Consider the following 72,089-nt stretch of genomic DNA (forward strand, 5'->3'; position numbering starts at 1 on the left):
ATTCCCTTTCTCATCTCTCAAGTAAGAATCAGGCTTTATATTTTTCTTAAAAAAAAAAAAAAAAAAAAAACAGAAGCAATCAGAAGACACTCTTTTTTTTTGTACTTTCTTTTTTTTTATTGGTTGTTCACAACATTACAAAGCTCTTGACATATCATATTTCATACATTAGATTGAAGTGGGTTATGAACCCCCAATTTTACCCCAAATGCAGATTGCAGAATCACGTCGGTTACACATCCACAATTTTACATAATGCCCTATTAGTAACTGTTGTATTCTGCTACCTTTCCTATCCCCTACTATCCCCCCTCCCCTCCCCTCCCAACTTCTCTCTCTACCCCATCTACTGTAATTCATTTCTCTCCTTGTTTATTTTCCCATTCCCCTCACAACCTCTTATATGTAATTTTGTATAGCAATGAGGGTCTCCCTTCATTTCCATGCAATTTCCCTTTTCTCTCCCTTTCCCTCCCATCTCATGTCTCTGTTTAATGTTAATCTTTTCTTCCTACTCTTCCTCCCTGCTCTGTTCATAGTTGCTCTCATTATATCAAAGAAGACATTTGGTATTTGTTTTTTAGGGATTGGCTAGCTTCACTAAGCATAATCTGCTCTAGTGCTATCCATTTCCTTGCAAATTCTATGATTTTGTCATTTTTTATTGCTGCATAGTACTCCATTGTGTATAGATGCCACATTTTTTATCCATTCATCTATTGAAGGGCATCTGGGTTGGTTCCACAGTCTAGCTATTGTGAATTGTGCTGCTATGAACATCAATGTGGCAGTATCCCTGTAGCATGCTCTTTTAAGGTCTTCAGGGAATAGTCTGAGAAGGGCAATAGCAGGGTCAAATGGTGGTTCCATTCCCAGCTTTCCCAGGAATCTCCAAACTGCTTTCCAAATTGGCCGCACCAATTTGCAGTCCCATCAGCAATGTACAAGAATACCCTTTTCCCCACATCCTCGCCAGCACTTGTTGTTGTTTGACTTCATAGTGGCTGCCAATCTTACTGGAGTGAGATGGTATCTTAGGGTGGTTTTGATTTGCATTTCTCTGACTGCTAGAGATGGTGAGCATTTTTTCATGTACTTGTTGATTGATTGTATGTCCTCCTCTGAGAAGTGTCTGTTCAGGTCCTTGGCCCATTTGTTGATTGGGTTATTTGTTATCTTATTGTCTAATTTTTTGAGTTCTTTGTATACTCTGGATATTAGGGCTCTATCTGAAGTGTGAGGAGTAAAAATTTGTTCCCAGGATGTAGGCTCCCTATTTACCTCTCTTATTGTTTCTCTTGCTGAGAAAAAACTTTTAAGTTTAATTAAGTCCCATTTGTTGATTCTAGTTGTTAACTCTTGTGCTATGGGTGTCCTATTAAGGAATTTGGAGCCCGACCCCACAATCTGTAGATCAGAGCCAACTTTTTCTTCTATCAGACGCAGAGTTTCTGATTTGATATCAAGCTCCTTGAGAAGACACTCTTCACAAACTTCCATTGCATCTCCCAAGCTTCTGTGTCTGTGTCCCTCTCTCTGCTTCTGTAGTGACTTTGAATAAATTGCCCATGGTCCTAGCAAAGCCCAAACACTCCATTTATGCATTACATTCTTTTTTCCTCCATTTACTTGAAAACATTGCTTCATGATTCTTCATTTATTTCCTGCATCATCAAGTTTTCCTTCTATACAGAATCTTTTCCAATAGTGCATAAATATGTTATTATTTCTCCATTTAAACAAGACATTTTACTTGATCTCATATACTTGGCTACCTGCTGCTCCATTTCTCTCCTTCCTTTTAAAACAAAGTGCTTTTAAGAAATTGATTGTTTTTAATATTCTTCATTTTATTCTCTTGAGCCCCTCTAATCATCCTTTTTAACTACCATTCACACAAAAGAGCTTTTATCTGGTTCTCATGTTACTTTCAAATTACTAAAATCAATGCTCAGCTCTCCACTTTTACATGACTTTCAGCATTGCTCAAGACCATTTTTTACTCCCTCCTTGTTAACATTTTATTCACTTCATGTTTGGCAAACTCATCTGCATTTCCTCTTATGTCACTGAATTCTCTTTCTCACTCTTCATTATTAGTCCCTTGTCTTCTCAACCTATTAAAATGATGTATTCTGGGGTTGAGTTCCCAAACCAGTTCTCTTCTCTTTCTACACTTGCTCCTTTGATGATCTCATCCAGCATTATATATCATCTATATGCTGATAATTCCCAAATTTACAACACTAACCTGGACCTCTCCCTTCAACTCCAGATTCATACACCTTAACAACTGCTCTATCACTTTACCTGGATGTCCAATAGGCCTTTAAAACTGACTTTTTTTCCAGACCTAACATCCTAACCTTCCCTGTCAGCCCTTCTCCTCCTAAAGTCTTCTCCATTTCAGTACCTACCCACTCCATGGTCCAGAGGCCTAGATTGAACTCGATCATACCACACATCTAACCTATCAGTACTCTGCACAGCCACCACCCACCACAGTACAAATGGGGCTTCCTTTCCTTTACCAACCATCACTGTTTGTGTAGATTGTTGTAATAACCTCCTAACAGGTCTCCATGCCCATATATTTGTCCCTTCATCATTTTTTCTCAGTGAAGCAACCAAAGAACCCTTGTTAAAATGTGACCATGAACAAACCCTTTAATAACATCCCATTTCAGTGAAAGAAAAATAGGAGCACAATTCACAATAGATAAACCATGGAGCCAACCTAGATGCCCTTCAGTGGATGAATGGATAAAAAAAATGTGGCATATATACACAATGGAATTCTACTCAGCCATAAAAGAGAACAAAATCAGGGCATTTACAGGTAAATGGATGGAGTTGGAGAAAATAATGCTAACTGAAGTTAGCCAATTCCCCCCCAAAAAATGCTTTCTCTGATATTAGGAGGCTGACTCATAGTGGGGTAGGGAGGGGGAGCATGGGAAGAATAGATGAATTCTAGATAGGGCAGAGGGGTGGGAGGGGAAGGGAGGGGCAGGAGATTAGCAAGGATGGTGGAATGTGATGGACATCATTATCCAAAGTACAAGTATGAAGACATGAATTAGTGTCAACATACTTTATATACAACCAGAGATATAAAAAAGTGTGCTGTATATGTGTAATAAGAATTGTAATGCATTCCACTGTCATTTATTTTTTAAAAAAAATCAATAAAGAACTCATTAAAGGAAAAAAAAAGAAGAAGAAGAAGGGCGTACAAGGCCTTGGAAGACCTGGCTCTCTCTACCACTCTCACAACCTGCTATATCCAGCATCCACCCTGCTCACTCCATTCCAGCATATGGGTTTTATTTCTTCTGGAACATGACAGGCATATTCCCACAAAAGACTTTTGTACTTGTAATTCCTCTTCCTACCTTACTCGTTTCCCAGCTATGGCACACAGCTCTTTGGGAATTCTCCTTTGGGAATTTCTTTAATGCCACTATTTAAAACTATAATGACCTCCCCCACCAGTATTTTCTATTCCCCTTCTCTGCACTATTTTTCTACATTATCAACTTTGGTCATTTCTAAAGGAACTTCTCTGGAATTTCCTTAGCTCATAAGTGTGTGTATGTGCTTATTCAGTCCTCTACTCTAAATACAGACAGAGGGGAGCAGGTCTCTCCTAACTCCCTAGTCAATAGCAAGAATTAAAATCTGCAATTTTTATTAATAAAATGTATTAATAATAATTGCTACCACTATTTTTGCAGATGAGAATGTCTCACATAGACTTTAAGTGATTGACAGATGTTCTTTCAGTCAATAAAGAAGTCTGAATTGGAATTTCAATCTAGGATTTAATGACCCCACAGTTTATACCCATGATCACATTTCTAGCTTTCACTGTCCTAAAACCCTGCCATTTGTATGATCTATAACTTCTGCGGGAAGTCTCTTTTGAAATATACTACTTACTTAAGTTATTTTACCTAAGATTTTGATACATTGTGACCTCTTTCTTCTTTATCCATCTACATAATACTTTGTAATCATAGCCTGAAAACTCAACCATTCAAGAGAAAACACCTGTTATACCTTCAGCACCACAAATATTTATTTACCTTAACAGCTCACCCAACTCTTGTTGTTCTACTCATTAAACTCATAGTTGCATTTTATTAATTTAGGCTGAAATTTTATTTTTCACAGCCAACCAAGGTCAAATAATAGACACAGATTTGCATCCTGTGGAAATGAACTGTGATTCACACTTTCATCAATTTTTCCAGACTGTATTTGTAGAATAGTTAAAGACATCCAAAGACATTTCCCAAATATATGCCAAACCCCTTAGCTCCCTTCACCCACCACCAGATTGATGACATTGATCTCTGTTTCTCATGCGCTGACAAAGCAATGATACCTCATCTTGCTGATACCTCATCTGGGATGCCACAGATCACCTTGAGGAAGACCAGGGACAGTTCTGTCCCTTCTGATCAGATCTTATCCTTCCCTGCTCTGCGTTTGGCACCTGTTCCCCAAGTTTTAGCTAACACTGATATACTCTTGAATGCAATTGCCTACATACCTTCCATATTCTGGAAAAAGAAAACATTTGAAATGATGGGCATTCCTGTGGTCTAGAATAAATAACAGTCTCTTTGCAGGTACTGAATTCTCCGTGGTAGCATATGTATATATGCTGAGCTTTAAGAGAAAAGCACTACCTAAATTCTTTGCCTGGAGAAATCTGGATAATTTATGACTGAAGGGGGTAGAAATGTTGGCCCAGAAAAGGGAAATAGGACATGCAAAACATAAATCTGATTTCCTTCCAAAACCCCCTTCACTGGTTGATTAGATAGAGGAAGGAAGGAAAGAAGACCAAAAAGACTGGGGGGGGGGGCGGGGCATGAGGGTAATATAGTTTGAACTAAGTCCAACCTAATTTTAATGAATCTTTTAAAAGTTCTTATTGTATCTTCTGGCTTCTCTGGTCTCCCCAGCAATGCTGGTGGACACAGTGCTAGCATATAGTCACAGCAATTATGAGATTCACTTTTTCTGTTCCTGAAATGTGCCTGGAGAATTCCTATGCTAGGATACATCTCCTTGGGCTTCCAATAGTCCATTAAGACCCCTCTGGAAGCTCTCAGAGACACACTCAGATCAGGCTCGGGCCGTGTGCATTGCAGCCCTAACTTAGAGCTATCTCCTCCTAGAGGAGCAGCCCTTTGAAAAACTCTCCAGTCTACATGTTCAGCTTCTTTTAAGACTCATCTCTGTCACTCAGGAACCAAGTTTAAGGTGCAACATCCACTAGCAGTCATTTTTCCAGAGTCCTGATGTAAGATGACTGTAGCTGCTCCTTTTCCTTAGAGTTGTTCATAACATGCTAAATGTGGATAGGAAAATAAGGACACACAAACCCCAAAACTACCCTTCTTCATTCTCTCCTCCTTTCCCTTTTTCACTATGCCCATGAACTGGAAGGATGGATTCCCACTCTTTTTATATTCTGTACTTGAATTCTACCCCCTGGCCCACAGAATATTTTCTCTACCCAGTTGGACAACTGTATGAAATAATTTCTCAAGGATTGAATGTTGATGCTCTAAGAGGAGAAAATAAAGAAATTAAGAAAACCTTCTCAAGAAAATGATCTGATTGGGAAAGAAATTGTCTGACTCTAAGCTATTTTGCATGTCAAAAGCTTAGTGATTTCATGTTCTTTGTTTGCATTCCTATCATAATAAATCTGAATTTCCCTTAGGAGAATAACTATCTGGAGACAATTAGGGCAAAACTCATGTGCTCACATTGGAAAAGACAAGCAGCACATTAATAATTTTCAAAATTATTTCAAATGTAGATAGAATTTCAGAGATAAAGCAAGAGAACTCACCTAATAAATATACCTTATGCACATAACTTCTGAAACAATATAAAAGTTGTAGGGAACAAAAGAAAATTTGTGTAATACTTTCATAAACATATAATGAACTCAAAGACTTTTTTCTTGAGTTTTTCAAGAGTTATTTAAGTTTCAAGGTTCAACTGGAACTATTGTTCCAGTCTAGGCGTAGTGGCACACACCTGTAATCCCAGTGGCTTGGGAGGCTGAAACAGGAGAATCATGAGTTCAAAACCAGCCTCAGCAACTGCAAGGCACTAAGCAACTCAGTGAGACCCTGTCTCTAAATAAAATACAAAATAGGGCTGAGGATATGGCTCAGTGGTCAAATGTCCCTGAGTTCAATCCCCAGTACCCAACCCCACAGTTTTTTTTCCATTGCTAGTAACTATCCTACCCACTCTGTTTCAGATACCCAGGACATGAAAAGTTGGTATTAGGTATCAATTTCCATTCCACATTCACCCCTTCTTGGACTGAACTTCTACAGAAACACTGGCCATTTGCCCAAAGAGAGGTCAGATGCTTTCTACTTCTCCACTGTGCACAGGACATAGCAATAGCTTGAATTCTGGAAATCTAATCTGATTCCCTGACATCAAGGGAATTAGCTCAAAGAGCTTTGTGGAGGTCACATGAGCCTGAGCACTCCCTATGAGAACACTGGGAGAGACTTCAACCATCTTAACCTCTGTTTGCCCAACTCCTATCAGCTCTTTACTCTCACTAAAATTGTCTAAGGATTCACAAGCAATTGGCTGTAAGGGGAAAAGATCCTATGTAAATACCCATGTTGTTTTTTCTATTTCCTTCTTCCAAGTACATTGGAAAGGACAGGATTTCACACAGGAAACACTTAATGATAATATTTGGAGGAAACCTGCTGACTTTGTAAGACACAATTGGCCAAAATTCAGGTCAGAAATACCCAGGGAAGTAAAAAGGCTCCTAGAATTACCAAGATGAGGTTTCTGCAAGTAATGAAGCCCTCTGCAAGGGACAAGCATAATAGCTCTTACAAAGGAGAAGAGGAAACCTTAGAAAGGCTGCAGGCAGCCCATGGCTGTGGTGCACAGGTGTGCCAAGACGCAAAGTGGGACTTTGCAATGAATGGAGGGAATGAGGGCTCTCAGACCTAATGTTAGTGGAAAAAAAGAGACAGGAGGTAGGAAAGGAGAATAAAAGGAAAAGACAGAGATAATGAAGCTGAAGACAAGAAAAATAATAGCCATCCAGAAAAGAATTCAGCAAAATAAGCTCCATATTCTATTGTTGTTAGGATGATTCTCTGAGATGCCAGTCAAGAGAATTCTAGATGAAAATGCTTACAAGAGTACTTTTGAGAGTGTTCTTGCAGGAGTCATTAACATTATTGACAATTATAAAGTGCTGAGCCCATGGAGCAAAGTTATCACTTGTTTTGTTTGTGAAGGTATAAGTACTAGGAATGATGTTGATTTATTTGTTCCTAAAAGCATATAAAGAGAAAAATATTTTTTTGCCTATTAAACTCACTGGAGAAAAATTTCCAACTGCCTAACATTGAAACATAGAAGGACATGTTAGATGCTTAGGCCATTAATTTTTTTAAAGCCAGAATATATCATAAGAGTTCTTATGGGCTAAGAAACAAAGGCTAAATAGCAACCCAAGGTCATATCTAGTTAAATGGAAAGATGAAATTTTCATATCCAAGTATTATGAGTTGTGACAAGTGGCATTATCAAGGTGTTAGAGAGGGTGGCAGAGAAAAGCCTATTATTTTCTCAACCCCCTTCTGCAAATGGCGCCAAGTGCTAGGCTGAAGCCCAGAGAAATAAGGTAACGCCTCATGGAGCTCAGGACTCAGGGGCTAAGAGGAACATGAAACAAACACTGGTAAGTAACAAGATCTATGAAGACACTCACCATGGCATGAGAGCATGTAGCTGGGTATCTATTTTGGGGATTCTGAAGGATGGTTATGATAGAATGGGTTTCAAAACAGAAATGGGTTTTGCCTTCCCAGCTCTTCAGGGAAGGCTGAGAGGGAGAAGAGGGAGTGTCCATTGAATATAGAGTGTTCCCGTCTGGACCCAGCAGACCCGTGATCCAGCATTTTAAGCTGGCAGGAAGCCCAGGCTCACAGCTGACAGGTGTGTGTGTCCAGAAGGGCAAAAGGAAGGCCCTCTCTGTGTGAGATTTTACACGCCTCACTCCTAAAATCCTTTCCCTGATGCAGATTTCAGATGTACAATCACTGCCTCCATCAACTCCTTGCCAGGAGAATTAATTATACTGGTAACTGTTGGTCACATAGCCAGGATGTGACCTAATAAGCTTACGAAAATCAAAAGGATTCTTTCAAGCCCTTCCTGAGCCATTAAAGAGTTTCATTTTTAATAATTTTACTAGTGGGCATTGGATTTTGTTAAGTGGTAAGGGCTTGGGCCTATTTAGTCCCAATAAGCACTACTAGATGGTACTAAATGAGAAAAGAGTGGGTCTTTATCTTTCTGAAAATATGTCAAGAGATTTACATGCATGTGTTGGTTGATATAGAGGAACTAGAATTGAAATCGCTGTAGAGATGAGGCTATTGAACTACTTTTAGTTTTGTATATAGGACAAAATAAATCTATTCTTCCTGGACCTCCTGAGTTCTAAGATACACATATGGCACCTGAGATATGCCATCATTTTATGTTTGTGTGTATTTACACATGCATATACATGTATGTATATATCATCATAACATAAATGTAATAATTGAATGTGTGTGTGTGTGTGTGTGTGTGTGTGTGTGTGTGTGTGTGTAACCAAGTACCACATGAGAGGGACTAGAATGGAGACAGTGCTTCGAAAAGGTAGAGATGCAGCAATGTGACCCAGGAAGTGACAGAGTTGATTCTATCCATGAAGAAGGTGGAAAGGGGGAGATAATGTTTCCTACATGGTTCTGTCAATAGTACAATAATATATCTGATGAAGTCTCATCAGATGATTTCATACCTGGTAATTCTTGCTGATATATCATCCCTCAATAGAACTGAGCATCTATTATGTAGGGGAAAAAACAAAGCCCAGAACCCAAGGAGAAATATTCATCTTTAGAGTTAAGAAGCAAGTCCTAATAGCCCAATTCAGAGACAAGAGTTTCACTTGGGAAAGGCTTTGTTTGAAAAAGAAAAAAAATCTGTGTATCCTAAGGAACCAAGATGAAGGTTAGAATACAGAGATTACAAAAGATAACCACAGTACACAGAAGGACACTAGAGAAGCCAAGATATCATTTTACTACCCCACTAGGAGGAGGAAGGAAAGCCTTCTTAGATTAGGAGGAGCTGCTAGGGAGAAGCTAGAAAGGCTTGCGACATTAGCATAGGGCCTGTTTCCTTCTTCCATCTTGGGATCAAAATTTCAGAGAGAGGGTACAGACACCCAGATAGTTTCGTGATGCTCAAGCCAGACTATCTGAGATGACATAAAACCCTGCAAAAACTACCAAGGCAGAGCTAAGGCTCAGAAAGGGGAGGACAAAGGAACTCTGAAAAAAGACTTAGCTACTCTTCAGTTTGGACAGAGCTCTCTACATCATATCACCATCATATCATCATATCATCATCAGTATCGTTACCATCTTGTTCTGTCTTCTCTTTCTCTGCCCTGCTTTGAAATATTGACGGTTGGAGAGGACACCTATTCTGGTCTCAAGTTTTCATGAAAAGATACTTCACCTAGACCAACACTTGGATATTCTTTCCAGTTCATCCTCCTTCTTCTCCATGGATGAATATTAAATCATTAAATTTAATTATTAAATTATTAAATAAATATTAAATTATTTGATTGCTGAATTTGAAAAACAAAGCTCTGTATCTCTGGCCTTTCTCTATGGACACTCTGCCTCTAGGCCAATTTAGGTGACTCATCAATGAGTGAATACACTTTCTTCTCAGCAGCACATGGATCCTTCTTCAAAGTAGACCCTATGTTATGCCACAAAGCAAGTCTTAGCAAATACAAAAAATAGAGATACTATCCTGCATTCTACCAGACCATAATGGAATAAAATTAGAAATCAATGATAAAATGAAAAATAGAAGCTACTCCAACACCTGAAGACTAAACAGTATGCTACTGAATGATGCATGGATAACAGAAGACATCAGGGAGGAGATAAAAAAAATTCTTAGAGGTAAATGCAAACTCCGATACAACTTATCAAAATCTCTGGGATGCTATGAAGGCAGAGCTAAGAGGAAAGTTCATTACATTAAGTTTATTCATTGAAAGAAGAAAAAGTCAGCAAATAAACGACCTGACATTACATCTCAAAACCCTAGAAAAAGAAGAATAAACTAACACCAAAAGTAGTAGTAGAAGACAGGGAAATAATTAAAATCAAGGCAAAAATCAATGAAATTGAAACAAAAGAAACAATTCAAAAAAATTGACAAGAAAAAAAGCTTGTTCTTTGAAAAAATAAATAAAATTGGCAAACCCTTAGCTATCCTAATGAAAAGACGAAGAGAAAAAACTCAAATTACTAAAATTCTGGATGGAAAAGGAAATATCATGACAGACTACTGAAATACAGAGGAGAATTAGAAACTATTTGAAATTTATACTCCAGTAAAGTATAGAAAATCTCAAAGACACTGACAAATTTCTAGAGGCATATGATCAACCCAAACTGAGTCAAGAGGGTATACACAATTTAAACAGATCAATTTCAAGCAAGGAAATAGAAGCGGTGAGAGATATATATGAGTATGTGAATATTCTCCTGGGAGTTAAGAAATAAAATCAAGCTCATCATTTTGTGATGATAATCAGCCTTTTGCTTACACTGGGTCATTTAAAACTTGACACTGCTATCTCTTAAGGGGTCTTCATATTCAGAAATAACCTAGCTTTCTAAATGTATGTGTGTACTTGTTTGTTCATGAAGGCTGTTGCATTTGGATTGTATTGACCAGTGAGTGCACGCTTAAAGATCCTATACATTTAATAACAAACCAAGTGGCATCTGATAAAAGCTGAGTGTGCTGTTCTGTTAATTTGGGAGCACAAAGAGAGAGAGACCACATAAAATGAGTGAGAAAGCAGTCTCTAAATTTAGCTTATTATCAAAACTATCAGCACTTTTCCAAGTACATTATTTTTAAACCTGGATTGTGTCCTGATGCTAGTTTTCTTTTTTTTTTAAGAGAGAGTGAAAGAGGAGAGAGAGAGAGAGAGAATTTTTAATATTTATCTTTTACTTCTCGGCAGACACAACATCTTTGTTGGTATGTGGTGCTGAGGATCGAACCCGGGTCGCACGCATGCCAGGCAAGCGCGCTACCGCTTGAGCCACATCCCCAGCCCACTGATGCTAGTTTTCTATACAGTCAGGAGCACCTACTGTCTATCAATTAGAATCTGGAAGGTAAGAGGAAACTACAGAAATTACAAAATTCACAGATATTTGTATCAAAGATCTTCTGAGACACAGAACACTGTAAATTACATGTGCCTACAAAACCATTTTTGCTTGTTCTGGAAGAAGAGAACCTGCTGTGGTATTCTTAACTTGCTTGTCAAGAAACAATTAAGGAGATATATACCGTCTTGAAATTTCCAACTGAGAATAGCAGAAGAAACTGCAGACAGATGGTCCAGGTGCAGCACCCTAAAGAGTAGCACAAGTTTCATTGCAATTTAGGAAAATATGACCTCACTGAGTCCCATTTGGAGCTGTGATTTCAGTAAGTCAAAAGCCTTAAACATTTGCCTGGCACACATTTCAATATGAAGATGTCTAGATCTTACACTAAAGGCTTATCATTTAAACGACAGGGTTCTTTGAAACAGGTCTTTCACTAAAGTAATAGGATTGTCTGACCCACTTCCCAATTTTTCCCAGAAAAAAAAAAAAAGATCCAAAAAACCTCATTCTTGAGATGATATTTTTCCTGGCATATTAATTTGGCAATGATAGTAAAGATGATACTTAGAAAACCTCCAATCTAAGTTCAAAGGTTCAGGATTGATGCCATCCTAAAAAAATATCACTGTGGAGTGCTATGGAGAATGAATATATCACGAGCCCCTACAATGGAAGGAGTGGGGTTAAAGGGGCTAATTTAATCATTTAAGGCAAAAGCAAGACCCAATCCCAATCTCTGGCTCTTTAAGGCTCAACTTACACTGGTTGCAAAGTACGATGGAAATATCAGGGCTATACAATTAATTTTATCTTTGTAGGCAAACAAATTAATTTTTTACTTGTTCAGTCAATTAGACATCCCCAGGTTAAATCAATTGAATGTTGAAGTCGATGTCTACACGAAAGAAACTACTGTACTTAGACCTTAATAATAAAAATAAACTGAAAACATAAGAAATCAGTTAATTCAAAATCTTAAGGTATTTACCTATGTGTTAACTCATTAATTTATTCTTCTTTATTTGATGAAGTAAATAACTGTTTGGGTTTTTTTTTTCTTCATACTTGAGGCTCACAGTGTCAACAATATACACGTCACAGCATGAAGCTAGAGATCCGTAGTTGGATTCTTACTTGGACTTTGTGCTAACCATGTGACTCCCTCCTGTCCAGGTCTCATGGCTCCACACTCTTCTATTTGTTATTCTTCTCTTCCTCTGGGTATTATTTCTCAAGAGATCAGTTTCTAAGGCGCACGGCCTAGATTCAAATTTTGATTCTGTCATTCAATTGTGTTTCCATTTCCCTACCTATACTTCATGTAAGGATTAAAGACACCGATGATTATAAAGAACTTGGAACCACACCTGGGAGGTTCTAGCAATGGATGCTAGCAATTTCCATAATCTACCTCATTATCGCTGTAATCTTATTACTATCTGCATCTGCTTCCTTTGCCGTCATCTCAAGTGTAGGCGATTGGGTAAACATGGAGTCTGGCCTGTGTGTTTTTGTTTCTCTCAGTCCACCCTCACTATTCCCCATCGTGTCTTCTTTCATTGGTGAGCTTATGACAAAGAACTCTCTCCTCTAACCTGTCTGCATACAAATGATTTGTGCTTTGATTCACTCTCCCTTCCAAACCCAGGGACAAGTGAACATGTCTATTGAATATAAATGTTATCTACATGGTTTGACCCTAGAAATGAAGCTGCATTCTCCAATCAGCTTTACCAGTGATGAAGGTAATGTTTCCAACCCTGTGTGACTGCTGTGCCTGGCTCCACATTGGTTCCAAACTCTATGGAGGAAGATCCGTGTCTACGCTGAATTTCTAAGGCCTCAGCGTTAGCTTGTACCCAAGTTCTATTCTTTCTTCTCTGTGCTCAATCTACCTCTAGTCACATCTCTCATCTAATGAAACATCTGCATGTTCACATCTGGGCTATATCTTCTCTAGCACTTCAAACTCAGTCTGAAACTGAATTCATACCTTTATCCTGACCACGATCTTCTTTATTCCCAGGCTTAATAACTTCTCCATTCACTGTGTCTCCCAAGCTAAAATCCCAAGAGTTCTCCTTGACATCTCTCTTCTCACCTCACATGTTTAATTCTGTCTCCCTTATATATACCATAATATTTTCATACATATATATATAAATCTCTCAAAAAAGAAAAATATGATATTTATTATATATGATGTTCATATATTGAAAGAATATAATCATATTCTTTCTCTTTTGTCCATTTACCTTTCTATGTCTTTTTTTGTAGTTATAGATATGCCTTTATTTTATTTGCTTCCTTTTTTTGTGGTGCTAAGGATTGAGCCCAGTACCTCATACAAGCTAGGAAAGTGCTCTGCCATTGAGCTACAGGCCCAGTCCTCTAAGCCCTTATTTTGGGCTCTCCTCTATCACCTACATAATAATCTCCCACATTTCTACCTTACCACCAATTTTTCCCCTTTCTCTCCATTCTCTAACTTCTGTTAGGATGATCTTACAACAGCTACAACCATTTCATCAATACCACTTCCCTCAAAGGTAAAGTCGGAACCCCTCAGGCCAACAGCTTTCATTATTTGGCCCCAGCGTAACTCTCCAGCCTGATTCCTCGTGGCCAATCTCCCCGACTCTTATGCTCCATGTCTTCTCCATATAACCCCCTTTAAAGAGTGCTGAGGTTTATTCATGTGACTTATTTGAGGCATGAAACAGAAAAATAGCATATATGATCAAGATAACATTAACTTTACCATCATCAAAAGTCCTATCCAGCCACATCTGAGTAAAAAGACTTTTGAGAATTTCAAATACATATACTTATTTGAATCATTCAAAGGTAACCACAGACAAATCAAATGATAATGTGAAACAATACTTTCCTTTTTAAAGTAAGTACAGTACCTTTTACTTTGTTTGGTGTCCTTCAAAAGAGCCTTTTTTAACCACTTTCTTTCCCCCAAACTAATTCCCAGAGCACACCTGACATTACCTTGTTAGGACATTAATTGCCTCTTTACCTCAACTGTATGCTCCCTCCAGTCTCCTTTGGTCAGGTCTTATTGACTTGGGAGTCTTAGACACTTAATATGGTGTTGACACACAGTAGGGGTGTTCAATAACCACACAATAAATAACTAAGGGAGAGTGCTTACATCGTGCTGTGTGTTATAATAAACACAAAAGATAGAAGAATGAGAGAGGATAGAGGGACATCAAACTAACTAAAAGGTACTGTACTTACCTTAGAAAGCATACAATTTACTTTGGGGAATAAAATTAAGTGTGAAAGAGCAGTTATTTTAATTTCAACAGTTGTTTTTCAAAATATATTTTAATGCAGCCAAAATGATTTGAATAATTACTTCTATTGACAACAGGGAATCCAAAGAGAAGTCAGTAATTGTACTTTGACTGTTTATTTCAAAATTGTTTATGGCCTTTAGGGTATTATTTCTCAAGAGATCAGTTTCTAAGGCATACGGCCTAGATTCAAATTTAGGGCTCCTAAGCCAGCAAAGCACTGTATTTCCTTCAGCAGCCATATCTGTCACTGACTTTATTAAATGTGAGCAATACAAGCTCATTAAAGTTGCTTTTATGTGAAATGGGTTTACATTTAATTAACTTGGACAATAGCTGTTAATAATTTTCCTATGCTCTTAGCAATTCCACTATTACAAAAACCCACAAATAATGTCACCTGGCCTTAGAACATATGGATTTGTGAACCATGCCATCTCAATGCTAATCACAGGTGATCATGATCCTGTCATTCATTCCAGGTGTTCATGTTTAACAGCTTGATAAAGCTGTGACTGCGAGTCTACCACTGGTTTAGCATATTGTTAGGATAATGCCACTGATTTTATCAGCACCAAAGAGTCAGTGTTGAATCATTTCATTTTTTTGAACAGAACATCGTGAGCATTTTCCACCAAAACTTAATTAACCATGTTTTTAATCATTGCCTTGTTAAAACATGCACGGCAGAATGTTCTAGGAAAAACAGTGGGTTAGTCAGCTGGCTAATAAAACTCAATTGGTAAATTGCTATGTTTACTTCTTGCTGTATGGACATTGAAGTCACACGTTTCTAGATCCTCAGACATGACTCAGAGACTGCAAATGTCCAGGTACTCACCAAGGACCACAGAGAATCTTGTTGGTTGTTGTTGTTTCTTTTCTTTTTAACTTAGGGGCTCTAAACAAGTTGTAAAGATTGGGGGAAATCATTTAGAAGGTCACTTTCCCAGATGACAGCAGTGTGCTCATTGGGAGCCAGAGAAGGGGAGACCTGGAGTGGACCACTAGACTTCGTGGCCCCTTGAGGTTTATGTCCAGACTTGCAACCAATCCATTAAGTTGATCCAACATGTTTCAGCATACCTGTTTAAGTTTTCAGAGTACTAAACACAACCAACTCAGAGAAGTAAAATCCAGACAACATCTAAATGTTGCTGACTGATCTTTTTTTTTTTTTTTTTACTAAGTATGACTCCCGCTTGTGAGAGTTACCAATTGATTTTCTCTCAAAGCTTTGAGTCAAGGTAATATATCTTCTACAAAGACAAGACTAATGTACAAAAAGGTCCCATTGTGCTACCTGGGATGAGAGAGTAAAGAGAGAAGATGATGAGAATATTCTACATATTTACCAGATTGACACAATCTAGAAATCGAAAATACATATATAAAGCTTATGATAATGATTTCCATGAAGAAGATTATTATAGAGCTCATTGGAGAACTGTTCTATGACAGATATTTCCTGTGTTATTTAGAAATAACAAAGTTTCACAAATGTCTCAAAATTTCTCAAATAGTACATGACTCAGATGAATCTGGAGGCAGCCGAGAAAACAGGCAAAGGCAATTAGAAGAAAGGTTGTTAGTTTCCAAGTGAAGGGTGCTTTGGGAGTCACGGTTAGGGGTGTAAAAACGTTAGTAAGAGCTCTTTAAAGAAAGAGATGTGCAACTAAAGAACTCAAGCCTCTGGGCTGAGGTTGTGGCTCAGTGGTAGAGTGATCACCTAGCATACACGAGGCTCTGGGTTCGATCCTCATCACCATGCAAGTGTAAAAAATATATTGTGTCCACCTAAAACTAAAATATAAATTAAAAAAAAAAGAACTCAAGCCTTAAAGATAAAGAGTACCATAAAGGACGATTTCAAGGAAAGGACCCATGTCATACCTAGAGAAGTGACAGACTGTGTTTCTCAAATAGAGTCAGAAAAGGTCCCCTAACTATAATGACCAAATACACAGGGAAAGGGAGGGAATGTATAATTGTTTAGATTTAGTCTGAATAATCATAACTAAAATTCACTAACATATATACACTTAGTTTTGGTATTATCCCAATGCCCATTCACTGGGGCTTTGCTGCAGAAAAGTCTTTTTTTTTTAATTTTTTATTTGCTTTAATTAGTTACACATGGCAGTACAATGACCTTGACGTATCATACATTTGAATCAGATGGGATATAATTTTTCATTTTTCTGAGTGTACAGGTTGCAGAATCACATTGGTCATGCAGTCATGTCTACACACACAGTAATAATAATGTCTATTTAATTCTACTATTCTTCCTTTCTCCCCATCTCCTCCCCTCCCCTCCCATCACTTGTGATGGAAGAAATGTGTCTTTTTAAACTTTTTGTTGTTACATCCTACCAGATCCCAAAGAAGGAAACCTGAGTTAAATGGACACAGTTTCTAAAGCCACACACCAAATACTTCTTTGTTCTCTCCATCCCCATCCTGCAACACATGAACAATTTCTAGATTTTTAGAAAATTGGAAACACAGAAACAAAATCCACTCCCATTTTAAAATTCAACAATACTGAACATTTTTTAATCCTTTTTCTTAGGATATGACCTTGTACACTGAGTGTTATTTCCTTTTACATAATTATAAATGGCATCACAAAGTGAAATGTCTATTTCATTACTGTCTAAATTCTCATCCGGCAATTAAGCATATTCCTTCTACAGCATATCTAAAATTGCTTATAATCTGATATATTTGTCTCTCTCCTACTAAACCATCAGCTCAATAAGGGTTAAAAACATAAACTTCTTTATATTCTTCATGTGCATAATAAAATTGTTTAAAAAGAGCAAGCATGATCTGATTAATGTTGATTGAAAAAAAATTAAGTAACAATAATTGGTTTTATTCAGAGTCAGAAACAGTCTTCCTAACCAAAAAGGACAGAAAAACCTCGAAAATAACAACCATCTTTACACCTTCATTTTGTATCTTGGCAGAAAAAGAGAATAGTTTTTAGATCAAAATGGTACCAGAACGTTTTTAAATACTTGCACACTAGTCCCCAAAGCAAAACTAAGAAGATATGTAATGGGGCATAAAGAATCTTGCCTGTGATATGAATGATATTAAAATCTGATTGTAAAAGTAAAACATTTGGACATCCATATTATCTAAGCAAAGACTTGTTTATGCCAAGAAAATTGCATTATTTTCCTAATAAATACATTCCAAAGTTGTATGTGTGTGATTAGTACTCCACTTTAAAGGCATGCCTATGTTTCACAAAGATATGGAAATCACTATTAAGCTTGAATTTAAAAGTCGCCTAGTTATAACAATCAAAATTAGTATTTATTAGAGAATTCACAACATGTCAGGTAAAATTTTACAGGTATTCTAAAATTCTAAAACTTTCAAAGGTAGCTGTCTCTAAGTATCCACAGGGGATTGGTTCTAGGATCCCTACAAATTCCAAAATCCCAGTGCTCAAATACCTTATATAATAAAATGTAGTATTTACATATAGCCTATGTACATTTTCCCATATAGTTTAAATCTTCTCTAGACTACTAATAATACCTAATACAATGTAAATGCTCTGAGACTACTTGTTATATTTTATTATTTAAGGAACAAGGAATTATACAAGAAAAACAGTTTTATGTGTCCAAGATGGATGCAATTATTTAAAAATATTTTTAATCCTCTGTTGGTTAAATCCATAACTGCAGAATCTTGGAATACAGAAAGGTAACTATACTAACTCAATGTTACATACAGCAATCTTACAAATCTTTGCTTTATAGATAAGGAAACAGAAGTACTATTCAGGTGACTTGTTCAGGTCATACAGTTGATATGGGAGAGAATGTCCATTTAACTCAGTTTTCCTTCTTTGGGGTCGGACTCCAGCCCTCCCACATAACCACCCGACTATAATACCTGAAAGAGAAAGGCATGATTTCAAAAAGAAAGAATTAGCCACTTTATCCAAAATATTATGTAATAATTTCACAACATTCTAGTATATGATGAGATAGATAATGTGATATCTAAGTAAAAAAAGGCAATATGAGAGAAAATACTTAAAATTTGTCCATTAATACAATTTAAAATCAAAGTTTGTGTTTAAATTTAACAATACATTTATTAAAAGAAACAAAATCAGAAAAAAATTCTCCTCTATTACTTTTTATTGTTTAATAATTAGCAAAGCAATGTAGCTATAGATAGAACAATGTTATAAGAAAAGAAGATAATTCTCAGAGCTGCCTTCTCCTCCCCCACATCTGAGCCCACTCTCATGGGCAACCTCTTGAAAATCATTTAATAGTTCTATTTTTTGCAGTGTTTATCTCTATGGTACTTTCTAATGGTATTTTGTTATTTTTCCATTCTTGAAACTCTCCACTGACTTTCTACTAATGTACAGCTTTATCATTTGTGAGATTCCAGCACCAGTGTTGAGAAGTGTAATGTCATTCTGATTTCTATTGCTGCCTCTCCCTCTTTCTCTCTCCCACCTCCCTGTTGGTGCATAAAAGGAAGAGAGTGAAATAAAGTACAAACACAGAAAAGTATGCACATAGTAATTATGATTTTTTAAAAAATCACTTATCTGCCTTTCAACTTAAAGAAGAACATTATTAATGCTCTTTGAAGCTTTCCTTGGAACATCCCTTTCAGTTACATCCCCTTCTTCTGCTCTGAAAATCATCATTACTTTAATTTATTTGTAGTAATTATTACCTCGCTTTTCCACATAACTGCTCCATGTATACTATATATGTGCATCCCTAAATAATGTTTAACACCATATAAATGGATCTACACTTATTGTAGTAGAATATATTTTGGTAAGTTTTCAATTTTTTCATGCTATTGCTTTTAGATTAAGCTATTCATTTTTATTACTATATAATTTTCCTGTGTAAATATCACTCAAGTTTATTTATTGTTTACACTGTTAATGGATAATTGAGTTAATCCAGTTTTTACTGCTTTATCTTCTGGTGCATACATGAAAGAATTTTTCCCAAGGAATTAGGCATGAAAGTAGAATTTCTGACAGTTGGATATGTATCTTTAGTTTTACTAGGCAATTCTAGACTGTTTTCCAAAGTGGCTTCTACCAATTCACATTCCCCTGCTCATTTCCTATGTTCTCGTCCTCTCCAGTCTTGATACTTTTCTATCTGCTTTGCTCCTTCCTAAACTTGGCTGATATCTATCATTTGCTGTGGGCTCTTTGTCCCTTGGTAGATTTCTACTTTGCTTCTTTTGCTTTACTATCATTTTAATGGGCTTTTAGAAGGAAGCAGAAATAAATGAATGCAAAGAGTGTACCCCACTAGTCTTCATCCTTTATTTAAGGAAAATAAAACAACATTGGAAAAGAAAAATAACCTTTTATTTACTCTGTTTCTCTTAGGTAAATTTGAGACATTGAGTTCCTCACATGAGCTATTCAGACCAATGCTTTTAAGATGCAAACTTGACAAATCATTTTAGGAGTCTTGGTTGGGTATGGTCACTTAAAGAAAGTAAGAATTGCAATGGCTTATCAGCAGCCCCCTTTATTTGCTGCTGCCCCAAAATATTAGAAGCAAAAGGTATGCTGTTCATAAAAGTGAATAAGTAAATAAATAAGTTTGCTATCTTTTGATTTATGCACATGCTTTGTCTTATTTTGAGTAAAATGTCACATGGTTTCTTACATCATCCTTCCAAATGTTCCAATAGTAGTTCTGCATCTTCTCTTTTATTACTAACCAAACTATTCTTCTGTAACATCTACATTATATCTCTTTTGTCATGTGTATATATATGACATATACACATATATACATACATGTGTATATACACACACTCATATACATACATCTTTTCTGTGAAATAGTGAAGTAGACCCTAGAGTAAGGCCCATGATGTTCCAATAAGAAAGAAAATGTATTGGCTCAAGTAAGTAAATGTGCCAGAAATGAGTTCTGATCCAGTGGTTTGAATCATGACAGTGGGAACACAAATGTTCTCAGTCCCTCACTCTTTTTCAGCCATCTTAGCATCATCCTTAGTTTTCTAATCAGTTCTTTTTCTTAGATTCATACTTGGACCAGCACTTGGAGTAGCTTAGTGGCTTCCAGTTCCAGAATTCACATCTGAAACAGAATATTCAGGAGAATACTGATTTTTTCAGCAATGTCTCCTCCACCTCTTTAGCTCTGAATGGGCTCATCTATGATCCAATAAAATACTATGATTATTGTCTAAAGCTGGTAAGAACCCACTGGAGCTGGGAATGGGTGTCACCCAAACCCTATACCTGAGAATGGGGAAGGGAATTTTCTCAAAGGAAATTCGAAATAGTATTAAAAAGAGGAATGCTGAAGAGACAAAGAGCAAGATATGCCTGTTGAAAGGCTGAGTTTAAATATATTCTTTTTGCTTAGATATTTGACATACAAAAAGGAAAGCCTTCCCAAGATGTTTCCAAAATATTATTTTCCATATGTCAGAACATCAATGGACTCCTAAGAAGCGGGAGCAATGAAAATATCTGAACTCACATAGCTAATTTAAAATACTGCCTGATCCACTTGTTGTTTGAGAATTGAGAAACTTTATAGAACCATCTAAAAATGATTATGTACCTGATAAGAATGGCTTTTTAGGAATTCAAAAGAATGAGATCAATTAGAACACATTTTTCTTTATATATTGCCCTGTGCTAGAATGTCTCTTATCCTTCCAAGTAGCATTCATAAACTTCTTTCATACATTCTAAGATGCATGTCGGCGGTGACGTCTTTATTAAATAGTTGCTTCAATTTTGGGTGTCCTTGTCAATTAAGTCAGCTCCTCCTTCCAAGTTAGGAGTTATTCCAAAAAGAGTTTCATTTAAAAATAAATTATTTATTATTCTGTCTTTAAAAGGACATTGTGCTGTGTTAAATAAGCCAATCTCAAAAAGATAAATAGCATATAATTCCATTTATATGAAGCATCTACAGTAGTAAGACTCATAGAGACAGAGGAGAATGGTGGGGGTGGGGAGTGATGAAGAGAGTTTTTCAATGTGTGGAGCTTCCATTTTGCAAGATGAAAAAGTTCTGGAGATTCTTTACACAGCAATGTGAGCATACTTAATATTGTTCAACTGTACCATTAAAAAAGTTATAATGGTAATTTTTTTTAAAGAAGCTTGCTTCAGTCAAAAATTTTAATTTTAAATTCTGAGAAATTAAGTGTCCAAGATTGAATAACTAAAATATACTCTTGAAGAAGAAAAACAAGTGTCAACTCTTTCTTTGAGCTACTAGAACAAGAATACTCGGGGGGGGGGGGAATAAATAGAAGAATCCTGACTTAAAAGATGGGTCAAAATTGCAATTTTTAAGGCCCTAAATCTATTGTTAGATTAGATTCAAACCAGGATCATGTACATTTCATTAGTCATTTGTTCGGATCGCAGGCCTATTCGGAGAGCACCCGGGAGGCAGGAATGAAGATTTAACAGCGTCTTGTGGCAGCCTAGTGTCAAGATCACAATGAGGGCCTTTTGAGGAGGTGGAGGGAAAGAAGTTGGAGAACCCAGAACCTAACCACTTCACTGCTACCACCATGACTGTAGCCCATCGGGTTACACTCAGATTTCTCAGTATTTAACTGTTCTCCCTGCTTTGGCTCTTGACCTCCTTAAATAATAACCTTAAGAGAGACCAAAAAAGATACTGGTAAAAATGAATTAGATCAGCTCACCCCTCTGCTCACTGTGCTTCGCAGCCTCTGATCTCAGTCAAAATTAAATCCAAAGTCTTGCGATGGCTAAAAATCCCTGTTTTTCAGTGCTTCTTATGTCTCTGACATGGTCTGCCACCGTCCATCCTGCACAACCACACCGCCTTCCTCACTAGTTCTTGAATATAAAACAGGAGCACATCCTACAGCTTCACCACATAAATTACGATGCCTTGGTTTATCGTTGATTTCAAGACTGGTGTATAATCAGAAAGGAATAACATCAACAGTGAGATAAGACCTATACACAGATCACAACCGTTTCCTTAAAACATGAGGCTCCGTTTAAAAAATGATATATACAATTCAATTTTTTAAGTTTTTACTTTTGTTTCACAAACTAAATAAATGAGAGAACCAAATTTAAAGATGTAAAAATATGCATACATTTTCTTCGACACTGGAAGTTTTTAATTCCATGTTTCTTGAAAAGTACTAGAAGTTGGGCATAAGAAAGAGGCTTTCACATTTTAATGGGACATATCTATATTGTGTGAAGGAATTAAAACATTAAAGAAAGCCTGTGATGCTATTGCAATGGATTTGACAGTATTTATACACACACACACACACACACACACATACAAATGAAAGAAACTTAAGAAGTAAACAGTGCAAATTAGGACAACTAAGGGGCAAAGTCTACTTGAAAGATTCAAACAACAGACATTTTCAAAGACTTTGCATAGGTAAACAATTTGTGGGAAAAAAAATTGTAAAGGTAAAATTGAGGAAAAGCTAATTGTTTTAGTTTCCAAAGAGTTACACTGTGTCACTCTAAACCATAACTACTATCAATAATTTCCTAATTTTCCTGTGGGTTTAATTCACCCATGCAAGCACAATATTGTGTCTTATTTCTTCTGTTAAGGTCAGAGGGGACAGTGATCAGGGCAGCTGCAGTTTGCTTGGTGATGAAGATTTACCGCTTCAGCAGGCTTTTCTGCCTCAGCTTGTTTAGAGACCTGAGGAATACCAAAAGTAATTCTATTTATGTGACCTAACTAAAAATAGACATTTACTCTTCTAATTTTTATTTCCATTTTACTAGGGTAATTTGGACCCTTATTCTCACACTCTCTGCTACATGGCTTGAATCATCTATATGGAACCTGTCATGCCTTTCTTTCCAGAAGATTCCACCAAAAGTCAGTACAGCTTCTTTTCTATGTGATCTTTGTCTCAAATCACAAGCATTAGTTCCACTAAAAACTGTGTTGCCCAACTCTCTCATTCTTCCGCTGGCAAAATGAGTGGTGAATTAATTTCTAAAATAAACAATCTGCATTTGTGTTAGCCATGGAGGTCCTCGGCTCTAATCTCCCTTCAAGAAAACACGCTGCACCGAGGTAGTTGGGCCTGCTTCCAAGTATGGCACCATCAATTGGCTAGAAAGTTTACATGATAATTGGGCAAGGAGATTGGCAAAACTTGAACATTGTTTATCTGCAGTGATTTATAAGCAGTTTTTCTTGATAGACTGGATTTTTTCAGTTGGAGCCCTCCGCTCTACTAGAGCCCAGCTTTATTTTAAGAAAATCACAGGCCAGGGTTGCAGATCCATGGCAGATTATTTGCCTAATATGCACAAGGCCCTGGGAATATGGAAGCACAACCAAAAAAAAAAAAGAAAATTAAACCAATGGCTCAAGAGGCTGAGACAGGAGTATTACAAGTTCAAGGCCACCTTCAGCAGTTTAGCAAGGCCCTAAGTAACTTAATGAGAACTTGTCTCAAAATAAAGAATTTTTAAAAGACTGGGGATGCAGCTCGGTGACTGCCCTGGTATAAGTCCCCAGTCAGAAAGAAAGAAAGAAAGAAAGAAAGAAAGAAAGAAAGAAAGAAAGAAAAAGAAAATTAAAAATATACTTGCAGAGCTCCTACCCTATCTGCCCTCCACTCTCCACATTTGTAGCACATTTATCCTTCCTCCTGACTCGACTTTATAGCAACTCTTCTACCTCCTTGGAACTCCATCTCCTACTCTATAAATATGTTGCTACCTACAGCCACACTTACAGTCCACTGTTTTTCATATTTTAAATACCCCTTGAGCAGCCTCCAAACACACTGAATCATCCAGCTCCGTTCCCATTGTCATCTGAGATAGCAATTTTGTTGCTGTTGTTAGTTCCATGGTTAATATTGAATAGGTGTGCATGTTAAACCTGCCTGTGTTTATTTCCTAATGCTGTGTAACTCTGTGGCCTAAAATATGACTCATTTAGGGCGGGGGCTGTAGCTCAGTGGTAGAGCACTTGCCTTACACATGTGAGGCACTGGGTTTGATCCTCAGCACCACATAAAATTAAATAAATAAATAAATGTATTGTGTTCATTAAAATAAATAAATAAATATAAATATACATATATAAATATATGCATGTGTGTGTGTGTCCATAACTCATTTATTGTTTCACGTTTTCCAAAGGTCAGGAGTTTGGACAGAGGTTAGGTGAATCCTCTCTCCAGGGGCTCACAGGGTTGCAATCTTGGTGCCAGAGACACCGCGGTTCTCACTGGAGCTCAGAGTCCTCTTCCAAGTTCATTCAGGCAAGTGACAAGTTGCGGTTTTGGGGCTGTTGTCCCTGCTTTCTTACTAGCTGTTGGTGGAGGACCCCTCAGCTCCTACAGACTTCCTACAGGTCTGCAGTATGTGACTCCTGTGGGCAGTTCAGGATGGAGGTACTTGCCTTCTCCCAGGCAACAGGGGCAATGCCTGACTTCTAGTGCCTCTCCAGTTGGCTATATCCCAGTCTTATACAGTGGTAAGGGAAGCCTCTCTCAGCATTATGTGCCATGCAATGTCATCTGTTGGAGGAAGAGACCATCCCATTGTACTCACAGGTTCCACGCACACTCGAGGGTGGGAGTTGTATACAAGATGTGCACCAAGAACAGAGACCCTCCAAGGCCCTCTTAGAATTTCGCTGACCACACTGCCCTTCTCTACTCTGCTCTGTGATATTGGAGCTAGAACTATGCAAGCCGCGTTTCTTGCTTGTCAGCTGGCTCCCTCTGAGGTGCTGATGGTGGGCATAAAGGGAGAGAGAAAGGCTGGGAAGGGTAAGCATCTCTGCCATTCTGCTTGCCCCCTATTCCTATCAGCATTGCTTCAGTAACAGCCCTTCACTGTTCTGATGGGTACAGCGGGTTCCATCTTCAATTTCTTCAGCATCTATAACAGGAACTTCAGCCTCCTCTCTCAGAGCTCTGCAGCTGTGTCCTCCCTGGGACATCTCCTCTGAGTTCCTGAAGTACCATCACAAGTGAGCCAACTCTCACACTCAGAGGTTACGCATACCAGCTTCACTTAGCTCTTCTAATTTCCAAAAGTCTCATTTTCTTTGCTTTTTCCCAAAATCTACAATGGGAGACATGTCCTTCTGTTACTCTCTTTGAACCAGCTAGTGTTCTTTTTTTACTATTTCAAGTACTTTTTTAATTTGTTTGAGCAATTGTAACAAATTCTCCCTGGAAAGAGGCTGTATAGTTTCTGCATCCATGATGACTCCCACTGATGCCATCGGTTTGGAACAGTCTACCCCACTGCTGTTTCCTAAGTCCTCTTATTTTAGTGAATGACATTGTAAAACACAGGGTTTTCAGAAATGCATGTATCAGGTTATTGTAAAAATTCTGTAATTTACATTTTAAAGACTGAAGATTCTTCTGTCATGTGTACATACTATAATTTGTTAATCTAGTCCCTCAAGTTATTTTAAACATTTTGTCATTATATATATATAAACCCACAGTAAATACTCATAGATACAAATGTTTGCTTGCATTCCAGCTCAATCCCTAGAACGAACTCTCAGAAGTTATGAGACTAAAGAATGAAACTGGTTTTAAGATTTTGATGCCAAATTTTCCTTCCAAAAGGCTATAAAAAAATAAGACTTTACCACCCATAAATGAAACTAGCTATTCTTCTACACTCTTACCAACACGATATTTTCTTTATCTGGTAAAACAGTTGACATATTGATAGATGGAAATGGCATCTCATTTTAACTCATTATTAATGGTCAAAATCTTTCCACATGTGCATTGGACATGTTCACATCTTCTTTTGTGGATAAACTGTCATTGTGCCTTTTCTAATCACTCCAACCAGAAGTGATGTGTGCTCCTCTCAGCCTTAATAATATTTTATTTGCATTTGGCATTTACCATACTCTATTTGAATTTGCCATTTGCCATTTGCATTAGTCCAGCTTTGGTTATGGGACCGTTTCTCTGTTTCTTTTCATCTTTATCAGAGTCTATTATTTTCCCCATGGGCTTACTCTTTACATTATTTTTATTCCATTTTACACCCTATATGGAAATAAATCATCATATCAGAATTTATGCTGTAAAAGTAACCCCTTCCTATCTCAGTACAAATGTAGAAATTGACTGATAAGAGCTAGACTACAAAACCCCTTAGATTTCTTCTAGTATTTATGTTTTATATCTCTGGTCTTACTGCAGTTCCTACTCTCATAAACTGTACTTTTCCAGCCAATTGACAGATTATAAATGCAACTTATGCATTACTTTTAGAGATCTTTCTATTTTGATAAGTTTGCATGAGTACTTATAACACTAAGTGTACAGAAGAGGTACACTAAGAAGCTGCAAGAAGAATAAAATTTCAAAGTTGAAAACTTACCATTGATATCCTCTGAAAGCTAAGAAAAGAGATCTTATAAAAAGGGTTTTTCAGAGATTAAAAAGAGAGCTCTTCAATAGTATAACATGATAGAAGAAATTTTGAACACTAGTAGTAGGCTTGGGATCTAAACCTGAAGCGATTTTGCAGAAACAAGATGCAACGGAAATGAGAATTAAAGAATACTCCCAGGATAATATCTAGTCACCATTCTTAAGGTAACCTGTCCACACTAGCTTTAAAGACAGAAATGTTGAAGGCTGGATTGTGAGTTCACCAACAAGACAGTTTCTCTCTAATTTGTTACTTTTTTAGTCAGCTTTTGCATCACTGTGACCAAAATACCTGACAAGAACAACTTAGAAGTGGAAAAGTTTATTTGGGGCTCAAGGGGAGGTCTCAGTCCATAGATGGCCAACTCCACTCCTCTGGGCCCAAGGTGAGGCAGCACATCATGGGGGAAGGACTCAGAAGAGGAAAGCTGCTCAGCTCATGGCACAGGAAGCAAAGTGAGAGGGAGGGGGGAAGACGCAGCCTTCCAGAGTTTGTGCCCCCCACCATGACCCACTTCCTCCAGCTATGCCTCACCTCTCTGCAATTAAATTTCCAGTAAATCAAACTAGGATAGACTAGATTAGATTACAGCTCTCACAATCATTTCATATTCCTGCATTAACACAGGAGCTTTTGGGAAACACCTCACGTACAAAACAGAATAGGCCTTTACCACGCATTATTTGTACTTTCCATTTGAATTAGTCCAGCATTGACAATAATCAGGTGAGCCTGACCAATTTTGGTCTGACTTTGACTTGCCTGGACCATGTCCTAATGAAAGTTTTATGCTGCCCTTCATGCTAAGATGTTGATTCAGCTGACAAAACTCATTTCAACCCACAAAAATGCTCAGCTTTGAGCCACTTCTGAGAGCTGAAGGTTAGCCAATGTGAACTTGAAAGAGGGAATTCAGAGAACCCCAAATCCTCAACTATATTCTCACTAGATGACCAATACCTGACTCATACCACATTTCTACCAAATGCCAGATTTTGGTGAGACCCATTCCCAAAGACTTTTTCACTAATTTCTCCAAAAGACATTTTTGCAAACTCTCCAGGAAACTAAAGCCAGCTAATAATGCAGAAATTCTGTCCAGTTAAATGTCTTTGAGTTTTTCTTTCAAAAATTATCATCTTTCTCCACAACTTTGTTTATGCTTTAGTCTCGATTTTTTTATTAATCATTTTTTCACATTTGGCTATATTTAAATACTTTTTGATTAATTAAATAATAATTTGGTTAAAAAACATACTAAGTCATAAAAAATATTATCAAGAAAAAGATAGATTCACAAGTTGAACAAAACGGAATGTCTTAAAGTGAAGAAAAAAGATGGAAATTAAAATTGGCAACTACAAATGGAGCAAATTATGTTATGTTTGCATATATGAATATGTTATGATTAATCCAACTATTATGATTAATTATAATGTACTAATAAAAACATAGTAAAATAATTAATTAAACTTATTGCTACATTGATTAACTAGCAGAAAAGCCATAGCTTAAAAAAAAGAAAAAGTTTTAGGAACTTCTACTCTCAGAATAATGGAATAAACTATTAATCAATTGCCTCTCCTGCAGACATCCTGAGAAAACACAAAAATAACAATGACCTGAAGGCATTGAAGAGTGAACAGAAGCAGGAATATTGTGGAGGACAACCTCAAAGGACCATAATGGAGTGAAAATATCAACTTATTTGGCTTTCCACCTGTGAACAGGCTGCAATCTTAAAGCAGCTGAAACCATGAAAGTATACCTGATACACAACATGAGAACCAAAATAAAGATTTGAGGGGAAAAGAGGCACTAGAAAGTGAAGTGGAAAGACAATGGAGAAGAGAGCTAAAGAAGAGGAGCCCTGAATTCTGAGTGTATATATTCTGTCCAAATATATAGCTGCTCCTTGATTCATGTATGCTCAAGGAAGACTGTGACAGTCCAGCTAAGGCAGAAAAAAAGTAAAATGATATTTTATCTTATTTCAAAAACCACAGTATGCCCTATTAGTTTGACCAAATTAATTGCCTAATAAAAGAAAAACATCAACATTGTTCAATGTACTATAAGAAAATCAACAATCTTCACATCATAACGTATATAATTTTAGAATATAATCCAAAATTACTTGAAATATTTTTTTTTAAAAAAACAGGAAAATGTGAATCATAATCAAGGGAAAAGATAATCAGTGAACATCAATCCTGAGACATGGAATCTAGAAATAAGAATTAGAACATTAAGCAACTACTCTAACTATGCTCAACAAAGTAAAGGAAAATGTATGGAATAAAATATAGTAAATCTCAGTTAAAAATAGAAAATGTAAAAAAAGCAAATGGAAATTATATAGCTGAACTGATATTTTAATATCTGAATAAAATTAGTCTTATGATGGTATGAAGAGAATCATGAAAATGTTAGGAAGTCAATGGTCTTAAGATAAGTCAATAGATATCATTCAATATGATAAGTAGAAATGAAAAATGATTATAAATAGAAATTGAACCAGAACCTCAAGGACTTGTGGGACATTATCAAAAGGTCTAACATACCTTATAATTGGATTCACAAAAAGAGAAAAGAGAAACATGGAGAGGAAAAATTTAAAGAAAAATTTCCCATTTGATAGGAGATATAAATTTACAGATAAAGAAGATCAACAAAATCAAATCAGGCCACCTGTGAAAAATAACATACTAGATATCTAATTATAGCCAAATGTTGGAAAACCAAAGACCAAAAGGAAATCATGAACATTTGTGGAGAAAAACAATATTCCAATGCAGAGAAATATCACTTCCAATTACTGATGATTTATCACAAGAAATTATGGGAGCCAGAAGGCAGTGGACCATATCTTTAAAGTGTAACAAGGGTGAAGGGGACCGGGTGAGGGGAGTGAAATCCATCACCAATCCAAACACCCACAATCTTTTTAAGACATGCTCATCTCTATCTTGGTTTCTGTGTGAGACTGCTCTTGGGACAATGCTATTTGTTCTGTTGTTTATTAGAGAGGATTTATGAAACCCATCCAAACATATTTAAATTATTAATGGTTCTTTCCTTGGCTTACCTCTCCCTTCTATTTCTTTATTATAGGCAAAGAAAAGCAAGTTTCTACATTTTATATTCTTCATGGAAATCTCCTCAAGAAGACTTAAGAGTTTATTGGCTACTGTTTCTTTTTTTTTTATTGGTTGTTCAAAACATTACAAAGCTCTTGACATATCATATTTCATACATTAGATTCAAGTGGGTTATGAACTCCCATTTTTACCCCAAATACAGATTGCAGAATCACATCGGTTACACATCCACATTTTTACATAATGCCATATTAGTGACTGTTGTATTCTGCTACCTTTCCTATCCTCTACTATCGACCCTCCCCTCCCCTCCCATCTTCTCTCTCTACCCCATCTACTGTAATTCATTTCTCTCCTTGTTTATTTTCCCATTCCCCTCACAACCTCTTATATGTAATTTTGTATAACAATGAGGGTCTCCTTCCATTTCCATGCAATTTCCCTTTTCTCTCCCTTTACCTCCCACCTCATGTCTCTGTTTAATGTTAATCTTTTCCTCCTGCTCTTCCTCCCTGCTCTGTTCTTAGTTGTTCTCATTATATCAAAGAAGACATTTGGCATTCATTTTTTAGGGATTGGCTAGCTTCACTTAGCATAATCTGCTCTAGTGCCATCCATTTCCCTGCAAATTCCATGATTTGGTCATTTTTTAGTGTTAGGTAATACTCCATGGTGTATAAATGCCATATTTTTTTTAATCCATTCATCTATTGAAGGACATCTGGGTTGGTTCCATAGTCTAGCTATTGTGAATTGTGCTGCTATGAACATCGATGTGGCAGTATCCCTGTAGTGTGCTCTTTTAAGGTCTTCAGGTAATAGGGCAATAGCTGGGTCAAATGGTGGTTCCATTCCCAGCTTTCCCAGTAATCTCCATACTACTTTCCAAATTGGCCACACCAATTTGCAGTCCCACCAACAATGTACAAGAGTACCCTTTTCCCCACATCCTCGCCAGCACTTGTTGTTTGACTTCAGAATGGATGCCAATCTTACTGGAGTGAGATGGTATCTTAGTGTGGTTTTGATTTGCATTTCTCTGACTGCTAGAGATGGTGAGCATTTTTTCATGTACTTGTTGATTGATTGTATGTCCTCCTCTGAGAAGTGTCTGTTCAGGTCCTTGGCCCATTTGTTGATTGGGTTATTTGTTATCTTATTGTCTAATTTTTTGAGTTCTTTGTATACTCTGGATATTAGGGCTCTATCTGAAGTGTGAGTAGTAACGATTTGTTCCCAGGATGTAGGCTCCCTATTTACCTCTCTTATTATTTCTTTTGCTGAGAAAAAAACCTTTTAGTTTGAGTAAGTCCCATTTGTTGATTCTAGTAATTAACTCTTGTGCTATGGGTGTCCTATTGAGGAATTTGGGGCCCGACCCCACAGTATGTAGATCGGAGCCAACTTTTTCTTCTATCAGACTCAGATTCTCTGATTTGATATCAAGCTCCTTGATCCATTTTGAGTTAACTTTTGTGCATGGCGAGAGAAAGGGATTCAGTTTCATTTTGATGCATATGGATTTCCAGTTTTCCCAACACCGTTTGTTGAAGATGCTATCCTTCCTCCATTGCATGCTTTTAGCCACTTTATCAAATATAAGATAGTTGTAGTTTTGTGGATTAGTCTCTGTGTCCTCTATTCTGTACCATTGGTCCACCCGCCTCTTTTGGTACCAGTACCATGCTGTTTTTGTTACTATTGCTCTGTAGAATAGTTTGAAGTCTGGTATCGCTATATCGCATGATTCACACTTCCTACTTAGCATTGTTTTTGCTATTCTGGGTCTTTTGTTTTTCCATATGAATTTCATGATTGCTTTATCTATTTCTACAAGAAATGCTGTTGGGATTTTGATTGGCATTGCATTAAACCTATAGAGAACTTTTGGTAATATCGCCATTTTGATGATGTTAGTTCTGCCTATCCATGAACAGGGTATATTTTTCCATCTTCTAAGATCTTCTTCTACTTCTCTCTTTAGGGTTCTGTAGTTTTCATTGTATAAATCTTTCACCTCTTTTGTTAGGTTGATTCCCAAGTATTTTATTGTTTTTGAGGATATTGTGAATGGACTGTTTTTCCTCATTTCCGTTTCAGATGTTTTGTCGCTGATATACAGAAATGCCTTTGATTTATGCGTGTTGATTTTATATCCTGCCACTTTGCTGAATTCATTTATTAGTTCTAGTAGTTTTTTGGTAGACCCTTTTGGGTCTTCTAGGTATAGAATCATGTCTTCCGCAAATAGTAATAATTTAAGTTCTTCTTTTCCTATTTTTATGCCTTTAATTTCTTTCGTCTGTCTAATTGCTCTGGCCAGTGTTTCGAGAACTATATTGAATAGAAGTGGTGATAGAGGGCATCCCTGTCTTGTTCCAGATTTTAGAGGGAATGCCTTCAATTTTTCTCCATTCAGAATGATGCTAGCCTGAGGCTTAGCATAGATAGCTTTTACAATGTTGAGGTAAGTTCCTGTTATCCCTAGTTTTTCTAATGTTTTGAACATAAAGGGATGCTGTACTTTGTCGAATGCTTTTTCTGCGTCTATCGAGATGATCATATGGTTCTTATCTTTAAGTCTATTGATGTGGTGAATAACATTTATTGATTTCTGTATATTGAACCATCCTTGCATCCCAGGGATGAATCCTACTTGATCATGGTGCACAATTTTTTTGATATGCTTTTGCATCCGATTTGCGAGAATTTTATTAAGGATTTTTGCATCTAGGTTCATTAGAGATATTGATCTGTAGTTTTCTTTCTTTAAGGTGTCTTTGTCTTGTTTCAGCATCAGGGTGATGTTGGCCTCATAGAATGAATTTGGAAGAGCTCCCTCTTTTTCTATTTCCTGAAATAACTTGAAAAATATTGGTATTAATTCTTCTTTAAAAGTTTTGTAAAACTCCGCTATATACCCATCCGGTCCTGGGCTTTTCTTGATTGATAGTCTTTTGATTGCATCTTCTATTTCATCCATTGATATTGGTCTGTTCAAATTGTGTGTATCCTCCTGACTCAGTCTGGGCAAATCATATGACTTAAGAAATTTATCGATGTCTTCACTATCTGCTATTTTATTGGAATATAAGTTTTCAAAATAATTTCTAATTGTCTTCTGTATTTCTGTAGCATCTGTTGTGATATTGCCTTTTTCATCCCGTATGTTAGTAATTTGAGTTCTCTCTCTTCTTCTCTTCATTAGCATGGCTAAGGGTCTGTCAATCTTATTTATTTTTTTGAAGAACCAACTTTTAGTTTTGTTAATTTTTTCAATAGTTTTTTTTTTGTTTCAATTTTGTTGATTTCTGCTCTGATTTTAATTATTTCTTGCCTTCTGCTACATTTGTTGTTGTTTTGCTCTTCCTTTTCTAGGGCTTTGAGATGATGTGTGAGCTCATTTATTTGTTGGTTTTTCCTTTTTTTGAGGAATGACCACCAGGCGATGAATTTCCCTCTTAAAACTGCTTTCATGGTGTCCCATAGATTCCGATATGTTGTGTCTGTATTTTCATTTATCGCTAAGAATTTTTTGATTTCCTCCTTTATGTCTTCTGTAACCCATTGATCATTCAGTAACATATTGTTCATTTTCCATGTGATGTAGGATTTTTCCTTCCTTCTTTTATCATTGATTTCCAGTTTCATTCCATTATGATCAGATAAAATGCATGGTATTATCTCCACCCCTTTATAATTACTGAGGGTTGCCCTATGGCATAATATATGGTCTATTTTTGAGAAGGATCCATGTGCTGCTGAGAAAAAAGTATATCCACTTGATGATGGTTGATATATTCTATATATGTCAGTTAAGTCTAGGTTATTGATTGTGATATTGAGTTCTATAGTTTCTTTATTCAACTTTTGTTTGGAAGATCTGTCCAATGGGGAGAGAGGTGTGTTGAAGTCACCCATAATTATTGTGTTGTGGTATATTTGATTCTTGAACTTGAGGAGAATTTGTTTTATGAACGTCGCAGCACCATTATTTGGTGCATAAATATTGATAATTGTTATGTCTTGTTGGTGAATGGTTCCTTTTAACAGTATATAATGTCCTTCCTTATCCCTTTTGATTAACTTAGTCTTGAAGTCGATTTTATTCGATATGAGGATGGCCACCCCTGCTTGCTTACGAGGACCGTGTGCGTGGTATATTTTTTCCCATCCTTTCACCTTCAGCCTGTGTATGTCTTTTCCAATCAGATGTGTCTCCTGGAGGCAGCATATTGTTGGATTTGTTTTTTTAATCCACGATACCAGCCTATGTCGCTTTATTGGAGAGTTTAAGCCATTAACGTTTAGAGTTACTATTGATATATGGTTTGTACTTCCAGCCATGTTTGATTATTTATCTTTTTTTTTTTTTAATTTAGTTTGTTTTTCCATGATTAGCTTTCCCTCCTGCCCTCTGTCTTTACTGAGGCACTTCCCACCGATGGTTTTGGTTACTGTTTTTCATTTCTTCTTCGTGTAGTGTTTTGCTCAAGATGCTTTGCAATGCTGGTTTTCTGGCTGCAAATTCTTTTAACTTTTGTTTATCATGAAAGATTTTTATTTTGTTGTCATACCTGAAGCTTAATTTTGCTGGATACAGAATTCTTGGTTGGCATCCATTGTCTTTCAGTGTTTGAAATACGTTGTTCCAGGATCTTCTCACTTTCAGCGTCTGTGATGGAAAATCCGTTGTTAACCTTATTGGTTTACCCCTGAATGTAATCTGCCTCCTTTCTCTTGTAGCTTTTAATATTTTCTCTTTGTTCTGTATATTGGATATCTTCATAACAATGTGTCTTGGTGTTGGTCTACTGTGATTTTGTATGCTCGGTGTCCTGTATGCATCTACAATTTGTATATCCGTTTCCTTTTTTATTTCTGGAAAGTTTTCTTTAATTATTTCATTCAGCAGGTTACTCATTCCCTTGGTTTGAATCTCTATACCTTTCCTTTATCCCGATGACTGTTAAGTTTGGGTTTTTTATGTTATCCCATATCTCTTAGATGTTTTTCTCGTGATTTTTTACCAGCCTTTCTGAGCTTTCCATCTTTTCAAGATGATATATTTTGTCTTCATTATCTGACATTCTGGCTTCTACTTGCTCCACTCTTAGTGATACCCTCATTTGAGTTTTTAATTTGGTTTATAGTTTCCTTCATTTCTAGAATTATTGTTTTGATTTTTTTTATAATCTCTATCTCCTGATAAAGATGCTTAACTTCTTCTTTTATCTGTTTATGTAATTCATTTTCAATGTGTTCTTTCACTGTTTGAATTTGCTGTCTCATATCCTCTTTAAGGTTCCATTCCATCTGTCTAAGGTATTCCTTGAGTTCTTTATTTGACCATTTTTCTGATGACGCTAGGTCTTCCTAAATATTTATGCTGTCCTGCATTGTTTGTACTCCTTTTTTTCCTTGCTTTTTCATGCTGCTCATGTTACTTCTTGTTCTGTTTGACTGCTGAGTTACTGTTTACTCCTATAAATTTATTTTATGCTTGAGAGGAACGGTATTAGAAGGGAAGGGAATAAGTCACTAAAGAGAATGAGAGTAAGCAGGTAGAATTCAAGGTAGGGGGAATAAGAAAATTGAGAAGAAATGAAAAGACAAAAGAAAAAAATACAAAAGAAAAAAGAAAAAAAATTTTAAAAAATAATAAAAATAATAAAAATTTAAATTTAAAAAAAATTTAGAAACCAACAAAAAAATGAAAATGAAAAAAAAACCCAAATTAAAAAAAAATTAAGAGTCTTAGAGTTTGATTAACTTCTCTTCCAGTAGGTGGAGCTGTGCTCACTGGGCCAAGCTTCTCCTCTCAATAGGCAGGAACCAATCACTGTGCAGCAGCTCCTCCTCCCAGACTGGGCGAGTCTCCAATCCTGAGTGCCTAGGGCCCTCTCTTGTGTCTAGTCACTTCCCCACTTTTCCTCAAGCCAGGCCCCACTCTCTGCTGACACTCATCACAATACTGGCTACACGCCAGGTCTGCTGCTCCCGGAAGCCCTGTTTTCATGAACGACTGGGCACACTCTCCCAGTTTGCGATTCCCTCAGACCCTAAGGTTGTGGAGCTTGGGCCTGAGAACCCTCAGCGAATTTTGCTTGCCCTCCGGTAGCCACGCCCCCAGTAGCTGGTGCAAGAGACCTCAGTTGTCAGCACTGGTGGGAGCAGTAGCTGGGAGTTCCGCACCGCGGATCCCGCGCCACTCCTGATTCCCTCGGTCTGGCTATCGCGCTCACGGGATAGCTGGGAGGGGCCCTTAAGGTTTCCCCGCTGTGAGGAGAGGGAAGGCTAGGGGATTACACACCTGTCACCACTGGTTTCAATGAAGTTATCTCCTCCGCCGCATTCTGGTGACGTCAGTTCTCTGCCATGGTGGTATCCCATGCAAATGGTGGCAGTTCGTTCCCTTTGCCGGGTGACCAATGCAACAGGTGGGTCCTGACTGTCTCTCCCAAGCCCCGTTTCAATCCTTTGGCCACTGCCTATGAAGGCTCGGTTGGCCTTAACCTCCGTAGGATCCGAAGGGCCGACCAGTTGTTTCAGCGGGATCGTTTAGTGCTGAGTCACAGCTGTTTATCTGCGGGAAGCAGGCGAACGAGAGCTTGAATTCAACTGATCCGGGCTTGGTGTGTGTTCTGAGAGGCCCAGAGTGTTTGCCCCAGATCCACGTCAGCTCAGCATTGCCTAGTGATCCTGAGCAAACAGCATTTAGACGGCTTACGACTCCCTATGCCCACGCAGCTGAAGAGGTCAGAGACTTGATCTCTCCGCGCCCGCCGCCATGTTCTCTGAACATGGCTACTGTTTCTATTTCTATGTTATAACAGATGACAGTGTGAACCAGCTTTCCATCCATAAGTGACAAAGTCCCTAATATTTATCTCATGTCCTTCAAGTCCTCACTCACAATAGTCTTCTTAAGATCTTTCCAGCTTCACTAACAGTTTTATGGAGACTCTTTTCTGCTTTTACCCACCACCCAGTTGCAAAGGCAATTATTTTAAGTTCTTTTTATAATGGTAGACCTAATCCCTATGACCATATTCTATTCCAGCTATTTACTCCTGTATAAATTCTCCTCAAAATTGATGGCTTTAAAAAAACAACCATGTGATTACATCTCACATTTTTATAAGTCAGAATTCAGGTAGAAATCACCTTTTATTCTGCATGGCATTGACTGAAGTCACTCAGTGGATTCTAGTTGATGGCGTCACTAAGTTGAGCTGCAGAGTACAAAAACAGATTCAATTACTTGGCAGGGATGGCTTTAGGGCTGAGCTCAGCTGCACCCCTCTTATTTCCATTTGGTACTTCAAACAAGATAGTTAGATTTCTAATGGCAGCTCAGGCTCCAATACGCCATACTGGAACCTTCCAGTCTCTTAAGGGCAAAGCTTAGAACTAGCTAACGTCACCTTTATGGTATTCTATTGGTCAAACAGTCACAGTCCAACTCAACTTTCCAGGTAGGAGAAATAAGCCTCACCTGTTTGTGGAAGAAGTGTAAAAGAACTGCAGCCATTTTGATGCTATAATCAGAAAAAAGTTTTTAACTAATTTTATTTTATTATTTTGTTTAATTTTTAGTACCAGGGATTAAACCCAGGGGTGCTTAATCACTGATTCCCATCCTTAGCTGTTTTTATTTTTTATTTTGAGATAGGGTCTCACTAAGTTGCTTAGGGTTCACCAAGTTGCTGAGGCTGGCTTTGAACTTGTGATCCTCCTGCCTCAGTCTCCTGAGCCACTGGGATTACGAGCATGAGCCACCATGGCCAGCCAAAACTAATTTTATAAAACTCCAAAAATCCTAAAATCTATGTTGAAATGTTGGAAACATTTTATTTAAGTTCAGGCAAAGCTAAGAGTTACAGTTCTCACCATTCCTACTCATTATTTTACTGGAGTGGAAAATACAGTAAAGTACAAATAAAATTAGAAGTCCCAGGTTGAGCTCACTTCTTTGCACTTGACCCTAACCTGGACATGGTCCCTAGGAGTAGACAGGGCCATAGGACACCTTTTTGTGCTGTGGGTGGCCAAGAGCATATATTGTGCCACGTTTGGTGCCTCTGCCTCCCCATCTCACCCCTACTACCAATGTGGGCTTGGGTACCCAGAGTGGCATTGAGCAATGTAAGTTCCTTTTTTGTTGTTGTTATCATTGGAACTGCCCTGAAAACACTCTCCAGCTCACCACCCACAACAGGCTGAGAAGTGCCAACAGAGAGATTTCCTTCATTCATGCCATCAGCTCTGCCTGAGTCATGTACACCATCACTAAATACTGTAGCCTGGGTGACTTTGAAAACTGTGACTGTGATGAGTCAAGAACAGAAAAACAGGAGGCCATAACTGGATCTAGCAAGGCTGCAGCGACAATGTGGAATTTGGGGAAAGTATCTCCAAACTATTTGTGAACAATCTGGAGAAGGGGAAGGATGCCAAAGCCCTGATGAGTCTTCACAACAGGGCCGGCTGGCAGGCAGTAAGAGCCACTGTGAAAAGGATCTGCAAATGCCATGATATCTCAGAGAGCTGCAGCATCCAGACATCCTGGCTGCAGCTGGCTCACTACTGGGAGATGGGAGACTACCTAAAGGACAAGCATGACCAGTCACTGAAAATTGAGAAGGATAAGCAGCAGCTAAGGGCTGGGAACAACGCCGAGGGTTGCTGAGCTCCCACTGAGGCTCTTCCTCCTAGCATAGAAGCTAAGATAATCATTTTAGAGAAATCTCCAGACTACCGTACCTGCAGTTCCAGCCTGGGCATTTATGACACAAAGGGTCGAAAGTGCCTGCAGACCAGCTGCAATACATTCAAGTAGGAGCAACACAGCTGTGGGCACCTGTGCACTGAGTGTGAGCTACAGGTGGAAGAGAGGAAGACTGAAGCCAAGAACAGCTGTAACGGCAAATTTCAATGGGGCTGCATGGTCAAGTACCACCAGCTTAGGCATGTGGTGAACAAGTACTACTGCATGCACTCCCCAGACAGTGCCCAGGCCTGATGCAACAGGACAGACTGATAACACCCCATATGAACCGGTTTGACAGTGGAGGGCAACACCACTTCTCTCTTGGAGAGAATAGACTGGAAAACAATTGGAAAATCACAGGGATAGTTTTGTAGTCCTCATGATATCTGCTATAGATGGGGAAATGGAGGCCCAAGACTATAAAAGATATTCTTGGCAGAGTTGATATTGGAACCTGGGCTTCCTGACTTGGGCACACCCAATCTTTCCTGCGATTTCCTGGTACTTGTGCCTATACTTATTGTGCAGCTTGCTAAAAAATTGGTTTGGTTTGGTTTGGGGCATCCACACCCAGAGAAACTCTCAAAAATATTTCTTCCTTTAAATTTTAGACCATGTTCAGCCCAGCTGTGCTGCTGGGAATCAGAGGGTATAGAAGCAAAAAATTAGAGTTCTGTTCAGATCCCTGAAGGAGCAAATTTCTGCCACTCTGGCTGGGTCCAGAAAACCAACTGCAAATTCCTACAGATACATGAAGCAGAGACTTTCTAGCTCCTACTGGGAGGATTTTAAAGTATTGAGTTTTTCATCTGAGTATGCACTTTTTAAAAATTCTTCCCACCCTAGTCTAAGGGAATTCAGGAGAGCTTTTTCAGCTCATAAAACCACCTGTGGTATCAAGGAGAGGGAATGGTCACAGTAAGCAGACAGGTGACCATGACTTACCAAAGTCCTACAAGACAGATATTCCCCAGACAGCTATAAAACCTCTGTTATGTCATTTACCAGATTGGAAACTCAACTGCATTTTGTAATAAATGTTTCTAGGATATATCTAGCTGGGAACTTTTGTTACTCTCCTTGGTAAACTTAGGGTCAGGAAGGGAATAGGAGCCCTGCTTCTGTGTTCCCATTACCCACCACACTAAGCAGGGGAGGTAGAATATCAAACTCACTTGATTTCAATGTTTGACAGATAATGAAATTGAGATACAGGCATTGGAAAATAGGAAAAAAAATACAGACCTACGGATTCTACAAGAATTATTTTAATTAATGTTATTTTAATTCAGCCTAAGCAATTTGGGGACTTAAGTCGCCCATATTCACAGTGTGTTTGCTCCCTTAACTTGAGCCTCTTGGGTACACTAAGACCTGGGCCCCAGGGAAAGAGACTAGGACACTCATGGATTCCACTTTCTTCATTTGCATTTTTACAACTTCTTCCGATGGTAATTTTTAGAGGAGGAGGAGTTTCCTATGAAGAGCCCTGGGGCTCAGCCACTGATTTCCTAAATATGAATATCTCAGAACTGGGAATCTCTCCTGTCTGCATGTGTCTGGTACTCTGCAGGGAATTTGAATAAACAAGTAAAACGACTGAACTCCAATAGTGAGTATTCACACCAACCAAGCTCCTTGTTTTAAATTAGAAAATAATCTAAATGTTTAATAATAATGTAAACTATTTAAATAATGTAAATCATGCCCCTATAATGGAATCTTAATCTCTAAAATAATATGCTTGAGAAATATTTAGTAACATGGAAAACACACATGATATTAACTGAACAAAGTTGATTACTAAATACCATGTTCAGGATGAATCCAATTTTGTTTTTAAAAATGCAAAAATATTTGCCATCATGTAATAAAAAACTTGAAAGGTTTGTTTTCCTCTTTCATTTTTCTACTTTGTTTTAAATATATGTGCCTACAATAAACAAATATTTTTGTCATCAAAAAAAGAAAAAAGAAGATGTCTTCAGTTGAAAAATAACCAAAAAAAAAAAATACTGCCATATAGATAGCATGAGAAAAATCAAAAGAATCATGAATAAATTATTAGAATTAAAAAAAATTTAGCAATATTTCTGAGTAGAAAGTCATATTCAAAATGTAATTAAAATGTAATCAATTTAATAGTCTAGCAATAACAAATTAAATAGTATAATTTTTAATTATGCAATCTATAACTACAAATAAAGTATTAAGTCCCTAGGACTTACAAAACATACATATACTTTTTATTTAATAAATTAGGAAATTTTATTGAAAGATATAAAAGAAAACCTAAATAAATAGAAAGCTATACAATGTTCTTGAATAAGAATATTCAATATTCTATGGAATTAAATTTTACCTAAATTCATTGTAGGTTTTATTTTATTTCATTTTTTTTAATTTACTTATTTTTTTATTGTTGGTTGTTCAAAACATTACATAGTTAATGACATATCATATTTCGCATTTTGATTCAAGTGGGTTATGAACTCCCATTTTTACCCCATATACAGATTGCAGAATCACATCAGTTACACTTCCATTGATTTACATATTGCCATAATAGTGTCTGTTGTATTCTGCTGCCTTTCCTATCCTCTACTATCCCCCCTCCCCTCCCCTCCCCTCCCCTCTTCTCTCTCTACCCCCTCTACTATAATTCATTTCTCCCCCATGTATTATTTTTCCCTTTCCCCTCACTTCCTCTTGTATGCAATTTTGTATAACCGTGAGGGTCTCCTTCCATTTCCATGCAATTTCCCTTCCCTCTCGCTTTCCCTCCCACCTCGCATCCCTGTTTAATGTTAATCTTCTTCTCATGCTCTTCATCCTTACTCGGTTCTTAGTTACTCTCCTTATATCAAAGAAGACATTTGGCATCTGTTTTTTAGGGATTGGCTGGCTTCACTTAGCATAATCTGCTCTAATGCCATCCATTTCCCTCCAAATTCTATGATTTTATCATTATTTAATGCAGAGTAATACTCCATTGTGTATAGATGCCACATTTTTTTAATCCATTCATCTATTGGTTCCACAGTCTTGCTATTCTGAATTGTGCTGCTATGAACATCGATGTAGCAGTGTCCCTGTAGCATGCTCTTTTTAGGTCTTTAGGGAATAGACCGAGAAGGGGAATAGCTGGGTCAAATGGTGGTTCCATTCCCAGCTTTCCAAGAAATCTCCATACTGCTTTCCAAATTGGCTGCACCAATTTGCAGTCCCACCAACAATGAGCAAGTGTACCCTTTTCCCCACATCCTCGCCAGCACTTGTTGTTGTTTGACTTCCTAATGGCTGCCAATCTTGCTGGAGTGAGATGGTATCTTAGGGTGGTTTTGATTTGCATTTCTCTGACTACTAGCAATGCTGAGCATTTTTTCATGTGCTTGTTGATTGATAGTATGTCCTTCTCTGAGAAGTGTCTGTTCAGGTCCTTGGCCCATTTGTTGATTGGGTTATTTGTTATCTTATTGTCTAATTTTTTGAGTTCTTTGTATACTCTGGATATTAGGGCTCTATCTGAAGTGTGAGGAGTAACGATTTGTTCCCAGGATGTAGGCTCCCTATTTACCTCTCTTATTATTTCTTTTGCTGAGAAAAAACCTTTTAATTTGAGTAAGTCCCATTTGTTGATTCTAGTAATTAACTCTTGTGCTATGGGTGTCCTATTAAGGAATTTGGAGCCCGACCCCACAGTATGTAGATCGGAGCCAACTTTTTCTTCTATCAGACGCTGTGTCTCTGATTTTATATCAAGCTCCTTGATCCATTTTGAGTTAACTTTTGTGCATGGCGAGAGAAAGGGATTCAGTTTCATTTTGATGCATACGGATTTCCAGTTTTCCCAGCACCATTTGTTGAAGATGCTATCCTTCCTCCATTGCTTGCTTTTAGCCACTTTATCAAATATAAGATAGTTGTAGTTTTGTGGATTAGTCTCTGTGTCCTCTATTCTGTACCATTGGTCCACCCACCTGTTTTGGTACCAGTACCATGCTGTTTTTGTTACTATTGCTCTGTAGAATAGTTTGAAGTCTGGTATTGCTATACCGCCTGATTCACACTTCCTGCTTAGAATTGTTTTTGCTATTCTGGGTCTTTTGTTTTTCCATATGAATTTCATGATTGCTTTATCTATTTCTACAAGAAATGCCGTTGGGATTTTGATTGGCATTGCATTAAACCTATAGAGAACTTTTGATAATATCGCCATTTTGATGATGTTAGTTCTGCCTATCCATGAACAGGGTATATTTTTCCATCTTCTAAGATCTTCTTCTATTTCTCTCTTTAGGGTTCTGTAGTTTTCATTGTATAAGTCTTTCACCTCTTTTGTTAGGTTGATTCCCAAGTATTTTTTTTTTTTGAGGATATTGTGAATGGAGTGTTTTTCCTCATTTCCATTTCAGAGGATTTGTCGCTGATATACAGGAATGCCTTGGATTTATGCATGTTGATTTTATATCCTGCCACTTTGCTAAATTCATTTATTAGCTCTAATAGTTTCTTTGTAGACCCTTTTGGGTCTGCTACGTATAGAATTATGTCATCTGCAAATAGTGATAATTTAAGTTCTTCTTTTCCTATTTTTATGCCTTTAATTTCTTTCATCTGTCTAATTGCTCTGGCCAGTGTTTCGAGAACTATGTTGAACAGAAGTGGTGAGAGAGGGCATCCCTGTCTTGTTCCAGATTTTAGAGGGAATGCCTTCAATTTTTCTCCATTCAGAATGATGCTAGCCTGAGGCTTAGCATAGATAGCTTTTACAATGTTGAGGTATGTTCCTGTTATCCCTAGTTTTTCTAGAGTTTTGAACATAAAGGGATGCTGTACTTTGTCGAATGCTTTTTCTGCATCTATCGAGATGATCATATGGTTCTTAATTTTAAGTCTATTGATGTGGTAAATAACATTTATTGATTTCCATATACTAAACCAGCCTTGCATCCCAGGGATGAATCCTACTTGATCATGATGCACAATTTTTTTGATATGTTTTTGAATCCAATTCGCCAGAATTTTATTGAGGATTTTTGCATCTAGGTTCATTAGAGATATTGGTCTGTAGGTTTTTTTCTTTGAAGTATCTTTGTCTGGTTTAGGAATCAGGGTGATGTTGGCCTCGTAGAATGTCTTTAGAAGTTCTCCCTCTTTTTCTATTTCCTGAAATAGCTTGAAAAGTATTGGTATTAGTTCCTCTTTAAAGGTTTTGTAAAACTCTGCTATATACCCATCTGGTCCTGGGCTTTTCTTAGTTAGTAGTCTTTTGATGGTTTCTTCTATTTCTTCAATTGATATTGGTCTGTTTAGGTTGTCTATATCCTCCTGACTCAATCTGGGAAGATCATATGACTTAAGAAATTTATCGATGCCTTCACTATCTTCTATTTTATTGGAGTATAAGGATTCAAAATAATTTCTGATTATCTTCTGTATTTCTGAAGTGTTTGTTGTGATGTTGCCTTTTTCATCCCGTATGCTAGTAATTTGAGTTCTCTCTTCTTCTCTTTGTTAGCATGGCTAAGGGTCTGTCAATTTTATTTATTTTTTCAAAGAACCAACTTTTAGTTTTGTCAATTTTTTCAATTGTTTCTTTTGTTTCAATTTCATTAATTTCAGCTATGATTTTAATTATTTCTTGCCTTCTACTTCTTTTGCTGTTGTCTTGCTCTTCTTTTTCTAGGATTTTGAGATGAAGTATGAGATCATTTATTTGTTGGTTTTTTCTTTTTTTAAGGAATGAACTCCAAGCAATGAATTTTCCTCTTAGAACTGCTTTCAATGTGTCCCATAGATTCCGATATGTTGTGTCTGTGTTTTCATTTATCTCTAAGAATTTTTTAATTTCCTCCTTGATGTCTGCTATAACCCATTGATCATTCAGTAACCTATTGTTCATTCTCCAAGTGATGCATGATTTTTCCTTCCTTCTTTTATCGTTCATTTTCAGTTTCATTCCATTATGATCAGATAAGATGCATGGTATTATCTCTACTCCTTTATATTGTCTAAGAGTTGCCCTGTGACATAATATATGATCTATTTTTGAGAAGGATCCATGTGCTGATGAGAAAACAGTGTAACTACTTGATGTTGGGTGGTATATTCTATATATGTCAATTAAGTCTAGGCTATTAATTGTGTTATTGAGTTTATAGTTTCCTTATTCAACTTTTGTTTGGAAGATCTGTCCAGTGGTGAGAGAGGTGTGTTGAAGTCTCCCATGATTATTGTATGGTGGTCTATTAGACTCTTGAACTTGAGAAGAGTTTGCTTGATGAACATAGCTGCACCATTGTTTGGGGCATATATATTTATGATTGTTTTGTCTTGTTGGTGTATGGTTCCCTTGAGCAGTATGTAGTGTCCCTCTTTATCCCTTTTGATTAACTTTGGCTTGAAATCTATTTTATTAGATATGAGTATGGACACTCCTGCTTGTTTCCGAAGCCCATATGAGTGATATGATTTTTCCCAACCTTTCACCTTCAGTCTATGTATATCTTTTCCTATCAAATGCGTCTCCTGTAGGCAGCATATTGTTGGGTCTTGTTTTGTGATCCATTCTACTAGCCTGTGTCTCTTAATTGGTGAGTTTAAGCCATTAACATTTAGGGTTATTATTGAGATTTGGTTTGTTCTTCCAGCCATTTTTGTTTATTTATGTTACTAAACATGGTTTGTTTTCCTCTTTGATTATTTTCCCCCCTTTACTGTCCTACCTCCCACTGATGGTTTTCAATGTTATTTTCAGTTTCCTCTTCCTGTAATGTTTTGCCAAGGATGTTTTGAAGAGATGGTTTTCTAGCTGCAAATTTTTAACTTTTGTTTATCGTGGAAGGTTTTCATTTCATCTTCCATCCTGAAGCTTAATTTCGCTGGATACACGATTCTTGGTTGGAACCCATTTTCTTTCAGTTTTTGAAATATGTTATTCCAGGATCTTCTAGCTTTCAGAGTCTGTGTTGAGAGATCAGCTGTTATCCTGATTGGTTTACCCCTAAATGTAATCTGCTTCCTTTCTCTTGTAGCTTTTAAAATTCTCTCCTTATTCTGTATGCTGGGCATCTTCATTATAATGTGTCTAGGTGTGGATCTCTTATGATTTTGCACATTCGGCATCCTGTAGGCTTCTAGGATTTGGGATTCTGTCTCATTCTTCAAGTCTGGGAAGTTTTCTCGTATTATTTCATTGAATAGATTGCTCATTCCTTTGGTTTGGAGCTCTGTGCCTTCCTGTATCCCAATGACTCTCATGTTTGGTCTCTTTATGTTATCCCATATGTCTTGGATGTTCTGCTCATGGTTTCTTAACTGTCTTGCTGAGCTGTCTATGTTCTTTTCAAGTTGAAATACTTTGTCTTCATTGTCTGATGTTCTATCTTCTAAGTGTTCTACTCTGCTGGTAGTATTCTCAACTGAGTTTTTACGTTGGTTTATTGCTTCTTGCATTTCTAGGATTTCTGTTTGTTTGTTTTTTATAACCTCTATCTCCCTGTATAGTTGATCTTTTTCTTCTTGGATTTGTTTATGTAATTCATTGTCAAAGTGATCTTTCATTGTCTGATTTTGCTGTCTAATGTCTTCCTTGAGACTCCAGATCATCTGAAGCATGTATATCCTCAACTCTTTATCTGACATTCCATCTACTGCAGCTATTACCTCTTCTAAAGTTGAGTTGACCTGCATTGCTTGTGGTCCTTTCTTTCCTTGTCGTTTCATACTGCTCGCGTTTCTTTCTGCTTGGTGAAACTGTTGTGTTTTTGAAACATTCCCCCTATATATTTATATTACTCTTGTATAGTTGAAAAGTCTCCCTTGCAGGGCGGGCAGCGGCTGTGCTCCTCCTCCAGTTGGTGTGACGTGTCTACCACGCCCGCGGACCCCTGGGGCTGTTCTGCCGGTGGGTCGCAGGTCTGCCTACCTTGCAGGCACGAGCGGCGGCGCTGCTCTGCCCTTACACCAATTGGGGTGACGTGACTTCCACTCCGGCGGGTCGCTGGGCCTGTCCCGGGCGTGGGCGGCGGCTCTGCTCTACCCCTACTCCAATTGGTGTGACGTAACTACCACGCCGGCGGGCCACTGGGCCTGTTCAGGGTGCAGGCGACGGCTCTGCTCTGCCCCTACTCCAATTGGGTGATGTGACTACCACGCCGGTGGGCCTCTGGGCCTATCCCGGGCATGGGCGGCGGCTCTCCTCTGCCCCTCCTCCAATTGGTGTGACGTGTCTACCACGCCTGCGGACCGCTGGGCCTGTTGTGCCGGTCAGTCGCAGGTCTGCCTACCTTGCGGGCGCGGGTGGCGGCACTGCTCTGCCCCTTCTCCAATTGAGGTGACGTGACTACCACGCCCGCGGGTCGTTGGGTCTGTTCCGGATGCGGGCGGCAGCTCTGCTCTGCCCCTACTCCAATTGGTGGGACGTGTCTACCACGCCGGCAGGCCGCTGGGCCTGTCCCGCTGGTCGGTCGCAGGTCTGCCTACCTTGTGGGCTCAGGCAGCGGCTCTGCTCGGCCCCTACTGCAGTTGGGGTGAAGTGATACCATGCCGGCGGGTCGCTAGGCCTGTTCCGGGCACGGGTGGCGGCCCTGCTCTGCCCCTACTCCAATTGGTGTGACGTGTCTACCATGCCAGCAGGCTGCTGGGCCTGTCCCGCTGGTCGGTCGCAGGTCTGCCTACCTTACGGGCTCGGGTGGCAGCTCTGCTCAGCGCCCACTGCAGTTGGGGTGAAGTGATACCACGCCGGCGGGTCACTAGGCCCACTCCGGGCGCGGGCGGCGGCCCTGCTCTGCCCCTACTCCTATTGGTGTGACATGTCTACCACACTGGCAGGCCACTGGGCCCGTTCCACCGATCGGCCAGTGATCTGCCTACCTTGCAGGCTCGGGCGGCAGCTCTGCTCAGCCCCCACCACAGTTGGGGTGAAGTGATACCACACCGGTGGGTCACTGGGGCTGTTCCGGACGCGGGCTGCAGCTCTGCTCTGCCCCTCTGGCCCCCACAGCACTCAGCAGGATCCGGACCGAGAAGCAGTCTCCGCGGGTTCCTCAGCCCTGGGTCAGAGCAGCTCCGGGAGCCAGAACTTGGCCGCTCTGGGCTCGGTGCATGCCCCAACAGGAGCAGGCCCCAAGAAGCAGTTTCTGCGGGTTCTTCAGCCCTGGGCCAGAGCAGTTCTGGGAGCCAGAACCCGGCTGCTCTGGGCTCCGTGCATGCTCTGATAGGAGCAGGCTCTAAGAAGCAGCCTCCACGGGCTCCTTAGCCCTGGGCCAGAGCAGTTCTGGGAGCCAGAATTCGGCCGCCCCGGGCTCCATGTATGTTCTGATAGGAGCAGGCCCCAAGAAGCAGTTTCCGCGGGTTCTTTAGCACTGCGCCTGAGTAATTTGTCTGCGAGACGCAGGCGAATGGCAGCCTGAAATTACCTGATCTATGGTTGAATGAGCTGCGATCAGTCAAAAACAGGGATGATGACGTCAACTCTCCAAGTTGGTGGCTGCTGGCTTCCTCTGTGGTCTGACCGGTGGAGAACCGAACTGGACCGCTTCCTTCCCCCGTCTCAAACCCAGAATTCAGCACTGTGTACAGTGATTGCACAGCTGGCAGGAGCCCACTGAATCCGCAGCGCTGTATCTTTGCGTTGCTATCTCTTGCTTCCCAGCGCGTGCCGCAGATTCTAGCCACGGGGCGATTTGCTGAATAAGCGGCGTGACCCTCCGTGCGGACAAATCGCTCGCGTTTGAGCCCCTGTAGCTGATCCTCGTGAGATGAAAATCCTTCCACTAGGTTTTGGAGCACCCCAGGTTGCTAGAAATTCCTAACAAGATAGTTTTTAGCTGTTCTAACTCATCATTCTCCTGAACAGTGACATGGTACACGGGAGTGATGCACTCCCTTCGCCGCCATCTTCTAAGATCCATTTGTAGGTTTTATGTAATACTGATTCAAACTTCCACAGATTTTCCATGGAATTGAACATCTTGATTCTAAAATTTACCTTAAATAGACCAGAAAGAGCCAAAAAAAATCTCTGAAAATAACAAGAAGATAAGGCAACTTGCTCTACCAGATATCAAATTCTATTATAAAACTTTAATAATTAAAGCCATGTGAGGATGGCAAACTGACCAAGTTAAAGGAATATTATACTTAATTTGTAAGAAAGAATAAATTTTACATAGACACAGATGGACTTTCCATTAAATGGTTTAGATTAATTGGTTATCACATGAGAGAATAAAATGGCATGTGTACTTCCCAGTATATCTAAAAATGTATTCAAGGTAAATTAGAATATCTTGTCTGAAAGACAAAACTTTTAGAATATAGAAACTGTGCATGGGGCCTTAGAAGAGCAAATTATTTCTCCAACAAACAAAACAAAGGCTAACTGTATTCGGACTCTCCAGGGAAACACCATGAATAAGATATATGTTTATATAGAAATTCTCTGTAAGGAATTGACTGACATGATTATGAAAGCTGACAAGACCCAAGGTCTGCAGTCTCCAGACTGGAGACCCACAGAGCCCATAGTATAGTTCCAGTCCAAGTCCAGAGGCTTGAGAATGAGGAAAGCAGATGGTAGAGCTCTAGTCTGAATTCTGGCAGGCCAGAGACTCAGAAGGAGCCCATGTGTGGTGGTTAATTTGGGGTGTCAAGGCAACTGGACTGAGGGATACCTAGAGAATTGGTAAAACACACACCTGGGTGTGTCAGTGAAGGAGTTTCCAGAGAAGACTGGCATGTGGTCAATAAACTAAGTGGGGAAGACCCACCCTCCATGTGGGTGGACATCATCCAATGGATTGGGAGACACAGACAAAACAGGAAACAAAGGACGGCCTCCCGCCCCCCAGTGCTCACTCCTCTAGTGGGCACATGTTCTATTGCTGTTGCTGCACTTGGACATCAGACTCCAACTTCTCCAATCCTTAGGCTCTGAGACTTGCACCAGTGACCCTCTGAAAGTTTGCACGCCATTGACCTCAGAATGAAACCTATGCTGTCAGTATCCTTGATTTTGTGGCTTCTGGCTTCTTAGACTAAGTTCCTGTCTCTCCAGCATAGGGGTAGACCTCAGAAGGAGCCCAGGTGTGGTGGAACTTTTCCACTTTTATGATCATAAGGATTAATTTCCTAATAAATTCCCTCACATATACATTTGGGGAACTCTGGCTCAGAACTGAAAGTCCAAAGGTAAGAAGAATCAATGTCCCACTCAAAGCAGCCAGACAGAAGGACTCCCATCTATTAAGAGGAAGGTCAGATTTTTAGTTCTAATCAATTACTCAACTGACTGGATGAGGCCCACTTTTGTTCCTTCTACAAGTTCAAATGTTAATCTCATTCAGAAAAACCCTCACAGACACATCCTCAACTAAATGTCTGGGCTCCCCATCGCCTTGTCACATCGACTCACAAAACTGACCCTCATGTTAACCATAAAGGAAAAAATTGATAAATCCAACCACATTGAAATTAAGAACTCCTCTTCATCCAGGGATAATAAAAACAATATGAAAAACAAGCCACAAACTAGGAAAGGACAATGGTAACATAAGGAGCTGTCTTAGTCAGCTTGGGCTGCTGTGACACTATATTATCGACGGGGTGGCTTAAATAACAAACATTTATTTCTCACAGTGGTAGAAACTGAGGAGCTCAAGATCAATGTGCGGGCAGATCCTGTGACTGGTGAGGACATTTTCTACTTGGCAACAGTTTTCTTCTCATTGGTTAGCAGAGAAAGCAAGCTTTAGTCTGTTTCTTCTCTTATAAAGACACTAATCCACCGTGGGAGCGCCACTGTCATGACCTCACCCAACTGAATTAACCACCCAAAGGTTCCCACCTCCTGACACCACCCCGCTGGGGTTTGAGTTTCAACATGTTAATTTTAGGAGGACATAAACATGGAGCCCATAATAATAACCAAGTAAAGATTAATATCTGGAGCATGTAAACAACTCATAGGAATCAACCACACTCATAATCAAAGAATTGAAATTAAAACCAAGAAGAGATAGTATTTCACACCATGAAATTGGTAAAACAATACCAAGTGTTGGTAAGGACATGGAGCAACCCTTACACATTCTAGTCAGGGGATAAACTGGTATAATTACTTTAGAAAATCATTACCAAATAAATTTGAATGTGTATATATCCTATGACCTAGAGATTCTACTCTTACTAATGTATCCTAAAAATCTAAAGTAACTCTTATTCTTGTGCAATGAGACCTGTACAGAAATGGATAAATCCATTATGGCATGTATCTATAGTGGAATACTATATGGCAGTAACAATAAATAAACTAGTTACCTGCATCAACATAATATGGGTCTATAGAGTCATGGGATAATATAATAATAACAGTAAAAATATTATACTTGTTAATACATCAAGTATTACCAAGCTCTTGTCTGATAATGAAATTGTCTAAGTGCCATGTATGATTTAATTCCATAAGAATTTTTTTTTTAGAGAGAGTGAGAGAGGGGAGAAAGAGAAAGAGAGAGAGAGAGAGAGAATTTTTAATATTCATTTTTTAGTTCTTGGCGGACACAACATCTTTGTTGGTATGTGGTGCTGAGGATCGAACCCGGGCCGCACGCATGCCAGGCGAGCGCGCTACCGCTTGAGCCACATCCCCAGCCCATTCCATAAGAATTTGACCTAAGAAAATTATCATGAATATGTGAAGAAATAGAAATTATCATTTAGCTATAGAAATTATCATTTGCTAATTAAGTATTTATTGAATGGATTAACTCTATTTAAATGACAGTGAAAATAGAAAGTAGCATAAAATATATGCTAAGTGGAAAATAATTTTTAAAATTTCATATATAACTCTATTACAACATTGTCAGCATGAAATAAAGATTTGAAGGAAGGAAGTCAGAAGGCAAAATAGATGTAAAACATGGTTGGCAAGAATGAATGCCTCAATAATTGCCTAAGTCTATCCTGGTCTGAATGGCTCAAAATAAAGCCTAACTTCTTCAAGATAAGCCACATTCCCATAACAGACATACTATGTAGATGGAGTGATTGGGAATATTCAACTGTCCTTTGTGTTATTGACAACAGGAGGAGTACGAATTTAATGAGAATGCAGTTTGCATACTATCCCATCAGGACTTTCTGTGCATGGCTGATACAAGAAACTAAAATGATTAATAGTATTGAAATTAAAATGATCAATGGTATTGAAATTAAAATGATCAATGATATCAAAGCAAAATCTGGAATAGCCAGAGCTCTGTAATCAGAAGTGATCACTCTAGCCAGTCTTCATGAGCCATGCATTAGCCTTCAGTGACCAACCTAGAACTTTGCAAGGGTAATTCTAAATACTTACATACCTTTATTTAAGGGAAAGAAAAGTTTTTCTCACTTACTTCCTCATGGAAATGTAAAAACAGGGAAGAAAGCTAAGAATAACCAGAACTGTGAAACCCTCTCACATAAATTGAAGTATTATGATGGACTAAGAAGGCAAAGACTTTCACATCTGAAGGACAGAATGGTTTCAGAGGTGTGTGTGCTGCAGAATACACACAAGTCATGAAGAACAGGCATTTGTTGACCATAAACACAGCCACCAAATCCCAAAATACTAGAAGTGAGCCAGAAAGGCAGTAGTTCTGGAACAACTTTACTAAACATATGGAACTCATTTCCCCAATAAATTGTATAAGACAAAAGTGGAATAGTCTGAGAAGGGATTAATTAGAGTTCTTCTGTCCATGGACTTGATATAAAAAGAGGATAGTGATGTCTGTCCATGAAGACCATCACAGCACTCCAAATAGATGGTTGGGTCACTGACAGTCACCAAATAGACTCTGTGAAATGCCATCTCTTGTGTCTTTATCTATGTTGGCACAGTGCCTGGTACACAGTGGGTGCTCCAGGCATATTTGTTCAATGACATCGGATAAGACCTGTATCTCCTACCTCCTCCAACCCATCATTAATCCTTAATCTGCTGTGTCATCACTCTTAGAAGAGAAACTGGAAACCAGAGACCCTTTTCAGATGTAATCCCCCCAATACTTATTAAAATCAGTAAAATATAAGTGAGGCATTCTCCTTTTATTGAAACAAAAATATGAAGATGGAGTCATTAAAGTATTCTTGAATAGCAGTAGTTCCAAGCAAGTTATTGCATTAAATGAAAGCACACAGCAAATACCCAATTTAAATTTACCCCTTATTTCTAGCTATGATTTTAGTATAAAAACTTTATTTAGTAAAAAATTTCATTGTGCCACACCTTCTTCTCCGAACAACTATTTTGTTAAATTCTGCTATTTATTTACCGGCTTGTCAACAGGTATGTGATAACTCTAAAGTTGTAACTCAAGTTACATCTTATCTATGGAGAAATAAAACTGGTAAGAAAGCAAACTCTCCTTTCTTTTCTCTCTACCATCTTTGCTTATGTGGAAAGTTCATAAGAATACCCCGTGCAAGTAGTTCAAAATGTATAACTACCATGTCACAGCCACCAAAATCTGTCAACAGGAGAGGACAAAATGCTATAAAATGATCTGACATGATGGTTTTAACAGACGTGCATGTAAAAAGTCTCTAGGTATTTCTCTCCTACTCATTCCACAGATATTTCAGGCCTTCCCCTGAACCATAAGGAATGTGCCATGTATTTACTGCATTTCTTCCCTGGCCTTCTGCAACCAACTCTTACAGCTGCAGGGAATAACAAGAACCGAGACCTTCTCAAGGTCCCTTGCTGTCACTTCACATATTAATCAAAGAATGTTGCCAAAAGAAAATGTACCATATAAATCTAAGCTCACTGTCTCTGCAACATTCTGATCACCTGCTGGGAAATAGGGTGAGTCTAAAGTCCTCAACGAGGAACTCCACAGAAGAGACAAAACTAACAGGTCAAACAAAGCAGAACTTTTCACTTCATGAAATGACAACTAAACAAGGGGACAAGAGGGATCAAAAGTGAACCTGTAATCCCCAGTGGCTCCAAAGGCTGAGGCAGGAGAATGACAAGCTTAAGGCCAACCTCAGCAACTTAGCAAGACCTTATCTCAAAATTTTAAAAAAGGTCTGGAGATGTAGCTCAGTGGTAAATCACCACTGGGTTCAATCCCCATTACCAAAAAAGGAAAAGTAACTGAAAAGAAGATTTTCCTCTCTCAAAGACTATCATAAGTGATTTTTTTTTTATTTTGAAAAAGTTCGAAGTTCAAAAAAATTAGAGTACAATGAACATTGCTATACCCTTTGCTTATATACACCAACTATTAATAATCTCGTTGCACCTTCCCTTTCTCTGGACACAATGCTTCAGATGTTGAAATCCTAACCTCCAAGGTGACGGTATTAAGATGTAAGGCCTTTGAGAAGGGATTAGATTGTGGTTTTTATCAGTTTTTTCATTGCTGTGACTAAAAGACCTGACAAGAACTATTTTAGAGGAGGAAAAATTTATTTGGGACTCACATTTCAGAGGTCTCAGTCCATAGATGGCTGACTCCATTGCTCTGGGCCTAAGGTGAGACAGAACATCATGGCAGAAGAGTGTGGCACAGGATGTGGCACTAGGAGACAGAGATTGAGAGACTCTCCCCACCACAGACAGAATATACACCCCAAAGGCAGGCCTGCAATGACCCGCCTCCTCCAGCCACACCCTACCTGCCTACAGTGACCACCCCATTAATTCCTATCAGAGGATTACTGCACCGAATAGGTTAAGACTTTCATAACCCAATCCTTTCACACCTAAGTTTGTTACATTGACTCACCACATGAGCTTTTGGGGGGACACCTCATCTAAGTCATAAGAATCATGGTAGTGAAACCCTCTTCAATAGGATCAGTGTCATTATTTAAAAAAAAAAAATCCAAGGCTGGGGTTGTAGCTCAGCAGAACAGCACTTGTCTAGCACGTGTGAGACACTGGTTTTGATCAATAAATAAATAAAATAATGAACCCCAGCAGATACTATTTTAAAAAAAGTGAGACCCCTCACACCTCCTACCCATGTGAACACAGCAAAAAGGTGCTATCTATGAGCCAGGAAGCAAGCCCTCACCAGAGAGTTGGGTCCTTACAGATGGGTCCTTAGGGGTATATTGGAATCCTACTCCTTTCCTCTTTCTCTTCACTTCCTGGCCACCAGGAGGTGAGCAGCTTTGGTACCCAGGCACTACCTGCCATCATGTTCTGACACAGACCCAAAGTGACATGGTCACTTGACAAAGAAGCTTCTAAAACTGTGAGCCAAAATAAATCTTTCTTCCAAGTTGATTAACTCAGGAATTTCGTTACAGTGACAGAAAGCTGAACAGCACAACATTGTGAACAACACAACACTTCATCCCTAAATATGTATCTCTCACAAACAAGGACATTCTCCCGCACAACCCAACATCATTACTTGCCACTAAAAATCAATTTAATAACGGCAACCACCATCTAAACCACTTGTCAAATTATCCCATTTGTCTCCCCCCACCCCCCACAAATAATTTGTCTTTTACAGCTTTTTTAAAAATTGAAGGTCTGACCAAACTCACATGTTAGATTGTGTGTTCTTTTTCTCTAGTCTCCTATCGCCACCCTCTGATCTTCATGACACTGTCCTTTGATAAGTCCAGGCCACTCATTCTACAGAAAATTTGACATTCTGGATTTGTATGACGGTTTCCTTGTGATTTAGTTCGCAAAACATTTCTTGTAAGAACCCCACCTCAGTGCCCTGTGTGCCCCCTGCATCACAGCTGGAGGCAAATCAGGCCAACCTGCTGTGACATGCCACGCTGGACCATTCGGAACAAGGACAACTACTGGATCTCTTCACTGTAAAGGCTTATTTTGTCCCATTGCAATTAATATGTGATATGTGGAGTGAATCTTCCTGTAAATCATCTGTCGCTCAACAATCTTGGACTTCATGGTTTTAGCTTGGAGATGCTCCTCACCTAAATCAACTGTTACCCCCGGGAGTTTGCAAAACAGAGATTTTCCCATTCTGTCATTCCTTTTGCTTTTATAAGGTACTGTTCTGTATTCTTTTTTTTTTCTTTTTTTTTTTATTGGTTGTTCAGAACATTACAAAGCTCTTAACATATCATATTTCATACATTAGATTGAAGTGGGTTATGAACTCCCAATTTTTACCCCAAATGCAAATTGCAGAATCACGTCGGTTACACATCCACAATTTTACATAATGCCCTATTAGTAACTGTTGTATTCTGCTACCTTTCCTATCCCCTACTATCCCCCCTCCCCTTCCCTCACATCTTCTCTCTCTACCCCATCTACTGTAATTCATTTCTCTCCTTGTTTATTATCCCGTTCCCCTCACAACCTCTTATATGTAATTTTGTATAGCAATGAGGGTCTCCCTTCATTTCCATGCAATTTCCCTTTTCTCTCCCTTTCCCTCCCATCTCATGTCTCTGTTTAATGTTAATCTTTTCTTCCTGCTCTTCCTCCCTGCTCTGTTCATAGTTGCTCTCATTATATCAAAGAAGACATTTGGTATTTGTTTTTTAGGGATTGGCTAGCTTCACTAAGCATAATCTGCTCTCGATTGGCAGCCACTATGAAGTCAAACAACAACAAGTGCTGGCGAGGATGTGGAGAAAAGGGTACACTTGTACATTGCTGGTGGGACTGCAAATTGGTGCGGCTAATTTGGAAAGCAGTTTGGAGATTCCTGGGAAAGCTGGGAATGGAACCACCATTTGACCCAGCTATTGCCCTTCTCGGACTATTCCCTGAAGACCTTAAAAGAGCATACTACAGGGATACTGCCACATCCATGTTCATAGCAGCACAATTCACAATAGCTAGACTGTGGAACCAACCCAGATGCCCTTCAATAGATGAATGGATTAAAAAAATGTGGCATTTATACACCATGGAGTACTACGAAGCATTAAAAAATGACAAAATCATGGAATTTACTGTTCTGTTTTAAAGAAAATTTTTCTTTGCTCTCCTTCTGTTTCTCCTTCCTCTCTCTTCCTCATATCACTATGGACTCTAGGAATTTGAATATTTGTTATAGTTTGTTATCATTACTATTATTTTTGAATCTCAAATTATTCCAAATTTGGCTCATAGGATCCCTTTCAAGTCAGTTCCTGAGGTTTTGTGTTGACAGCGATTCATTATCATTTAGGGGGGGTCCGTAGTTTCTAGTTAATAAGATATTCCAGGTTAAACTCAGACTCTTCCTCACCCCATCCTGGGATCTGCCATTTCTCTAAGCAACCCTGACTCATTGTGATGGGTAATGGACCCTAGCTGTGCTCACACTTATGAGGGGCCTAATTTGAACTAAAAGCACAAAATATTGAATCCAGCCAGGCTATTTAACTACAGCAAAATTCAAAAGAAGGTAATGATTCTGGTCCAAATTTTTGAATAAAATTAACCATGAATTCCCCTTTATTTCCACTACTAATATGTACAACATGTATATACCAAAATGCTCAAAACGTTGTTCAATATCCAAAAAGTATGAATCATTCTTGCTAATATAAACAAACATCAATAATATAAATCAGTGAAATCTAGCCAAACACTGACATAGGGTATGTGGATTGCATTTGGCACTAAATTTATCAGCCAACTATTTTTGTTGTGGTTATTTTGTTTGATGTTGTTGTTGTTGTTGTTGTTGTTATGACTTAAGCCTATTTTAAAATAAAATTAACCTTCCTTCTTGGAGTTCACAAATACAAGGCAAGTATACCAGACCCTTTTCAAAATACAAGGAAAACCACCTGAATTAGGGATCCTCGGTAGGTAAATTTCCAGGGAGTAATCTTTTTTGCTCTCTGTTCTTTAATTATAAAGAATAATTATATTCGGGCTGGGGATGTGGCTCAAGCGGTAGCGCGCTCGTCTGGCATGCGTGCGGCCCGGGTTCGATCCTCAGCACCACATACCAACAAAGATGTTGTGTCCACCGAGAACTAAAAAATAAATATTAAAAATTCTCTCTCTCTCTCTCTCTCTCTCTCTCTCTCTCTCTCTCTCTCTCTCTCTCTCTCTCTCCCCCTCTCTCACTCTCTCTTTAAAAAAAATTATATTCTTTCAACTTTTCTATGTGTTTAAAATTTTTAACAGTAAAATAATAAATAAGTACCTAAATATATTTAAGCTATTTCTTCTCTAAGTCCTTGCAAAACCATCAGCCTTATCTTCCTTCAGACTAATGATGACCTTGTCACTCTGCTGTTCAAAAATCTTCAGTAGCTCCCCACTAATCTCACAATGTTGGAAGGGCTGTGTATTATACTGACTAAAAACATGGAGTCTGCAGTCAGATTCTGAGTTCAAATCCCAAAGTTGCTATTATCATCCTCTCTTATCCATAGGAGATATGTTCTAAGATCCCCAGTGGAATTGCAGGTAGTACCAAACCCTACATATACATCAACAACATTCACCTTGTCACTTAAAGAAAGCACTTTATGGCAGGGGGTGGGGGGTTTGGGCATATTCAAAGTGCTATCATTGCTGCCATTGCACTTTGAGGTCACTATTAAGTACAATTAGGGTTACTTTAACAAAAGCACTATGACACATGACAGTTGGTCTAATAACCAAAATAGCTACTAAGTGACTAACAGGTGGATAGTACATACAGGGTGGATCCACTGGATAAAGTCAGTGATGCACATACCAGGCAGGACTGAGTGGGATGGTGCAGGATATCATCATATCCCTCAAAATGGTGCACAATTTAAAACAAATTGTTTATTTCTGAAATTTTCCATTTATTATTTTTAGATCATTGATTGACTTCAAGTAACTGAAACTTCAGAAAGCAAAACAAGAAAAGGAGGGGGGACTACTGTACTGATTAACTATAACCCAGGATATGTTTCTTGAGCTTCCTGGTACCTCAACTTCCACAAGTGGCGACAACAGTACCTACTTTACAAAGTGTTGTAAGGATCAAATGAGCAAATACCCACAACACATAAAGCAGTGCCTAGCACAAACTTACACTACATAACTGCCTCCTTTGTGTAAAACCAACATACTTCATTCCATATGATGATTTTCGTTTTTAAAAAATCTGTGGTCAAATCCTTTGGGAAATGTTGCATTCAGTGAAGCAAAGCAAGAATTTTTGCAGTAGAAATTCTCAGAGCTTTTAATATTCTAACATCCATGGTGAATCTTCAAGAATGTAGGTTTCATACTTGGTACATCTCAGGGAACCAACACTTCAAGATCAGAATTAGAGAAATACTACCCTGAGAAATAAAACCTAAACTCCTTTGCCTGTTCTGAAGGTATTGCACTTAGCCACCCATTAACTTTGCCATCTCTTGCTTTCACTCACTGAAGTGTTGTCTGTCCAAGTTCAAACCCTGCTCTCTCATTTCCCCAAAAGTGTTATGCTTTCTGCCTATGGGGATTGCCTCCCTTCTCATCCATCCAACCAGCTCCAACAGTATTTTTCTACAAAGGCCTCTCAAATTCCCCCAGGGAGAATTCATTTTGCAATTCTTGCTTCCCCTGAGTATTTTATTTTCAATTCTAGTAAAATGTATGATATTCTGTCCCAGGCTATGAATTTTTTTTTGCTTCTAGTATTCTAAAATAGTTTATTTGAATTATTTGTAATTCTACAAAAAGAAAAAGCACTTTCAAGTTACAGAGAGAATCTTTTGTCTGCCATTGATCTTAATCTTTTTCCCAAAAAGCATTGTTTAAATTGTAGTGACACAGACTGGTAGTATTATATATGTTTTTTTTAAATATCTGCTTCACTCTGGAACTATAAGTCCTAGAGAATAAAATTAAATACTGTTCATTTTTGTATCTCCCATGATAGTTAACAGTACATGCCAAATACATGTGAAGGGGAGTTATTATATGTACAGAACTGTACTCACACCCACCTTGACTCATAAGAGGAATAAAATCGAGTAACCTCAGCAATAATAGATATTGTCTATTTAAAAATTCCTTGATCCATTTTGAACAATTTAAATCAAAGGAATCTATTCCTCCCTACCCTGTGAATTCTATAAAATAAATGAAGACAGAAATCCTGTAAACCAACTGAACATTTTCATTCTAGTAATTGGCAATAAGCAGGATGCAGGAATCAGAGCTTACGATGAAGAGAGTAGATGTCATTTGGGCAGAAGCTCAGTCCCTGGTTGGCATTAATTCTAGTGGGAAATGGTAATTAGATATATTCAGATTCTGACCATCTGGAACTATAGGAAGCTTCTAAATTTGATTTGTGTTGGAGGAATTGTGGTCAAGAAAGGAACATGCACACAGTGATTTGGATGCACTCCAAAACGTGGCCTTTTTGGACCAAAAAAAACATGTAATTCTAGAAGAAAAATGCGAACAGAGTAATGCTCCCTTTTGCCCCAGAGCTGTTTCTTGGAAACCTGTCTGGAGAATGCACAGAGTTCACCGATAAGTATCTACCCAGAATTTCTAATCTCATGGTCAATAAACAAAGCGATATTTTATCTTCATATTAGAACACCACAATGTTCTACCAAAAAAAAAAAAAAAGTCGTGCCTCTGTGAGCTTCATGTGGCTCAGGCATGGGGAGTGCCATAAAGAGAAATGGCTAGATACTGTGCACACAACAGAACACTCCTCCGTGCCAGTGATGTCAGCAGAGCCTAGTTTATGGCAGTTTCCAGAAACGCCTGGAAGATGCGGCTTTAGGCTACAGAGGGAGCTAGTAACATTTGTAAAAAATATAATAATAATAATAACAGAAAAGTCCAACAGAGCTATATACCAAGCCAATTTTTCCAGAATATAAAGCCAATCTTTCCGGAATATAAAGATATTAAAGGAGATCCTATTGCTACTATGCAATGCCCCCAAAGAGTAAGAATGACTGAGCTGTGTACTTAAGTGGAACAGAGAAGGAACTATCTGGCTCAGCTTCTCCAACCGTCATGGGACTGGTAAATGGGGCAGCCAGACAGTGTGTCGTCAGCGGGGTTCATGTGTCATAGGGGTTTGGCTCTCTTTAGAAGTCCAGGTGGATACATGAGAACTGCCTAAGTTTTAAAGTCTTTATCAGAGTCAATATGAAAACATAACTACCTTGTTATCTCAAGAAAAAAATTAAAAGAAAGGGAATGGAAGGGGGAAAGGAAAGAATACTAGAAAGCAAGGCAGATTGCTAGAAAGGGAGAAAGCAAGCTAGAGAGGGAGGGAGGGAAGTGTCCAAATTAGCACTTGCAATACAGGCATATGCTCATGCAGATTCTGTTTTCTTGTTCCTCAAAAGTGAATTCTTACGTTAAAGGTTTCAGTTAAGGGCGGTACATTTGACATATAATCTGCTAAAATTAATAGGTTCTATGCTAGGAGGATATTGGTTAGAACTTGAAAGATGACAACTTCTTTCAAATTCCAGACCTGCCCACTCGTTATATTCATACCCTCATATGAGACTCCAAGCCTCAGTTTCCTGATCTGTAAAATAGGTAAATTCTACTTTCCCCACAGGAGGGTAAAGACTGAGGAAGACGATCCATGTGCAAGTGCTTCCCTTGTACTAAGTGCTTGATAAATCTGCTTTTGTTTTTCGGTCTCACTCTTTGAGAGTCTGGATTCAACTGTGACAAATGTCAAATAAGCTTTTTATTGTCCAACCTGATATGCTTTTCTCGACCAGAAATATATCTGACTGCTTCTGAACCCTCCATCTCAAAAACTAAGCCCATGGTGATTTACAACAGTAAAAAGAGAAATACCTACCATTTATCAAAGCCTCACTATGTTCTAAGCACTTTGAGTAATTTATCATATCTCCATTTGCTCCTCCTGGCAACACTAGCTTGATGCTTGTTTTTCTTTTTTTAAATATTTTTTTTAGTTGTAGATGGACAAAATATCTTTATCTTATTTATTCATTTTTCTGTGGTGCTGAGGATTGAACCCAGTACCTCACATGTGTGAGGCAAGTGCTCTACCGCTGAGCCACAACCCTAGCCCAGGCTTGTTTTTCTAAGAAAGAAACTGAAGCACAAAATATTCAGACAAACTGCCTAAAGTTACACAGCTGCTAGGTGGCAGCCTGGGATCCAACCCCAGGCCTGACTACTCAGCACTGTCATCTACCAAGAAGAGCACACAGGAAGTTCCCAGAATGCTTCTGCTCCCACTGAGGAAGACCATATACGCTCTTGCCAGTTGGTAACAACTGCCCTGAGTTCTCTGCTTATCCCACATACAAGTATCAAAGTCATTTTTCCATGATCAAAACCACACCTCATTCTTAAACCAGACTTTAGGAACCCTCAGGATACAGGATAGATTCCACTTATTTTAATGTTGTATTTCAAAGTTCATAAAACTGTTAAAAGAAAGCTACCTCCTTACCCCAAGTACCCTTTCCAGCACCTACAAGCTCTGCGATTAGACTGCCCCTCCTTGGAACACCTCTGACTGGTGCCATTGAGGGAAGAGAGTTCTTCCTTGAATTCTCCACCCAGCTAATTTGCTCACCCTTCAGATCTTTGCTAGAAGGTCACTTCTTCACAGAAAACCTCCTTTTCCTCCTCTCACACACCTCTAAGCCATTCACTCCCCCAACTTTCAACTTTCAATATCATCTAAATAGTGTCAATTCTCAAATTTATACCTCCAGTCTAGACCACTCTCTTGTACTCCAAGTGACAAAATGTTTTTTCTTTAGATGGATGCTATGGGTTTAAATATGTGGTGTCCCAGAGACCCTGTGTCTACTAGAAGAAATGTAGGCCCAGCTTTCCATCCTGTCAGCTTAGGAATTGACTTCCCCAACAAGACTTCTAAAGCACAAAAAGTAAAATTGAGAATTAATAAATGGGATGGTATCAAACCAAAAAGCTTCTTCACAGCAAAGGAAACAATCAGGAGTGTGAAGAGAGAGCCTACAGAATAGGAGAAAATCTTTGCCACATGTGCCTCAGATAAAGCATTGATCTCCAGGATATATAAAGAACTCAAAAACTTAACAGCAAAAACACAAATAACCCAATCGATAAATGGGCAAAGGTTACTGGACAGATACTTCACAGAAGAAGAAATGCGATCAATCAACAAATATATGAAAAAAATGTTCAACATCTCTAGCAATTAAAGAAATGCAAATCAAAACTACACTGAGATTGCATCTCACTCTGGTCAGAATGGCAATTATCAAGCATACAATTAACAACAAGTGTTGGTGAGGAAGTGGGGGGAAAGGTACACTCATACAATGCTGGTGGGACTGCAAATAGGTGTAACCACTACGGAAAACTTAAAATAAAACCACCATTTAATTCAGTTATCCCACTCCTTGGTATATACCCAAAGGATTTAAAATCAGCATACTACAATGACGCAGTCTTATCAATGTTTACAGCAGCTCAATTCACAATAGCTAAGCTATGGAACCAACCTAGGTGCCCTTCAACAGATGAATGGATAAAGAAAATGAGGCATATATGCACAATGAAATAGTACTCGGTCATAAAGAAAAATGAAATTGTGGTATTTGCCAGTAAATGGATGGAAATGGAGACTCTCATGCTAAGTGAAAGAAGCCAACCCCCACACACAAAAAAACAAAGACTGAATATTCTCTCTGATATGTGGATGCTAACCCACAATAAGGACAGTAGGGAAGAGTAGAAATTTAGTAGATTAGACAAATAGGAAGGAAGGCAAGGGAGAGGTATGGGAATAGGAAAGAGAATTGAACATAACTTTCCTATGTTCATGTATGAAAACACCATCAGTGAAACTCCACATTATGTGCCACAAGAATGGGATCCCAATTAGAATAAGTATTCCCCCTCTCTCTCTCTCTCTCTCTCTCTCTCTCTCTCTCTCTCTCTCTCTCTCTCTCTCTCTCCCCCCCTCCTTTCTGGTTTTCAGGTCCTTATCAGGGACTTCCCTTCACCATGCCTTTCCACCATGATGTACTGCCTCACCTCAGGCTGAGAGCTGTGGGTCAGCCAACCATGGACAGAACCCCTGAACCTCTGAAAACATGGGCCAAGATAAATTTTTCCTCCTCTAGTTGTTCTTGCCAGGTTTTTGGTCACAGTGACACAAAGCTGACAAAAATAAATAAATAAATGACAGTCCTTCAAGTTTAACAGGTCCAACTTGTTCTACCCTCAGTCTTCCCCATCTCAATTAATGGCTTCTCCACCCTTGGGCCGGTGAGGCCAAACATCTTGCAGCCATCCATGGAGGCTCCCTTTATCTCACAAGTTCCATCCAATCCATCAGGAAATCCTGTTGAGTCTACCTTCAAAATCCATCCTGAATTCTACCACTTCTCAACGCCTCTGCTACCCGCCCAGGCCCAAGCTTCTATTATCTTTCTCCTGGACTGCAGGCCTCTGGCTTCCCTCTGGGACCCCCAACAGCCTGAGGGATCCTCTCACAAAAGAGATGGTGTCCCGTCTCTACTCAAACTCTCCGTGGCTCCTTGGCTCCATCGGAGTAGATATTTCAGTGGCTTTATAAATGTCCTGCATGACACCCAGGACTTCCCTGTGCGAGTGCCCCAGACCTCGGTTCACTCCATGCCAGACACTTTAGTCTTTTTCACACTTTCTGGAATTCATTAGTTCCTGCTCCAGGGACTTTGTGCATGCTGCTCTCTCTGACCAGAGCATCCTTTCTCCAATATCTACCTGGCTTTTCCCCCTCCTTACTTCACGCTCTCAGCCATGTGTCACCTTCCCAGTGAGATCCTCTGTGACCACTGTTTAACATCAGCCGCCTCATCAATGTTACTTCTGCTTTGTGTTTCCCCATATTTGTTGCCTTACAATTTACTATAAAATTAACTTATTTTGTTATAAAATTAACTTATTTTTCTTGTTGTCATCTGTGTCCCTCAACTCAAACTTATCTCCCTATGGACAGAAGTCATTTTCTGTTTGCTGCACTGTTGAATCTTTAGTGCCTAGAACAGAACCAGGCACAGAGTAGACAGCATTGGTTAGTTAGACTATAAATAAACCACAGTCTGAGACTGTCTTCATGTGCCTGATTCCCCAACAAGCGCCCCATGTCTGTTATTTAGCAGATGAGTATTAACATTTGTTGAACTAAAAACAAGATCAAGAAGCAGTTAGCATTGGATTCTAGTACAGGCTCCATATTCCTGACAGTATGAAAAACAGGCCACTCACTTGAACAAGTGCCCTGATAAGACATCAGAAGATTTCTACATAAATTAGGAAGACTGAAAACCTACATAAACAGGTGACAAGGTACCTCAGACAAAGTCATAGGGAGTTGCACCTGAGTACAGTTGAGCAGAGTTGTTAATGTGTAGGAGTTGTTCGTTTGGGCTTAGGATATGTTCTTTTCTTTTTTCTTTCTAGGATTAAAATGAGTGTTATTTTTTTGTTCACAGGCTGTACTGCATCTGGAAAGTATCAAAACTTCTTCAGGTAATAATAAAAAAAAAAATGTCATGAGATTATTCCAGTCTATTCCAACTTACAAACCTAAATTGCCTGAGGGCTAAAAGCTGGAGAATTGAGACAATTTTTGACAAAATCGAGTAATCTGATGGCCTACTTTTAAAAGAAAAGGTTGATATTTTTTTACTCCTAGCATACAATTACCCCTCTCCAGAGAGCCTTCTTTAAACTGACTTAGCATAAAAATTATATTAAACTTGCTTTGAAGTTGGGAGAAATGGGTTTCTCTAGTTTTTTCATTGGTGTTATACTGCCACCTAGTGACTATAAAATGTGTGACTCACCTACACAGCGGCTGGAGGCAATATCCTCAAAAAGCTGATCCCATTTGCCAAGGTCCCTTTCCAGTTAGTGGAGAGGGAAGCTTGCTAATGCTTGCTCCTTACATGTCCTACAATTTTTTATAAAATGAATTTTATACTTGTTATGTACCAAATAGGCAACTTGTATAAGCAAGTCCTTGCTAATAAGTCACTTTAATTGGACCTAAAGGAAATATCCTATTTAGGGTATATAGTCCATTAATGTCTCTTCTCCTTCTGACTTCATAGCAATAAGGCGAATGTTTCAGGTCCTGTGGCCTCAAACACTTTCCTACTCAGTACAATGCAGAGTTTCTGAGATGATCATGGTAAAGGGAAGGCATAAGCAACTTCTTTCCATTTGATGCATGTGAATAAAAGAATTGTAATGCATTCCGCTGTCATATATATAAAAACATTGCTGCTTATTTTCTAGCATTGACTATAATCATAAAATGCCTAAACTATGTAACCTTACTTATCTTCTAATAAATTTACACTATTGTACCTATCTGACTCTTCATTTAGTTTGTTAGTTGTCAATGGACTATGTTTATTTATATGTGGTGCTGAGAATCAAACCCAGTGCCTCACCTATGCTAGGCAAGCACTCTACCACAACCCCAGCCCTTATCTGACTCTTAATTCTGTAAAAATGGCTATTGAGTTCTTGTGAGTAATTTAAAAAAAAGATCATAAGATTATCTTCAGGATTAGAATAGACTCTGGCATATCCTACACAACCATAAACACTGGTGAGAACTGTTCTCTTTCTCCCAAATAAGCCCAAAGTTCTAGCATGTTACTTTCGTTTCTTACCACACTTACTTTGTATAGTAAATGTGACTTGTCCTCTAGATTGACATCATCTTTTTTGCAATAATTCTCATTTTTTTCTAAAGATAACACAGAAAGAAACTGTATGATGCAGACATTGGAATGCATTCATCAGAGGGGCAGGCAGTGCAGGGGATGGGACCCAGGACTTCATGCTAGGCAAGCACTTGAACACTGTACCCACCCCCAGCCCTGGAACTCATTCACTTAATTATTTATCATAGAAGATGGCCTTATTGGGTTAATGTCAGGCATGGATAGATGTAGAACCCAGGGAGGTCTCCAACTTTAAAACTTCAAGGTAAACCTCTCCAGCAGAATGGAAACACCTTTACAAAATGTAACTGAAAATGGTGGTACAGGTCTTTTGATCTTATAATTGATCAGTTTCCATAAAGGAAGCAAGAATTTCTGTGATTCTCTTTATGTAAAGGAATGAAATGTAGAAGTCAGGGGATTGAATGTGCATCATTTACATTTTATGCAAGAACAGTGAGAAAGAAGTTTATAGAAACTCAAAAATTATACACTAAGTCTTTGTTTAAAGAAATAATTCTTTAGTAAGTAAAAGTAATTAGATAAATTTATTTTAACTTGTATAGCAAAAGTTTTGAACAGAAGTGATCTTAAATATTTACTAAAGAGATTATTAATACATCATTAATGTTCATGACTTTTGTTACAATGTTTGAGCAAAGTTTACAATTTTAGAAATTGTTATTTCAATGTGTCACTCCTTCTATGATCAAGACAGTCAAGATGATCAAGATGGCTCTTCTGCATACCTGCAATCTGTGTGCTTTCCAGAGCATCTGTTCTTCTTCTAATGTGTGTCCTCTACTTGATCAAATGGAAAAAATACAAGAGTCTTTTAACAATTCTATGTATAATTTTAAATATTGTGTAATAAAGGAGTAAATACTGCATGCACAAAATAGATTCTGGAAATATAGCACTGGAACGGAAGGCTTTGAGGGCACAATGATCCAGATTGAGGAGGATTCGCAGACCAGGTTAAATAGCAGGAACCTGATCCTCTTGACAGGTGATTTTCAACTCAGTGGTTAATCAGAATAAAATGGCCTTGCCTTTTTTTTTTCCTTTTTAACATGACATTTATTTTGAAACTTCAATTAATAATAAAGGAAAATATAAGATTTTCATATTTATCAAGGAGGATGTGACCTCTTTAAACTGAGAAACAATGCAGACCCAGGAATAAGCTGCCCTTGAGGTTTTGAAGAGGCGTGTTTCAGGAAGATTACTTTGGCAGCAATAACAGATACAGGACTGAAGTCAGTAAGGCTAATTAGGAGCCAATAAAAAAAAATCAGATATCAGGGGCAAAGGGGCAGGTCTGAATGGTGGTGGTTAAATGAGAAGAAATAAGTGTGAAGGTATTTGGGGAACAGATGAAAAGATTTGACCTTCTTTAAGTGTGTGTCTTTTGATGAACACCATACATTTTCAGAAGTCAGCACAGCATGATTATCTACAGTAGACAGATTCTGAAATGGCTCCCAATGATCCCTGCCTCCTGGTGTTCTTGTCTTATGTAATCCCCTGGTGCGTGAGTGTGTGTGTGTGTGTGTGTGTGTGTGTGTGTGTGTGTGTGTGTTAGGGTTGGACCTAGTACGTGCTTCTCATGAAAAGAATACAGAAAAAGTGATGGAATCTCACCAATATCAAGTGAGGAACTGAGACCCTCAGTCCAACAAATTCTGAGCTGAAAAACTAAATCCTGCAACAGCTACTTGAGTGAGCTCAGAAGCAGACCCCTCACCTGAGCATTCAGGTAGACCAGTGCCCTGCTGAAAACTTGATTGAAGCCTCCTGAGACACCCTGAAGCAAAGGACTAAGTCAAGCTGTGGAAAAATTCTTGGCTGACAAAATCTATGAGATAATAGGAGTGTGGGGTATTAAACCCATACATTTGGGGATGATTTATTATGCAGCAATACATAACTACTATGGTGTCCAATGTTATCTGATGTTGGATGGATACATAATTTTAAAAAGCTAATCCTTCCACCAAAATCCGGATGTTCTCTGTAATATGTGGACGCTAACACACAATAAGAGGGGAGTTGGGGGACAATAGAAGTTCTTTGAATTAGACAAAGGAGAGGGAGGGGGAGAGGAATAGGAAAGACAGTAGAATAAATCAGACACACCTTTCCTGTGTTCATATATGAATACATGACTAGTAAAACTCCACATCATATACAACCACAAGAATGGGATCCTAACTAAAATAAGTTATACTCCATGTATGTATAATATGTCCAAATACACTCTGCTGTCATGTAAATCTAAAAAGAACAAATTTTAAAAAGCTAATCATGTTCCGTTTTATGGGAAACATAAATCCCTCTTAAAAAGTCATCCATGATAAATTCTTGATGAACTGGGAAATCTTCAGAGATAAAGATGTTTGAACCCTAAACTTACCAATAAGTTATTAGGTATTGCCAAGAATGCTGAACGGACCAGTTCCTCAGGGGAATTTTTCCATTTCATAGAAAAACAGAGTTTCCAAGTCTCATCTCTATCAGCTTGCACACCAAGCTCTTACCGCTCATTGGTTCCTGTCATCTTTGGTAAATTGCACTGCAGTTGTTGCAAAAATGCTCCACATTCACATACCCATACACACAGTCGCCAATGTGCATAAACACACATACAGAGGCATATTTGCACACCTGCATATATGGCTTCTGATAGCAAAGGGTAGACGTTTGTACCTATGTGCATGTTGTCACCGAAGCAAAGCAGCACACAGAGAACCCTGGTACGGATGCATGGATACACACATAGATGCACACAAGGACGCATCCTATCCCAAAGGAAAAAGCCAGTTTGTCCCTCCAAATAAGCAGTCCCCAAATTATTCTGAGGATGTTAAGAGATGTTATGTGACAAACAGATACAAGATCAGATAAATTTGAGAAACACTAGTAAAGTATTAAATAGCTGCCTTTAATCTGTATCTTCAAGCACATTGCTCTGCAGCAATTTCCACACAAATGGGAGAGATTTGTAAAAATCAAAGTCCTGGTCAAAGATTAAATAAACATTTTACTTTGATTCTTCAGATCCAAATACAAGCAAGGATTCATCCCATTACTGCACTGAGCAGATGTGAGAGATTTCTTCTTTAACCATATCTTTACAGAAATGCTGAAGTTCCCAAGGGCAGAAAAAGTCAGGATAAATTGGGAAGAGGAGCAAGCAGGTAGCCAATTTCTGCACCCACAGAAACGTAACAACACTTGGGCATAGCAAACTTTGCCTCTGACAGTGGAGAACATAATATCTCTTTCCCTCCTCTTAATGGGGCAGTGGTGGTTCTACATCCTGGACATAGTTGCTTCCATTAGTGCTTCCGCTCTTCCCAAACCCAGTTACTGGCTTACAGCTCTGGGCTCCCACAGCACTTTACACAAATCCCAGTTAATGAAACTGCTCTCCTATATTGTTCTTAGTTTGGAGCCCATGTGCCTGTGGTCTCTCTCCTCAAGGCATGGACAGTCTCTTGCCTAGCACTTGGTGATTACCTATTAAATGCTTATGAATAAAAGAAAAAGAGGGAGGTTAAAATCAACTGGAATTACTTAGTTTTCACCCAAGAGTACCCTTCCAAGAAAGAAGATTTATTAATGCTGTTCTGGTGACAGGGTGAGCTTGTGCAAGGAAGCCTGGTTCTTACACTCAGAATTCAGAATTATTAAGGATCCAGGGGAATGAGTCTAAAACTAAGCATTTAGCAAGCAATAAGTGAGTCATTAAATCATGTTGTATTACAGATTGAGCTGCTGGAGACAAAGTCACAACCAGTAGCTATTGTTGTAGGTGACAGAATATATTTATGTGTATATGAAGAACTGCACCCATTACCACAGCTACCACTGCTACATCTGCTGCTATTATGATATTACTACTATTACTAATTGTTACTGATGATAACAATAGTAAACCTTTAATCCCTTAGTATGTGCCAGGTATGGTACTACTGGTTCTTCTTGAAATTATTTAATCCTTATAAGACTTCCATTAGGCAGGAAACCAACACAAAGGGTCATGTTAATGAATCCAACCCGCATGACTCAAAGAATTTACCCAATGTCAAGCTTTACTAAAAATTTTAAGGATACAAGCAATCAAGAGCCACAGGCAAAACAAGGACAAGTGGAGGCATCTCAAGTGCCCCCCCCCCCCCGTCTCTCTTCATAGTAGCAGATACTTACTGCCACAGCAAAGTCGGTGAGTTTTCTGATCAGGTTTTCAAATCACCTAAGCAGAAAGCATTTAAGCCACAAACCATTATTCAACCCAGAGTGCTGTGCAGCTTGCATGATGTCACTTGGGGAGCCGTGCCTCATCAATCTGTAGATACATTTACTATAAGTAACCTTAAACCAAGACAACTCACGCAGAGCATATAGTAGATAAGGGCTATTCCTCTTAGCAAGTATCACCAGTCTATTTGCCTAGCTGTCTAGTATTATGAACTAAATGTTTGTGTCCCCCTCCCAAATTCGTATTTTGAGTCCTGCCCTCTAATACTATGATAGGAGGCAGTGAGACTTTAGGAGGTAATTAAATTATGAGGGTGAAGACCACATTACTGAGATTAGTCATCCTATTTTAAAAAAGAAAAAAAAAGACCCCAGAGACCTCTCTAGCCCTTTTTAGGCCATATGATAACACAGCAAAAGAAGACAGCCATCTAGAACCAGGAAGTGGGCTTTTACCAGGTATTAGATCTCCCCACCCTAGATTTTGAAGTTCCTCACCTCCAGAACTGAGAGAAATGAATGTTTGTTGTTTAAGCCACCAGCTAATACCACATGTGGTATTCTTATACAGTAGTCCAAATGGACAGAAATACCTAGAATGATGTTCATAAGGATTTCAGACATGGTGACTCCTTTCTCTTGTTTCTCTGTGTATTTCTTTAGTAAGAAGGAGTAGAAGCACCCATGTGCCAGCTACTCTAACTCTGTCCTCAGCAAGCTACAAACCAATATTTTACATATTGACTTTAGAAAAATAAGCTCATATGGTGAATGCAAGATCCGGAGCTGATGCTTGAGTCCCAAGGACCACTACACCACCTTTCCTAACACAGAACACCCTAGATGTGCCTCAGTTGATCAAACACTGTGAGTAAAGGAGAATAGGGCATGGCCTCCGCCATCAAGCTTAGTCTGGAGAGCCAGGAATATAAACAAAAACTGAATGAAGTGTGAGACAGTCGAAGAGAGAGTCAGAAGATTGTGAGAGTACAGAAACACTGAATAATTCAGGAAGCAAAGAAGTCCAGAGAACTCCAAGTCGAATAACAGAAAGAGAATCTCTGTTCAAAGAGATAGACAGTAAAGACTCTCTCTCTCTCTCTCTCTCTCCCTCTCTCCCTCTCTCCCTCTCTCCCTCTCTCCCTCTCTCCTTCTCTCCCTCTCTCCTTTTCTCTGTTTTAAAAC

At 38.6% G+C, this 72,089-nt stretch overlaps 1 pseudogene across 1 annotated transcript; it reads left to right on the plus strand.

The window, feature by feature from the left end:
* The first annotated feature begins 6,846 nt into the window (after positions 1–6,846).
* On the plus strand, positions 6,847–39,661 carry LOC308635324 (protein Wnt-8a-like; annotated as a pseudogene). The gene is made up of 3 exons: positions 6,847–6,977; positions 38,256–39,176; positions 39,584–39,661. The product of its transcript is annotated as a protein Wnt-8a-like (transcript).
* The last annotated feature ends 32,428 nt before the right edge of the window (positions 39,662–72,089 follow it).

This window comes from Spermophilus citellus (assembly GCF_964194105.1).
Source record: "Spermophilus citellus genome assembly, chromosome: 16".
Lineage (NCBI taxonomy): Eukaryota > Metazoa > Chordata > Mammalia > Rodentia > Sciuridae > Spermophilus > Spermophilus citellus.